The following is a 72,089-nucleotide window of genomic DNA, read 5'->3' on the forward strand; positions in this document are numbered from 1 at the left end:
AATCCTAAAATTTTAGTACTAGTATTTAAAAACAACAACAAATATTAGTTTTAAGTTTAATGACGAAAAGCCTTCTATAAGGAATCGCCCAAAACAGATACCCATCGGTGAATGTGCCGTATTTTTTTCGAAAAAACAAACTCGGGTAGGGTATGTTTTCATTATTTCATAGGAAATGGAATAGAATAATAAACATAACTATGTAAAAAAAAAATGACGGAGAGGTAAATTGCTGAAAGATATAAGTATTATAAGAAAATTGATAGAGTTAGCGTGATTTCTACGCCACCGTCAACGGTGAATGTTGAAAAACGGGAATGGAATACAGATTTCATTTAACAAAATTACTTTTCTGAGTCTGAACCTCAGTCTAGAGTTCCTATTGACAACGCTCGTAACCGATGGCATATGATCTGCTATTGAGTTCCTATTGACAACGCTCGTAACCGATGGCATATGATCTGCTATTGAGTTCCTATTGACAACGCTCGTAACCGATGGCATATGATCTGCTATTGAGTTCCTATTGACAACGCTCGTAACCGATGGCATATGATCTGCTATTGAGTTCCTATTGACAACGCTCGTAACCGATGGCATATGCTCTACTATTGAGTTCCTATTGACAACGCTCGTAACCGATGGCATATGATCTGCTATTGAGTTCCTATTGACAACGCTCGTAACCGATGGCATATGATCTGCTATTGAGTTCCTATTGACAACGCTCGTAACCGATGGCATATGATCTGCTATTGAGTTCCTATTGACAACGCTCGTAACCGATGGCATATGATCTGCTATTGAGTTCCTATTGACAACGCTCGTAACCGATGGCATTTGATCTGCTATTGAGTTCCTATTGACAACGCTCGTAACCGATGGCATATGATCTGCTATTGAGTTCCTATTGACAACGCTCGTAACCGATGGCATAGGATCTGCTATTGAGTTCCTATTGACAACGCTCGTAACCGATGGCATAGGATCTGCTATTGAGTTCCTATTGACAACGCTCGTAACCGATGGCATATGATCTGCTATTGAGTTCCTATTGACAACGCTCGTAACCGATGGCATATGATCTGCTATTGAGTTCCTATTGACAACGCTCGTAACCGATGGCATGTGATCTGCTATTGAGTTCCTATTGACAACGCTCGTAACCGATGGCATATGATCTACTATTGCTATTTTGTTTTAGTAGTTTTGGACGGTTAATCGTAATATAGGCGGAGGATCAAACTTGTGACAGTCAAGTGTATTTCAACTAGAACCCGGAGAAGCCATTTTCGATTATAATTGCAAACATGTCTTGTTATTGATTATTGATTTGAAATGAACGAAAAGAAAAAAGTCGCATTGTCATGTTATTGTATATTTCTTTTATACTTGGTAGCAGCAATTGGCAACCATAGATAAACTATTCCTTTGTTAACTAAATAGTAATCATAACAGGACTTCAGCTCACAAACAAATATACCTGCATATGCATGTATGTACATTACTTAAATATTTCATTAATTCTTATTATTAAGTGACAACAATTTACACTGTGAATTATCTTTCTATCAGAATCACAAACAAGGATATACATGTACACTATTTAGACGTAGAAACAGTGAACGGTAGTATATAGATCAAATAAAGGTCAACTAATGATAACTATTGAAATCGTTATTATGCCTTATCAGAACAATGTCAAAGAGTTCGGTGGATCTGTCTCGTAGAAATGTTGTTTTGTGGTGAGAGTTTTATGTTATTTGATTATTTGATTTTTTTTATATATGACATTGCTAAAATACTACGTAGTATCTTTATAACTTTATCTTTGTTCCCTTGTTTTCATATTTATGAACTTGCATTGCTTAATGTATGTATCATTTTGTTGATCAAATGTAGCAACTCATACTGGTGTATTGCTTATTGGTTAACAATTGTATTTATCTGTTCTGTATATCTTTATGACAAGAAACCGTAATCAGGTTAAAGTCGAATAAACGCTGTTATTTTCTGTTCTTATTTGTAAATTTGTAAAAACTAACTGTCAAAAAGCGAACTCGTCATAAACTAACATAAATCGCCTTAAAGTAAATGCAGCAAATCCTTAGTATGACGTCACATAGCATTCAATTTTACCTTTCTTTCAGAAATTGTGGTCCTTTGCCTTACGGTTCTGATTGAATTGTCAGGTATGTTTAAAACAAATCCAAGTTTAGCCTTTATATAAAACACACATTGTTAAACTTATTGTCATAACAACCTTTATAATATGATTTCCGGTGGATAATAGGAATTTATCAATGAGATACAAATGATATGTTTCTGTTTCAAATATTAGTTGATATTATTCTCGCGACTTGTAAAATACATACTTTATGATCTCACGCGGGGACGTGAACAGTGATCTTACACTGAAACAAACAATTGGCCATTATTTAATGCCAACATTATAGCAGAAAGCATTTGGAATCGCCTTAAATATTAGAATATTAATTATCTTTCAACAAAGCATATATCGCCAATATTCTAAAACATACTCTGCAAGGCTCATATGGAATGCAAACTGTTTGTGTGTGTGTGTGTAGTGGCTAGGGAATTTTATATTGAAACAAAGTGTGCTATTTTTAAAGGGACTATACACCAGATTGGCACCAAACAAAGTTTTTTCTGTAACGAATCTCAGGACAATTATTTTACAAAATGTTTTACTCTTTTATATCATAATTGTAAAAAATATACTAAAATGTAGAAAAAAAATGAGTCGGAGACCGGGTTCGAGCCGGGGTCGCCAAAATTGCAGTCTAGTGTTGTATCCACTGTGCTACGAAGACTAACTCAAAATGGTTGGAACATTTAAGCTATATACCTAGCTTGGTAATATCACGTGATAACATCCATTAGCCAATCACGCATAAGAATAAATTCTACTATGTATACATACCTAGTTATCTTTTTTAATGGAAAAATACGAAAAAAAATGCGAAAAAAATAAATAATTGTAAACTATGTGGTACTTCAGTTAGTAAGTTTCAATGCACTGTACACATCGATACCAGGTTTATATCAGTTTTCGACAATTTTCTCTTTTTTTTGCTATTTCATCATACGGTGTATAGCCCCTTTAATGCTATTACCTTGTCATAACAAGTTATCTAACCTGAGGACGCATCGAAAAGAAATGTCTACACCATACTTTTGAAAACCAATCTGACCGTATGACGCACCGAAAAGAAATGTCTACGCTATTCTTCTGGAAATTAACTAACCGTACGACGCATAGAATTGAAACGGCTACACAATATTTTTGAAAAAAACGTCTGAACTAACGCCGTATCGAAAAGACATGTCTACGCCATATTTCTTAAAATAATCTGACCTAACGATGCACAGAAAAGTATGGCTACGCCACACTTCTGAACACAATCAATTATAAAAGAGTGGCCTTATTGTTTGTTCATTTTGTATCTTTTTAGAATGTAACAACGTGTGCCTCGCGTGTTCTGGGTCAGTTTCACCTGTAACATGTACATCTGTGAAAACGTGCGGTAGTCATGAGGTATGAAAAACGTTCTCTAGTGGCTACGGTGTCCGCGTTTCCCATCAGCGGTTATGGGTTTGATCTTTGCTAGGGGAATATTATATTGACCTCTATAAAAGGACGCAGTACCGGTTTCCATATAGAAACAGTTTTCAAGAGTAATTTCGATTAAAGCTCCGTCACAATCGAGATAAAATTAACTAGTATAATGAAACAACAGGGTTATCTCATATTATTAATTGTGTTTATTCAAAATGTTGTTTAAATAAATTTATGTTAATGGTTAAATTGATTTAACTAATGATATATTACACTGAAACGCTAACCGCTAGCTAACTATATCAATTTCGAACAATATAAACTATCTACAACATGATTACGCCATGTTTAGAAAATATATTGAGCTAGAATATGTGATGTAAACGCCTTAATATTTGAAGACGTTGTCTTTACTACTACTTCACGTATTTAGAAACATTTCTAACTGATTTGTTTTATTCTGAAATTACGCAAACTTCCCGAACAACACTGGTAAATCTTTATTAAGTCAAATGAAGAGAAATTACATTGCATAAAGGATTATGATCCACGGTTATTTCTTTTAACTCCATACACATTCATGGATAATAATTGAAAACACGAACTTTACAAGTCGTTAAAGAACCGCGACCAGATGTGTCTGTCAATGGACTCTGAGGCAATATTATTATTTTTTATCATGACTTTGAAATTTTAATGACATTGGATTGTTTTATTATTTGAATTTGGACGTAACTCTCAAAATCTGTGACGCCAACATGAATATCTATTAAAACTGATAATAATTAGTTGATTCTCAGGAGTTAAATAAAACAGTGTATGTTTTTAGATTCCTAATATTCTGGATTATTGAATCAGTGCGTGTATACCACGTGATTTATTGTGTCATAAGTACTACGTCGGACGGCAATACTTTGCTTCTAATGAAGTCTTAAAACAAAGCAAACTTTTATTTTTCTTCACCATTTTCAATGAAACAAAAGGCAGTCTATGCCGCTTAAAGAGACTGCGCTTTGTCTCATTTAAAATGGTGAAGAAACAGTAAAGATTTCTTTTAAGTCTTTGTTCGAAGCAAAATATTGCCTTCCGACAGACCATTTATGACGCAATTTATCACGTGGTATACACACACTGTGAATATGGCCTGTTTAGTGTTGCAAACACACCTTTATATCCAAATCAAATAGGGACTTTCGATGAATTGTGTGGTTCCAAGGGGTCTAACTTGCAAGAGTATGTATGTTTTTGCCATAACGGCATTTACGTGAATAATCAACTACTTTGTCAGAAATCGCCATTTTTTAAAGATATATAAAACATACTTTAAGTTACTTGACCAATCTAAAAGGTTCATCTATTTTAGCACTGCGGAAGACTATATTTTGAACCTCATTGTTATTTCTTTTTCGCCTCTGTGCCATTGACGTCACTTTCATTTAACAATTTATTATCAATTAAGTAATATTGCATTTATGTTTGAATTTTCAGTCCTGTTTTGCTGATACATATATAACATCAAACGGTCTGATCAACTTTGATTTCGGCTGTCGTGATAACAGGGTATCGTTTTAAACTTGCATTATTATACCTCATGCATTTGAGTCCCTGTAAAACTATAGTAAATTTCTGCATGCCATTATTTTCACTGTTATCCCTACTGTGAAGGCGAGCGCACTGTTACCCGCTAGTGCACTGATACCTATCACTGTTACCCGCTAGTCCACTATTACCTATCACTGTTACCCGCTAGTCCACTATTACCTATCACTGTTACCCGCTAGTGCACTATTACCTATCACTGTTACCCGCTAGTGCACTGAAACCTATCACTGTTTCCCGATAACGCACTGATACCTATCACTGTTTCCCGCTAGTGCACTGATACCTATCACTGTTACCCGCTAGTGCACTGTTACCTATCACTGTTACCCGCTAGTGCACTGATACCTATCACTGTTACCCGCTAGTGCACTGATACCTATCACTGTTACCCGCTAGTGCACTGTTCCCTATCACTGTTACCCGCTAGTGCACTGTTACCTATCACTGTTACCCGCTAGTGCATTGTTACCTATCCCTGTTACCCGCTAGTGCTCTGTTACCTATCACTGTTACATGCTAGTGCACTGTTACCTATCACTGTTACCCGCTAGTGCTCTGTTACCTATCACTGTTACACGCTAGTGCACTGTTACCTATCACTGTTTCCCGCTAGCGCACTAATACATATCCCTGTTACCCACTAGTGCACTGTTACCTATCACTGTTTCACGCTAGCGCACTGATACCTATCACTGTTTCCCGCTAGCGCACTGATACCTATCACTTTTACCCGCTAGTGCACTGTTACCTATTACTTTTTCCCGCTAGTGCACTGTTACCTATCACTGTTACCCGCTAGCGCACTCTTACCTATCACTGTTTCCCGCTAGTGCACTGTTACCTATCACTGTTACCCGCTAGTGCACTGTTACCTATCACTGTTTCCTGCTAATGCATTGTTACCTATCACTGTTTCCCGCTAGTGCACTGTTACCTATCACTGTTTCCCGCTAGTGCTCTGTTACCTATCACTGTTGCCCACTAGTACACTGTTCCCTATCAATGTTACCCGCTAGTGCACTGTTACCTATCACTGTTACCCGCTAGTGCTCTGTAACCTATCACTGTTACATGCTAGTGCACTGTTACCTATCACTGTTACCCGCTAGTGCTCTGTTACCTATCACTGTTACCCGCTAGTGTACTTTTACCTATCACTGTTTCCCGCTAGTGCACTGTTACCTATCACTGTTACCCGCTAGTGCACTGTTCCCTATCACTGTTACCCGCTAGTGCACTGTTACCTATCACTGTTACCCGCTAGTGCACTGTTCCCTATCACTGTTACCCGCTAGTGCACTGTTACCTATCACTGTTACCCGCTAGTGCATTGTTACCTATCCCTGTTACCCGCTAGTGCTCTGTTACCTATCACTGTTACATGCTAGTGCACTGTTACCTATCACTGTTACCCGCTAGTGCTCTGTTACCTATCACTGTTACACGCTAGTGTACTGTTACCTATCACTGTTTCCCGCTAGCGCACTAATACATATCCCTGTTACCCACTAGTGCACTGTTACCTATCACTGTTTCACGCTAGCGCACTGATACCTATCACTGTTTCCCGCTAGCGCACTGATACCTATCACTGTTACCCGCTAGTGCACTGTTACCTATCACTGTTACCCGCTAGCGCACTGTTACCTATTACTTTTTCCCGCTAGTGCACTGTTACCTATCACTGTTACCCGCTAGCGCACTCTTACCTATCACTGTTTCCCGCTAGTGCACTGTTACCTATCACTGTTACCCGCTAGTGCACTGTTACCTATCACTGTTTCCTGCTAATGCATTGTTACCTATCACTGTTTCCCGCTAGTGCACTGTTACCTATCACTGTTTCCCGCTAGTGCTCTGTTACCTATCACTGTTGCCCACTAGTACACTGTTCCCTATCAATGTTACCCGCTAGTGCACTGTTACCTATCACTGTTACCCGCTAGTGCTCTGTAACCTATCACTGTTACATGCTAGTGCACTGTTACCTATCACTGTTACCCGCTAGTGCTCTGTTACCTATCACTGTTACCCGCTAGTGTACTTTTACCTATCACTGTTTCCCGCTAGTGCACTGTTACATATCACTGTTACCCGCTAGCGCACTGTTCCCTATCAATGTTACCCGATAGTGCACTGTTGCCTATCACTGTTTCCCGCTAGTGCACTGTTCCCTATCACTGTTACCCACTAATGCACTGTTACCCGCTAGTGTACTGTTACCTATCACTGTTTCCCCCTAATGCACTGATACCTATCAATGTTACCCGCTAGTGCACTGTTACCTATCACTGTTACCCGCTAGTGCTCTGTTACTTATCACTGTTACCCACTTGTGCACTGTTCCCTATCACTGTTTCCCGCTAGTGCATTGTTACCTATCACTGTTTCCCGCTAGTGCACTATTACCTATCACTGTTTCCAGCTAGTGCTCTGTTACCTATCACTGTTGCCCACTAGTACACTGTTCCCTATCAATGTTACCCGCTAGTGCACTGTTACCTATCACTGTTACCCGCTAGTGCTCTGTAACCTATCACTGTTACATGCTAGTGCACTGTTACCTATCACTGTTACCCGCTAGTGCTCTGTTACCTATCACTGTTACCCGCTAGTGTACTTTTACATATCACTGTTACCCGCTAGCGCACTGTTCCCTATCACTGTTACCCGATAGTGCACTGTTGCCTATCACTGTTTCCCGCTAGTGCACTGTTCCCTATCACTGTTACCCACTAGTGCACTGTTACCTATCACTGTTACCCGCTAATGTACTGTTACCTATCACTGTTTCCCGCTAATGCACTGATACCTATCAATGTTACCCGCTAGTGCACTGTTACCTATCACTGTTACCCGCTAGTGCTCTGTTACTTATCACTGTTACCCACTTGTGCACTGTTCCCTATCACTGTTTCCCGCTAGTGCACTGTTACCTATCACTCTTTCCCGCTAGTGCACTGATACCTATCAATGTTACCCGCTAGTGCACTGTTACCTATCACTGTTACCCGCTAGTGCTCTGTTACCTATCACTGTTACCCGCTAGTGCACTGTTACCTATCACTGTTTCCCGCTAGTGCACTGATACCTATCACTGTTACCCGCTAGTGCACTGATACCTATCACTGTAACCCGCTAGTGCACTGATACCTATCACTGTTACCCGCTAGTGCACTGTTCCCTATCACTGTTACCCGCAAGTGCACTGTTACCTATCACTGTTTCACGCTAGCGCACTGACACCTATCACTTTTACCCGCTAGTGCACTGTTACCTATCACTGTTACCCGCTAGTGCACTGATACCTATCACTGTTTCCCGCTAGCGCACTGTTCCATATCACAGTTTCCCGCTAGTGCACTGACACCTATCACTGTTTCCCGATAGCGCACTGATACCTATCACTGTTACCCGCTAGTGCACTGATACCTATCACTGTTACCCGCTAGTGCACTGTTACCTATCACTGTTTCCCGCTAGTGCACTGTTCCCTATCACTGTTACCCGCTAGTGCACTGTTACCTATCACTGTTTCACGCTAGTGCACTGTTACCTATCACTGTTACCCGCTAGTGTACTGTTACCTATCACTGTTACCCGCTAGTGCACTGTTACCTATCACTGTTTCAAGCTATTGCACGGTTCCCTATCACTGTTACCCGCTAGTGCACTGTTACCTATCACTGTTTCATGCTAGCGCACTGTTCCTTATCACTGTTTCCCGCTAGCACACAGTTCCCTATCACTGTTACCCGCTAGTGCACTGTTACCTATCACTGTTTCCCGCTAGTGCACTGTTCCCTATCACTGTTACACGCTAACGCACTGATACCTATCACTGTTTCCCGCTAGCGCACTGTTCCCTATCCCTGTTACCCACTAGTGCACTGTTACCTATCACTGTTACCCGCTAGTGCACTGACATCTATCAATGTTTCCCGATAACGCACTGTTACCTATCACTGTTACCCGCTAGTGCACTGTTACCTATCACTGTTACCCGCTAATGTACTGTTACCTATCACTGTTTCCCGCTAATGCACTGATACCTATCAATGTTACCCGCTAGTGCACTGTTACCTATCACTGTTACCCGCTAGTGCTCTGTTACTTATCACTGTTACCCACTTGTGCACTGTTCCCTATCACTGTTTCCCGCTAGTGCACTGTTACCTATCACTCTTTCCCGCTAGTGCACTGATACCTATCAATGTTACCCGCTAGTGCACTGTTACCTATCACTGTTACCCGCTAGTGCTCTGTTACCTATCACTGTTACATGCTAGTGCACTGTTACCTATCACTGTTTCCCGCTAGTGCACTGATACCTATCACTGTTACCCGCTAGTGCACTGATACCTATCACTGTAACCCGCTAGTGCACTGATACCTATCACTGTTACCCGCTAGTGCACTGTTCCCTATCACTGTTACCCGCAAGTGCACTGTTACCTATCACTGTTTCACGCTAGCGCACTGACACCTATCACTTTTACCCCTAGTGCACTGTTACCTATCACTGTTACCCGCTAGTGCACTGATACCTATCACTGTTTCCCGCTAGCGCACTGTTCCCTATCACTGTTTCCCGCTAGTGCACTGACACCTATCACTGTTTCCCGATAGCGCACTGATACCTATCACTGTTACCCGCTAGTGCACTGATACCTATCACTGTTACCCGCTAGTGCACTGCTACCTATCACTGTTTCCCGCTAGTGCACTGTTCCCTATCACTGTTACCCGCTAGTGCACTGTTACCTATCACTGTTTCACGCTAGTGCACTGTTACCTATCACTGTTACCCGCTAGTGTACTGTTACCTATCACTGTTACCCGCTAGTGCACTGTTACCTATCACTGTTTCAAGCTATTGCACGGTTCCCTATCACTGTTACCCGCTAGTGCACTGTTACCTATCACTGTTTCATGCTAGCGCACTGTTCCTTATCACTGTTTCCCGCTAGCACACAGTTCCCTATCACTGTTACCCGCTAGTGCACTGTTACCTATCACTGTTTCCCGCTAGTGCACCGTTCCCTATCACTGTTACACGCTAACGCACTGATACCTATCACTGTTTCCCGCTAGCGCACTGTTCCCTATCCCTGTTACCCACTAGTGCACTGTTACCTATCACTGTTACCCGCTAGTGCACTGACATCTATCAATGTTTCCCGATAACGCACTGTTACCTATCACTGTTACCCGCTAGTGCACTGTTACCTATCACTGTTTCCTGCTAATGCACTGTTACCTATCACTGTTTCCCGCTAGTGCACTGTTACCTATCACTGTTTCCCGCTAGTGCTCTGTTACCTATCACTGTTGCCCACTAGTACACTGTTCCCTATCAATGTTACCCGCTAGTGCACTGTTACCTATCACTGTTACCCGCTAGTGCTCTGTTACCTATCACTGTTACATGCTAGTGCACTGTTACCTATCACTGTTACCCGCTAGTGCTCTGTTACCTATCACTGTTACCCGCTAGTGTACTTTTACCTATCACTGCTTCCCGCAAGTGCACTGTTACATATCACTGTTACCCGCTAGCGCAATGTTCCCTATCACTGTTACCCGCTAGTGCACTGTTACCTATCACTGTTTCCCGCTAGTGCACTGTTCCCTATCACTTTTACCCACTAGTGCACTGTTACCTATCACTGTTACCCGCTAGTGTACTGTTACCTATCACTGTTTCCCGCTAATGCACTGATACCTATCAATGTTACCCGCTAGTGCACTGTTACCTATCACTGTTACCCGCTAGTGCTCTGTTACTTATCACTGTTACCCACTTGTGCACTGTTCCCTATCACTGTTTCCCGCTAGTGCACTGTTACCTATTACTCTTTCCCGCTAGTGCACTGATACCTATCAATGTTACATGCTAGTGCACTGTTACCTATCACTGTTACCCGCTAGTGCACTGCTCCCTATCACTGTCACCCGCTAGTGCACTGTTCCCTATCACTGTTTCCCGCTTGTGCACTGATACCTATCACTGTTACCCGCTAGTGCACTGATACCTATCACTGTTACCCGCTAGTGCACTGATACCTATCACTGTTACCCGCTAGTGCACTGTTCCCTATCACTGTTACCCGCAAGTGCACTGTTACCTATCACTGTTTCACGCTAGCGCACTGACACCTATCACTTTTACCCGCTAGTGCACTGTTACCTATCACTGTTACCCGCTAGTGCACTGATACCTATCACTGTTTCCCGCTAGTGCACTGTTCCCTATCACTGTTTCCCGCTAGTGCACTGACACCTATCACTGTTTCCCGATAGCGCACTGATACCTATCACTGTTACCCGCTAGTGCACTGTTACCTATCACTGTTACCCGCTAGTGCACTGTTACCTATCACTGTTTCCCGCTAGTGCACTGTTCCCTATCACTGTTACCCGCTAGTGCACTGTTACCTATCACTTTTTCCCGCTAGTGCACTGTTACCTATCACTGTTACCCGCTAGTGCACTGTTACCTATCACTGTTTCCCGCAAGTGCACTGTTACCTATCACTGTTACCCGCTAGTGCACTGTTACCTATCACTGTTTCCCGCTAATGCACTGTTACCTATCACTGTTTCCCGCTAGTGCACTGTTACCTATCACTGTTTCCCGCTAGTGCTCTGTTACCTATCACTGTTTCCCACTAGTACCCTGTTCCCTATCAATGTTACCCGCTAGTGCACTGTTACCTATCACTGTTACCCGCTAGTGCTCTGTTACCTATCACTGTTACATGCTAGTGCACTGTTACCTATCACTGTTACCCGCTAGTGCTCTGTTACCTATCACTGTTACCCGCTAGTGTACTGTTACCTATCACTGCTTCCCGCTAGTGCACTGTTACATATCACTGTTACCCGCTAGCGCACTGAAACCTATCACTGTTACCCGCTAGCGCACTGTTACCTATTACTGTTACCCGCTAGTGCACTGTTACCTATCACTGTTACCCGCTAGTGCACTGTTACCTTACACTGCTACCCGCTAGCGCACTGTAACCTGCTGACGTCACATAACGACGCGATATACGGTTACCTTCTACCGCTTCGTCTGTGCCGTTAGGCGCTTTGTTTATATTTTTATACATAATCCATACTTAAAGAAATTTATTAAGATTATTATATTAATACGCGGTCGACATTGTTGTCTCGGATTGACAAGATGCACTGCTTCCCTCAATGAAGGCAATATTTATAATAATTATTACCCGCAAATAATGGTTCAATAGAAATATCCAACATTACATTATTATAATGTATTTCATACTACTTGGAACGAACGCTTGTGTGTTATCAAAATCGGTAAATATTTGTATGAGCTCCAGTATCCAAATCTTCCAAATTTTATAACCAACACATATCCTTTGCAATCACCTAGGTATGCCAAGGCCAGGCAATTATTGGACGTCAAGTTGGTTACCATGACATAATGACACGTGGTCGAGATGCACCAATTTGCAGTCAGTGTTGTACGGGGACACTTTGTAACGCAAAATTGTGTGGACAATCAGGTAATTTGTTTGACAGTCCCATTTCACACCCATGTACTTCCAAGGTTGTTCTAACAAAGTATGTCATGCATGAGATACACATTACGATGATTATGCCGAGATTTCAAACATAATGTCGCTCGAACACTTCCACAGGTTTTTCAGACTTGTTACGACTTCGATGGACAGTTGCCATTGGATTAAACAGCATTTTGTCATAATTTCCCGTTTTTTAAACGACAGCTTATTTCAGATAAAGTATGTCATGTCTATTACTGCATTGACTTCTGCAAGGTTTCTAACTCAAAGAGTACAATTTGTGACGTCAGAGCACGAGCGGTGTAAAGATCAAAGGCGCGTAGTAAACCGAATGTATCGTTTTAAAACAAAATTAGAAACAAAGAGTGTTATGAATGCGATATACAACTTACACAGTATGTTCGTAGCAACGATGATTATAATAAGGTTTATAAGATGATGTTTTGTTTTAAAACGTCCCAGGATTTACAGGCAAAGTGTGTCATGCGTGCAATGTACAGCTGACACCGAACAAATCCGCATGTCTACTAATATACCAAGGTTTCCAATATACATTGTCATGTACCCTTCAACTCTTCGCCAGGTTTCTCCGAAAAGGTATGTTACGCCTGCGACGTTCAGCTGACACCGGATGGATGTGATCAAGTAAAGCAGTGTGGCTACGATGAGGTTTGTCTTGGATAAAAAGGCTTATTTTAATTTGTGTTGATTAACATACCATTGAAGTAATCTTTTTAGTGTTAAGCTCTACTGTGTGTTTAAAAGAAATGGAGCATAACAACTAATGCAAAAAGTAAACAACTGAATATGGCATGTTTTATTAAGCTAAACAATTTTTTATTAAAATAACACCTTTTGTTCATTCAGTGATAAGTTCACCAATTTTTAGTATGTTCATGTGCTTTCGATATCGATTACGTAATTGTTAATTGATCAAAGTGGCTTCACCGAGTATTTCGGATGAACTGTTATACTTTGAGACCGATTTCCAATCCCTTCTAGTTGTGTTGATGAAGCAAGCATTTTATATACACAAGTAAACTCTCGATTTTTAAAACAAGGTTACAATGTTTTCAGATATAATTAATCATTGAGGTAAATACTGGTCACAAAATACGACTAAAACAGACGCGACTTTTAAAGAAATGTGATTATTTTTGTTAATCTATGTCACAACATTATTTAATTTTGATGAACATATAGGCGACAATCTATTTCCAGAGATGTATATTGACCTTGGACAACCCACGACCCAACCTTGCTCGTGTATATCGGTCTGGGTGTGCCAGCAACTCGGTAAGGCAGTTAAAGGGTTACAAGAAATAAGGACAATCTTATGCATAGGCTGTATTTCATGCATCACTAATTCAAAAAATATATATATTTTATCAGCGCCTCACGAAGTATAGCGCAGTTGTGACTGTTGTTTCTGTATTCAGTCAATGTCTTCAATAGATGTATGGCCGCTTGTACAATTTTTCTTCACCGAATTTATAGGATCAAAAAAGGATAATACCCATTGTATTTTTGCCGTTAGGTATTGTAGTATAGATCTAGATTGGTTAAAAATATCTTATGATTGGTTGCTCAACTTTCAAAACCGAGTTAATAGGATCAGAAAGGAGTATATTCATTGTAATTTTACCGTTATTAACTGTGATATAAACCTAGCTTGGATAAAACCACATGTGCAGCTGGCCTCCATTCTCTTATGACCGGTTACAATAACAAAATAATTTTACTCATAAGAATCGATAGAGCGACATTTGAAATACGTTTATTTTTGAATTTATTTAACTAAAGTTCAGATGATATGAAATATTCTGTTTACTACTTATAATAATGTCACATTTTTAATGGGCTTACATTGTAGCCAAATGATATGAAATGCCATGTTTTATAAGTAGTAGAGTACGCATTGTGTCTAAAACCCAAATAAAGGAATCATCGTGGTCTAATTCATGTGCATGAAACCTGAGGGAATACCTGGAAAAATAATATGACTCAATAAAGTGTTGGGGGGGGGGATAAAACACGAAAACAGAAATTCATCTCTGATACATAGAACGATAAAAATCGTATTTATCTGTATGTTGTAATGTTATGATTTTTCTGGATTTATATGAACAAAATATTGAAAATATTTGTTTTCGGATTTGACGCTTTTTGATTTGGGTAAACATAAATCAGTTTTGTACCAAATTATGTGTTTCCGTACGGAAACCTTTTAAACATACTTTATCCTCAATATTTTATAACTGCAATTGAGAGATAATACATAATTTCGATAAAATATAAAAACAGGAAACGAAACTGTGAATTTCAGGAATTTATTCATTTAAAGAGCTAGGGAGAAAAAACAGTGAGTTTACTTTTATTTTGATGTCATGAAATGTTAAAACATGTTATCATCAGAAGCTAGAATTATCATTTATGTCTGCTAAATATAGTATTTTTTCTTTTTTTCTTTATTTTAGGCAAACCTATCAAACCAACCATATTTAAACTGTAACACTGTTCTGACCTATGACTTACTTTTTTCTTAAATTATGTTTCTTGAAATGAAAAAAAAAATATTTATCAGTATATCCTCCTTTACGATTTCAACTGGTAGTGACGCTTCGGAATCCCTGACAAATATCGCCTAAATGGCTTTGATGATGAAACAAAAGTTCCAAAATATCATTTCAGACGTGTGAGTCCGAACGTACCAATCTTATCAACTACGCATCAGCGATAGTGGGTTTCACAGTTACAGGTTAGAAAGTTCATGACGTCCAGTTTTCCTAGTGTTGTAATGTATATCTGGGCTGGTATTCAATATGAGTCTCAATTAAATATTAAAACGATGCAGCTAATCCGATTACTTGTTATTTATAACTGATCAAAAGAGAGAATGAGGTAAATGATGTATGGCCATGAGTTTAACTTAAGTTGAATATTGAATGCCACTCCTGGTTTGCACTCCATAGCGGGGGCTGTAATAATAAACTGAATGTCAGGGGCGTAGCTTCCTATAGGCCGTGTAGGCCGCGGCCTACTCATTTTTCAGAAAAAAAGAAAAAGTAAAACTGCCAAATCTGCAATAAAAACTGAAGCCGAAGGCATATGGGCGTTGGAAGGGAGAAGGGTCTAAAATATGAAATTCCGACAAATGCGCTTTAATATATCGGAAACCGGGTATTTCAAATATTCAAATATTTCGTTTTCCTTTGCTCTAAAATTCATTTTCACGCGACATTAATGTTTCGTATATTATTTATCGAACGTTTCATATGGTCAGTACTCTAAAAAGTGGCCTACACATATATTTTCGCCAAGCTACGCCCCTGAATGTCTGCAACTGCATGGCCATTTATTCTCTGGTCCTTCATGCTTATTTCATATGTGTAAATGATTCTAGAGAATTGTCTAGCGCATGTGGGCGTTCTTCTTTTTTTGTGGGCGTCAATTTAACCGAGACTGTTATCTGCATACTGTGCTCTAACATTGGTAAATTATACTAGACACTTTCAATAAAGATCTCAGTAGATTTTATTCGTAATTGGAAATTATCTTAGTGTAACTTTTAAGTTGCTTTATTGTGAGTTTATTCAGATTTTAAATATATTAAAATTACGACCTTAACTAAAAACTACCTCTGCAGATTATGTGAAACATATTGTTTAGTCAGATTGTATGAAACTTGAAAACAATTAAACGAGTCGAGAAAGCCTTACATAAAGTTAAAACATATTGTACAAATGCCATAGGTCGAGGAAGCAAATTCAATGGTCTTTGCCTTTAATAGTTCAACAGATTGATAAACATGTTTCAGATCTCGGATGCAACTTTGTCTGCTGTGATTCCAGCCTGTGCAATACGGCTAAATGTCAAGGCAACACTGGGCATTCTACAACAACAGCATCAACAACGACCGTGACGAAACCAACGACTGTCACCGTGAAGACGACAACAACGCCAGTAGCAACAACAACAAGCCCGAAAACAACAACAAGTGGTATATAAATAATTATACATAATATAAACAATAATGGGTTGAGTGTTTAGAAATTTGATTAAGTTCACAGCGTTGCTTACTGCATTGTTGTAAATTTTTAATTTGTTAATATACAATGTGTTATTCAAAACAATCCAGCTTAGCTGAAACCTTTGTCTCTTAATTTGTAAGAAGAACTGCAGATCACAAATATTGCCATGAAACTTCCAGAGTAAGAAAAAAATGAAAGTTATAGCAAATATGACGATAAAAACGTTGTTAACTTTAACAATTTGCCCAAAAAATGTAGAAAAAAAGTTGTTATAAACAAGGATTATATATGCCCTACTCTTTATATAATCTCAATGCAAAGTCTCTCTCGTTGGCGCGAGATGTTACACGTAATTGTTGTCTTAAGTTGTCAGGGGAAACCGGAGTACGTGATATTTTTAAGGTGTTTTTGATCACAGCCAATGTGACATACCTAACTTGGTATTCATTATTTGATCATACTGCACGGTTTTGACGGCGGCAAAGCAGACGGGGCTTGCGACTCTGAGCCCCAACATCAATATTTAGTCTTCATTCCTCCGAAGGACTGTTGTTGTTTTATATCCCTTATAGTTGTCTTTAACGCACTGCTTTACTCTATACAGTACCAAACCCGCACAAAGACTGCTTGGACATACGCAAAGCTTCTGCAGGCTACCTCGCCGATGGGGTATACAAGATCAGACCAGCGGCAATGAGTTCTGATGTAGAGGTGTACTGTGATATGACGACCTCCGGAGGCGGATGGACGGTGAGCTAGTTGATAGAATTAAACATAATATTTGATAAAGTAACATTATAAAACAATTGTTAATACATTGGATTAATAAGTCATTAAGATAAATACAAAACCAATTGCTAGATTAACATCCAATTTTTAACATGGGGGCGAGGTTAAGGGGCAGCGGAATAAAGAGGGGCGGGCGGGGATGAAGATCTGGCAATACATGTATAGTCGCCTACGGTTTTAAAAGACCTGATTGCTCGAACTCGGGTTTAAGTTCCATTTGTCATTTAAAATTCTTCTTAAGTATTAAGAGAATGTTTCAGCACGTTTTATTCAAATAAATGAGTATATAAAAGCATTTTAAAACAAGTGTTCGATATCATTCGGAATTATTAAAAGTTTGAGACTGTTTGTTCTGATGTTTATCACATCTTGTAAGTTTCAGTTTATTTGTATGTCAGGTATAGAAAATATAAACCAACTCTTAGTCTATAATGTAATGGGACTCCCTCGTATCCCATATTTAAGAGTACAGTCAAAACCCGTTATCTCGAACTCTCAGGGACTGGCCAAACTACTTCGAGTTTGGGGAAGTTCGAGCCAAGCATAAATGCTAACATTCATTTAAAAGATATCACTCCCTTACATCCAGTTCGAGCTAATGAGGACATCGAGCAAAGCGAGTTCGAGCAAACGGGGTTCGACTTTATAACTGTTGGTTATTGATAATGTATTTTGGTGCCAATCTAGAAGGAAGTTTATAGCATATACATGTCGAATAAGCAAGACGTATTTTGATGAATGGCATCAAAGATGAGGCTGAATGGGTCTTATTTAATATCAATATACGTTGTAAACATTCCGAACAACACGGAAAAATCCGAAATATGACGGAAAAATCACATTTTTTTAACTTTTTTAAAAATTTTTTTGTTTAAACCGTAAAGCAAAATAATGCTTTACGCTGCTTTGCGAGTTAATGTTATATGCCGTTTTGGATTTTTTTACTCGCATCAACACGGCTCCAGGCCACAAAATTAAGGTAAAGTTTAATATGAGTTGTTTATGATTAAAAAAACCATATAACTAATATAACTTCAGTTTATTAATATACGATTCCCCATTGATAATTTTAAGCAAATATACATACGGACGCGGGCTATTGATTCATAACTTTATCTTTCAGGTTTTTCAGCAGAGGAAAAATGGGATGGAAAATTTCAACAGAACGTTTCTGGAATATGAGCAGGGCTTTGGATCTTTGAATGCCGATTTCTGGATAGGTAAAATCATATTTGATTTTGAAAAAAGTCACTGCATCCTCAATCCGAGTTATAGTCACTACAGACTCAACCCAATGTATTGTCAATCTACCCACAACCCAAGATATAGTCCCTGCACCCACAACCAGAGCTATAGTCACTCCACTCAAAACCCGAGCTATAGTCACTGCACTCATAACCCGAGCTATATTCACTGCACCCACAATCCGAGCTATAGTCACTTCACCCACAATCCGAGCTATATTCCCTGCACCCAAAACCCGAGCTATAGTCACTGCACCCACAACGCGAGCTATAGTTACTGCACCCACTACCCGAGCTGTTTTCACTTCACCCACAACCCGAGCTATAGTCACTTCACCCAAAACCCGAGCTATATTTACTGCACCCACAACCCGAACTATAGTCACTTCACCCACAACCCGAGCTATAGTCACTTCACCCAAAACCAGAGCTATAGTCACTTCAACCACAACCCGAGCTAAAGTCACTTCACCCAAAACCCGAGCTAAAGTCACTTCACCCAAAACCCGAGCTAAAGTCACTTCACCCAAAACCAGAGCTATAGTCACTTCACCCACAACCCGAGCTATAGTCACTTCACCCACAACCCGAGCTAAAGTCACTTCACCCACAAACCGAGCTAAAGTCACTTCACCCACAACTCGAGCTAAATTCACTTCACCCATAGCCCAGCTATAGCCACTTTACCCTCAATCCAAGCTATAGTCACTTCACCCACAACCCGAGCTAAAGCTACTGCACCCTAAGCCCGAGGTCATTGCACCCACAACCAGAGTTTTACTACACAATGCACGATGCGCGAACATTTAAATCACAAGGGAAATTGTGTAGTAACTGTTTGAAACCACAGTGTTAAGGACTGTGCTGTATAACTAAGTGAAAATTATTTTAATTTATCTGCACATTCCTTAAATGCACTAATGAACAAATGTATTACATAATACAAAGAAATTTACACAAGGGTTCTAGCAACTTTAAAAGCCTTTCCTGAGAAAAAAGGACAGGGCTATGTTTAAGTATGAGGGATTTATGCCCGAAGCTTGGGAGAGAGGCTAACGCCCCTTTTGAAACTGTTTCAAATCATTTATATTCATTTCATGTTATTTGCTACTGTTGTTAATACAAATGTCCGAGCAAAGCACAATCTTTACAACTCTACCAGTCTGACGTTAAAACCTCCTTATCCTGACTACATACTTCAGAACGTCTGACTTCAAGGATATGTTCGGATCCCGAATGATCGCGTTTTAATATAAATTGAAAAAGGTTTATCTAGTTATTGTTTGTGTAAGCAGGCTAGGAAAAACTCTAATCAACATGATAAAAAGTGTTTAATTACAATTCGTTTAAGATGTTTTTGTAATTTGTGTTAAAACTTAACGTTAAAACATGTTTTGAAGTGATTGAAATATCTGTTATTGGTTTAAAGTGTGTATATTGTGATATTCATTCCATATGATTGAATCAACTGTGGGGCATATCAAGAGATAGTATTTATCAGCTTCTTACTGAATTTCAAATTTGTTTTTGTTTTTTAGGATTAGCAAAGTTACGGGATATCACTACAGGGAGTACTCAGCAACTTCACATAGAATATTCCACTGTCTACGAAGGAGCCATGGCGACGCTCCAGCACGTGTTTGATGGCTTCAATTTAGGACCAGCGCCTTCCTACAAGAGATACATTAATGTAAATGACGTGACTGACATTGGGAACGGTTAGTACGGACATATTTTATAATATATCTGTAATGTTTTTTTCCGCCCATTTGTGGCCGAAATTTGGCGTCGTATCCCTCCTGGGGAAGTATTTAGATTTCCCCTACCCAGGTAAAAAATTATAATGTTGTTTATATTTTTGAGGAGCAATGACCTCATAACATCTTAACTCGCTCGCTACGCTCACTACGCTCATTCTTAATCATTAAGATTTTAATTCACGCCATCTAACTACGACGTATAATTATATTTATCTTGAGGCGCTAAAACTGTTGTAGTTAACCATGCTGTCAATTAGCAGTTGTTGTTTTTTTCAGGACAAACTTTAACTCTGTCGCTTTATCCTGAATATTTCAACGGCAGCGCCTTCTCCACATACGATCGAGATACAAGCGAGCACTGCGCCGCGTTAAAAGGGAGCGGGAACTGGTTTCCCGGATGCCTGTTTCTGAACGCGTTCGGCGACGGTGAAATATTTGAGTCGGATAATCAAGGACACACTGATTGTCACGAACAATTTCATTCAGGGTATAGTTATCAAAAGTACTGTATCCAGGACGATACCAACGCCAGAACATCACAAGGCGTTGGACTGTTGGATGCCGGATCGTATGATTCCCCCTTACTGATACCGATGAAGCACACTAAATTGATGTTTAGAAGGAAGTAGAAATAAGAAAAAATATGTGTAGTCAACTTTAAGTGGAAATTATGAATTACTTTCACAATGGCAGCCATCTTGGAAATGTCGTCTGTGTCCTGCAAACGTTTTTTTAATCATTATCCTAATATCATTTTCAGAACAATCGTACCTCAATTTTATGTTAAAATAGTGTTTGATATAATTTTATTCCCTCGTTTGAATAAAAACAGAATCATTTGGATATCACATACCATGTTCTTTATATTATATCATAAGGTATTGGATGCGTTTATGTGTTGTGTTGTCTTTGTTTCGATTCGTAGGACTTAAATGGATGATAATTGTTTCAGTGTAAGATCGTAATATAGTTCACATAGTGAGCACCAAAAAAACAAAATGTATGCAGATGAATACTACTGGTGTCCAAGAGGTGAAGTATGTTGCACAGAAACAAAAGATATATACTTTTATGTTTCTCTAAAATGGATGTAAAATGACAATTAATAGTTGTGTGTTTTTGTCGGAAAAGTAGGTCAAATTGAATGCGAACGTAACGGAAAATAAATAAATTGATATTTTTACTGTTTCAGACAGTGAAATATTATGTTTACATTCACTGATATACCTGTTCCCGAAAGCGTATTATATATCCGAGTGAGCTACTTTTTGATGTTACTAAACTCTTTGAAAACACAGATATGTTAAACGGGTAGAAACGCCGACATACTTTTTATTTTAAAATGACAAAGAAAATAAGAAAATATTGTGTGTTCGTCAGAAGTAAGATAATAAATCGGTATCTCTGGGGTATTATTTTCATAGATTAAAGGCGGCCTTGTCTCTGGGGACGCATATCCAATTGAGGTCTATATAGCATATAGACAAATATCAAAATTTCGGCAGAGTGTTATTTGTACATGTTTTTGTAATATTGAAAAGTATTTAGAAAAAAACTACAGTTTGTACCAACAGTTCTGCTATTTTGGAAATAAGTAGTGAGGGGGACCCTTAAAATGCCAATAAGCTGCAGGTCATCAACAATAACAAACACATTTCGAATCGTGAGAAGTTAAAACATGAACTCGATTGAAAACAAACAATGAAACATTATGTAATTAAATAATAAAAATACCGAAGTGAAAGTATTCAATTCTGTGTACTAACTCATTGAGTTGCGCTCCAGCCCCCTTATGTCAAATCCTGTAACCCGGTCCTGCTAGGTTCCCTCGATCTGCAGTCATGGACCGTAGCCCGCTCCTGCTAGGTTCCCTCAATCTGCAGTCAGGGACCGTAACCCGCTCCTGCTGGGTTCCCTCAATCTGCAGTCAGGGACCGTTATCCGGTCCTGCTAGGTTCCCTCAATCTGCAGTCAGGGACCGTTACCCGCTTCTGCTATATTCCCTCAATCTGCAGTCAGGGACCGTTACCCGCTCCTGCTATATTCCCTCAATCTGCAGTCAGGGACCGTAACCCGCTCCTGCTATATTCCCTCAATCTGCAGTCAGGGACCGTTACCCGCTCCTGCTATATTCCCTCAATCTGCAGTCAGGGACCGTAACCCGCTCCTGCTAGGTTCCCCCGATCTGCAGTCAGGGACCGTAGCCCGCCCCTGCTCAGCCATGTCAGATATGCGACGAGCGTCGGAAGTGTGCCTGGGTATACGTAAAAGAAGTTCATGAAATTAGAATAAAAATTGGCGGCGACGCCTACAACGTTTGGTGTCTGCCAGTACCTTATTAGAAAAAATCAGTTCTTTATTCATGAATATCATAACAGTTTTTGTGATTTTAATCCAACCCTTTAAATGCGCACAATATAAAAAAAAAATCAATACATTTTAATGCATTATCAACTTTTAGTCATATGTCTTCAATGATATCAAGAAAGGAAAGCATTTGTTTCAGGTAAGATAAACAATAATAGTATTTATAAATGGACTTTAAAGCTACGTGGCCACAAATTCCCTTGTTTAAAAGGCTCCAAAATATCGCTTATGTTTTTTATCCGTACCTAAATTAAACGCATTTTTTATCATTAAAGTCAAATGAGTTACACCCTTAATAGCTACGTGGTCACAAATTCCCTAATTAAAAAGGCTCCAAAATATCGCTTATGTTTTTAATGGACCTAAATCATGTGCATTTTTTATCATAAAAGTCAAATGTGTAAGACACGGACATTCAATTTGAAATATTTTTTGCATCAACCTCTATTGTACGGCTTTAAACGCAAAAACTGCAAAAAAAATAACATGTTTTAATAATGTTGCTGTCTATTAAACTAGGCTACGAGCGGATTAATAAATAAACCTGTATTGGTATTATCAATGAGGCGGATTTTTCGCCTTTTTAGAAAGAATGGGTATTAATTTGGGATCGATAAAAACAGATAATTAAAAATAGAACTAAAAATTACAAATGTCCATTTTAAAACGGAGCAATACCAGTAAAGATCATATCAATGACTATTCAATAAGATCCATTTAACTTGTTAGCCTGCGGTAAAGATAATGTATTCCCTTCAACGGAGCAAATGACAAATTCAATCAATTTTATTCAACCATGCGAGGAAATTATTGCATTTATATGTCTTTGCGCTTTCTATGGCTGAATGAATATGAAAACGTAGGCTTGTCATGTTAATGTATGACCTTAATTTGTTTTTGGTATGTTTATATTTAAAGCTGTAAAATATGGTTTAAGTTAAAGGATTGTTGGTGTTAGAAAGTGTTTCGTACTTTTATGTTAATTGCTGCATTGTACCAATTTTTCTAATTGCTATATAAACGGACACGTTTTATCTTTTATTGTTAATTTACGATCATTGAATGGCAGTCGAAAGTATTAAACAACATTGCAACTGATGTTCGGTGCACAATGGCACATTAAATGTGATATATCGTTAAGTTAAATTACATTCAAAAAGAGGGATCTATTTGGACTAGCTGTTGTGGTAAGATATACACTCGATTTATCGAAACATTTCAAGTCCCTTAAAACAGGATGGAGCTAAATGTACTGTAAGCTTTTCGTATAATGTGTTAAAATTTGCATTTTTAAAAGTATTTGGACTTTAAAAGGAAATCATGACGATAAATTAGTTGCTTTTTTAAGATGAGTAAGAAATTAAGTAACTGAACTCGTTACGCTAAAAGTGTATCTCTTATTCAAAATCAATATATACACATGTATAACAAACATAGTCTTTGAGTGATAAACCTTTAACAACTTACTTGATCATGCATTTATGGAAAATATAAATAACTGATAACAAGATTGTAACCGTGTATTTAATAGTGCTAAAAGATTAAAAGACGAGTGATCAACTATCGTATCATAAGGTAGAAATACTGCACCTTTCTTTCAAATTCATCACGGTATCGATAGTTATTCATCCTATAAGGTTAATTAAAAATAATTGTATAAATTGTGGTACATCTTATTTGGGAGTAAGAGTGCATCTTTAAGAAACTTAGAGACATAGGGGCCTGATTAAATAATTTTAAGTATTTTTACCCTTATAGTGGGAATATAAAACAAAAATATATTTATCGTACAATTTGAGTTCAACCTGAGGTAAACGTTGTAAGAGCTTTATATCCGCATACAGTATCAATTTAAGCTCAACTACAAAACTGTATGATCAAAATTAGAGAAAAGGTGCTTTTTTACTTATGCTTCATACTCATACTTAAATATACAACGCAAAAACAATAACCCAAATTTATCTGCTTTTTCGGACGACTCCGGTAAACCGCTAAACACGCTTAAGTTTTATGAACGAAGCGTTATCCCGAGGGGGTATTTACCATTATTATAACTCACTTTTGTCTACAATGGTAAAATCCCATTACCCGAAAAAGAGGTATTTTGACTATAAGAAACATTTTCAATCTTTTTGACACGTGACCAAGCATAAATTCACTGTCAGGTCATGTGACCGCACAGATATTTTGAATGTCATATAAGGGAAAATTACTGCTCAATATTTTAGCTTAATCATGACGTGCTTGCCTCCCTTATACACATACAAGCATTGACGTCACTATTCAATGTGTACACAAAATATCTGACGACAGGAACTGTCAGCAAGTAAGCAGTGGAATTTTGCTCTTAATATAATTATTTTATTATGTTATATTTTGTTTACTTTGTTAAACTTGTTTAATTAAATGAATTAAAACATTTTAAAACTTGTTTATTTACTTTATTTTGTTCGGTATAATAAAATAAATAACATATGGCAGCATGTGTGACGCCTCGGTTGACATTCTGCTCTCGGGTTGATAATATTAATGTCACACATGCTGCCATGTGATATTTGTATATTGTCCTCGATACAATTGAGGACGAGATATTTCAAACGTTGAATTGTTTATTTTAATTATAATAACTATTTTTGACGCTAACAGTGAATGGAGTCGCTGAAGCATGAATATAACGTTTGTCAATATAAAAAAAATATATATATACATCGAAAATCGAGCATTCTTTCCCGAATAATGTGAATGATTAATTCAAACTTTCAAAGTATATTTGCAACACGACACGGATGCTTTGCCATTGTCGTAGTGTCTAAACAGTCTTAATCGAGTCGAGACGTATATTGTGTATACTTGGATGCTGTGGTCACTTTTAAAGAATGTCTTGAACACCTTATATTACAGAAGCATGGAGCTGATTACTGCTGTCCTGTCTGGCTCGGTCATTGCTGCGTTTATTCTTATCTATAAGAGACAGAAACAAACGCCTGATAGGTATGAATTTTGTTGTTGTATAACAAAGAAAAAACATGCTACATAGTATAAATGCTGTTTTGGAAAATGTATGTTATGATCAATATAATCATATGTATATGCGACATGTAACACAAGCTCAAATACAAATATTAAATCAAGTAAAAACAATATTAAAAACAAGTTTCACAAGATATTGTTAGCAAACATTTTTAACAAAGTTTATCAAACTTAACGTATTGGCTGAACGGCAAATGTATGCGATTGGCCATATTCAAACAAACAAGGTAAGGGCCTCATTTCAAAAACTAACTTATACAGTCAAAGAAATAACAAATCAGTGACACATTTGCATAAAAATCATCGAAACAATAATTGCATCTGTTTTCATCGTATTTTTTAAACAGTAACTATCAAACATATCAAACATAAATCAGGGCAAATTTCTTAAATGTAATACAACAATTAACCATACCTGTATTAGTTATGATCAGCTTACATAAGTTTCAACTAGCACTGCCAGTTAGGATTTATTTAAGAAATAAAGAATGATTTGTTTCGTCCGTGCGGTTATCTTTGCAAAAAAAGCAGACAATATGACGTCACAGTTTTTGTTGCTAAAATTAGAACTAAGGCGCTCATGCGCGAGGTGGTCGCAATGAGTGCGTACCTTTAAGGTTATTTACATATCTCTTTTATTTATACATTTTGATGTAATGCCCTAAACATATGTTTAAAAATACTATAAAAAAGACCCAGTTCTGCTAGTCAGGAGTTACACGAGCTATGACCTATACATTACTGTATTTAGTATCAAAAAGGGGCGAAATAAAGGTTGATGCAAAACATGAATCAATTCTAATGCATTATCACTTTGAATTCATTTTACTTTAACGATCAAAACAAAAAAGCATATGATTTGTGTACACATAAAACATAAAAAGATAAATCTTGGGAATTTTGTGCTATTGATTGAAAAAAAAGAAATGTATTAAGGCTTATATAGTGCCCCTTGTAAGCATAAACAACAGAACAGTCATTACATAGAGAACAAAAATACACATTTATGAAAAGCTTCATTTAGAGTCATTAATGATAAAATACCATATTACGCGTATACATTTTTCTATTAAATCAATAGGCCGATTGTTCAGAACGTCATCAAAGTTAACAACGTTGTTAACAGCATCGTTGTAAACTTCAAAAGTTGAACTACTTCTGTGATTTGCTCAAACATTAAAATAAAACACGTAATGCTGAAACAGGCGTCTCAATCATTGGTAGATGTATTACTGGTCACAAATATTTCAATGAACGTTCCAAAGTAATACGAATTTGAAAGTAAACAACGATGACTCCAAAAAAATTATTATCTTTAACAAAGTTTTAAACACTCGGCCCAATGCCATCATAATGCATGCATACATTGCAAATAATTATGGATGCTAAAACATACTCGCACATTAACTGTTTATTAAATAGCTAATTTTATATGATTATGGTCGTTTCCGGGCTCATTAGACGTGGTATTTGTTACAAGTGGCTGAAAGTGGCCACAACAAGCGAAAGCGAGTTCTACTTGACTCGTTTTATTATTCGAACATCACTTAACTACAGACAAAATGACTCTTATAGCTAATAATGCGTGATGGTACTTCACTTAAATAATCCAATGGAACATTGTGTGCAACATATTAATGCGCGTTAAGTATGTTGGAGATGATCCAGTAAGCCATGCTCTATGATATTTAGAAATTATTTAATTAGATGTTACACTTGCTCTCTAGACTCGGTGTGCAAATGGGCCATTTAAAAAAAAGCACTTAAAGTATACTTAACCATACGCTTAGTTTTACCTAGGCGCGGCTTGATTTCAAGTACATGTCTGGCATTTTCCGATAGTTTATACCACTCATGCCTGGAAAATTCGGAATAGAGAATGTTTATATATTGGACATTAATTCTTGGTTTTTGGTAGCTCGGCGAATGGAATGTAACTTAGGTAGCATAGTAGTTTAAGATCGGATTACTTTTATCTTGGAAAAGTGAAAATGCCGATTTTCAGACAAAGGTATGAAAATGTATTCAAATCAAAAACGAAATTAATTACCTGGCGTTTGAATTTGATACAGTTTCTACTTAGCAGTTGACCGGTAATTTTATGCAATTATTATATTTACTTACATGTTTTTTTTATCTTCAAGCAAATATAAGTAATGATATTTCAGCCTGCCATATACTATATATTTTAAGCTATACTATGAAAATCGAACATGAAATATAGTTCTCAGCGTTACACCGTATAGCGGGGAACAATTGGCTCAAAATAGCCTGTCAAAAACTGGTTTGGTCAGTTTTGTAGGTGGCGCTATAAAGCGCGTTAAATGACGTAGTTATACGGGTAAAGTGGGCTTTGGTCATTTCTACCGAGACTGCTGTTCGGGCAACATCAAACTTGAATTATATTTTCGTGATGAACATGTAATTTGGTGAAAATTATATGATTTCACAATATAACCGCAATAAGATTGTATGTACAATTAAATAATATTTTTGAATTTGTATAATGGAGCATGTTAAGATATATTCGTTGTCTCATATTTGGAGGGTTAGTATTGTTACGAATACAGGTTTCCTCGCACATTTAAAAAAGATAAGCGAGGTTTTTCCTGGACTGCCAGTATCCCAGAGAATAATATTCGATCTTATCTTTTTACATACGTTACTGATTCAGAAACATGTTTTTCGATAGGATTGTGACATGCTCAGTTTGGGGGTGATATATGTATACTTATGTACATGTTATAACGTTATAACGTTATGAATGAAAATACGTAAAAATGATAGTATAGTTTTATATACACGCAAAGAAGTTAATAATAGTTATAGTACACTCTTGTGTTTGGATTTTTGTTGTTGCCACCCCCTTGTATCTGTTGTTGCCACAAATAAACTAGTCTCGTCAGCATAAACTGTGTTTGTCTTGGTAAGGGTGAGTTGAGACCTTGAATGTATTGGTGATCAGGTAGTATTATTTAACGAGCAAAATCGACACAAGCAAAACAACTATACACCATGGTAACCCTCCCTACAATACTATTCTTTGTTGTTGTTGTTGTTGTTTCGGAAGCATTTACCGTATATTTGAAGCCACCAGTTATTTCCTCAAGCATTACATAATAATACCTGTATATTATACGAACAGTGATAATAATGTTAAATGATAACTTGAGTTCTGTTATGTTGAAGTTTAGAAAATGCTTCCCTAAAATTGCCAATCACCCACAGCTTATATGTTGTAAACTTCTAGAGGTAATGAATCGACTGTGAAAACATGTTTCTCTAAGTATAATTCCCAGATGTTTTATCAAATAAACTCAACGATATTGGCGAATCATGAAAACAGTGTACTGCTGGTTTTAACGTTAGTTCCTAGTCTATCTAATTTTATACATCAAATATTTGGCTTAACCAAGTACAATATATAATTCATGCATTTTCATATGGTTTTATTCCCGTTTTTGTTCGTTAGGGTTCATAAAATCTATTATTTTGATATTATTGCACATTTTTGTTAGTATATTACACTTTACAAATTAAGATTTTTTTATTTATCATTTATAAGCTAGTTATTTAATTAAACGTTTCATATAGTGTACTTAACTATGTCCTTACCAACAGCATTTAAGTTCAAGATGCGAGGTTACAGAGAAAATATTGATTAATCAGCCAAATAGTAAGCCAAATATAAGGTTGAAGTCCACCATATTTCAGACAGTGTGGGCGAGACTATCCGGCCGACACGGTTATACTCCACCAATTTCCTCGAGGACCGTTCGCTCCGAGTATGTCCCCCTTCTGTATCAAGATAGAGACATTTCTGAGGATGGCAGAAATACCGTACCAGGTAAGCCAGAATGTGTGTTATGTACAATTAAGCTTGCCTTTTCATCGAAGTATTGTCAAGTATGTCAAAAGCATTCCATTATTGCTAAACTGATTTAATTTTATAGGACCAAAACAACATTACAGAAAAGGTAATGCAGTGTTTTTAGTTTTTATCTCAAATAAAATTGGACGTGAAATGACTTAATTTTTGAAATATTTCGAGGCCAAACAAACTTGATTGTTATATCGTTTTCGATGTAATTGTAACGTTTCTCTTGATAGATTAGTTTAATCATCTCTTTTTGTTCTGTTGCATTAACATCAAGCCATACAAATTATACATGCACTTACAAACAAATTACAAGAAGAACATACGGGTTTGGCTACAAGTTATCACAACATTAGTTTCAGCCCTTCCCAGTCGTCATTGTAACGTCAATGTCATTTAAGATTAAACGTATGTAGATAATGTATACCAATAATTATTATTATATATGCATTCTACTATCATCCCAGACCTACTGGTGCTTGAAGTTGATAATCAATAGAAGAGCTTGGTTACTTTTATATACCTAATCCTTTAGCGAAAACGATACTGTCTTCATTAATTGCTTTATTTTCTATTCCGGATAAGAATTTGTCTGTACTTGAGGAATAATTAAGTGAGTTCTTCGATAAAAAGAATGCGTGTTCATGGTTCTTGAGCTCCGTTTCTTATCCACAATCACAATCAGGATTATCACGAATAGAATGTATATGAAGATGTGCATTTATATTACTGCAAGCGTTTCTGATTATGGCATGATGGATAGAAGACATTTTGTCGCACGCAAAATTATACTTTGGAACAATGAAGCCGTTGTAATTATATTTTAAACTTGAAATCATTTAGCGTGTTACTGTTCCACTCCAGTGCAATACGGCCGCATTCACTCTGCTGACGTCACATCATAAACGTATCATTGCGCGGTGTTAAAATGACGCCATAAAACAAAATAGTGCGACATCATTAATATGCGATTTTTATGAAAGCATTTGTCTTTTATGTGATTAAACCAGTAATGAATATAATAAAAAGGTTATTAGTACTACGTTTTGATCCTGAATGTTGTATGCGACTCTCGTGATATCCGAATCTGATAATTGCCACATAGTCGAATGCATCCCGGATCAAAACGCACTACTAGTAAACCAATTGTGTCTCATGACTGGTGTAGTACTTGAACACCTTCAATGGTAACTCATCATTTCTGCCACCTTGTGTCCGTTTTCTTATACAATCCTGAACAGCCTGAACAAAATATAGTGTCCAAAAGGTAGACATTCTGCTGTTTGAACAAAGTCAAATTGTGAATTGTTGTAAGTCGTTAAACGAGTTCGGTTTCAACCGTTTGATGTGAAAGCAACAACACCATTACATTATGACTGTATCTCTGTCTTATTATTGGGTAATCGTCGTAGTCGGTGTGTTCGGGCAACATATGACGACTATTGAAATACACTAAATGAATGACGATATAAAATCAATGATTCAGCAAGATTAATATTTGCAATTTTTAGAATGTTCACAGTTACACAATGGGACCAAAAGGGAAGTCCCCATGGATAGAGTACAACGGTGAGACCCTTGGAGATAGCGAGATGATTACGTCCTACCTGGTTGAGAAATGTGGGGTAAACCTCAGTACGGGCTTAACAGAAGAACAGAGGGCCATAGGCCGGGCCTTCCAGACTCTCGTCGATGAACGCATGTATTGGTAAGCACTAAAACAATAATTATTATGTAACGTGTTACTTTTGACTGTAGTAAGTTTGATAAACATATGTAAAATATTCCATTTAGTGCTACAGATAAACTATCAATTTCAAAAAGGTACCAAATTCACAATGATACCATGAACATTATAGTGGCAAGCCAAATAGTGAAATAATCATATATGCACTTTCTTTAAATGCTAAAGAGAAGCGCCCAAATGAAAGGCACAAACGTACAAATATCATAAACAGACAGCACACGCATTAAAATATTGTTATCACTAAAAAAAGTGGGATTACCATCTTAACGGTTAGTAAAACTCGCATTCACTGGAACTCGAGTTTACTGGGGGTTTAAACTAGTTGATATATATATATATATATTTCCTCACAGTGTCACCCATCATCTAATTAAATGCGGAACAGCGTAGAATTATACCACGTTTATACTATTTCCAAAAACTAAATAAAGTTTGTTTATATTTAAAAAGTTTGAAAAGTCGACAAACTTTAAAACTGTTTCTAGGAGATCAGTTCAACGACATTTAGTTGAGATCTCTCTTTGCATTTCATTGTGTACATCGTTGCAGGCTAGTTTTGTTAGAAAGATGGGTGTTCCACAAATCAGAGATGTCTGGCACTCTCACCAAACTACCCGCCATTTTAATATGGCATATCAGCCGGAAAACTAAGAATATGGCGTATGCACAGGGCCTTGGCAGACATACGCAATCCGAAATTGAAACATTGCTTGAGAAAGATTTGAAAGCATTATCGGATTATTTAGGTATGTATTTAAATGTTGACAATTAAGGTCCATGGTAATTAAAACGTATTAAGCAGGAATGTATCAAAACACAGAGTGTCCAATACATACTACCCTTAACGAAGGCGAATTGTCCATTATCAAACTTATGTTGTCAACAGGTTATATTTGGCTAGTGTGTATATCAAACTGTATTTGTGATATCAGATAAATTATGACAAATCAAAAATAAAATTGGCAAATCCTAACCAAAGACTTCAAAATCTAAGTCTAGTCATGCCAATGCGGTTCTCCCAAAATTAACAACTGACGATAGTTCTGTTAGACATGTGTATTTTGTTCTCTTAGTTGGTGTTTGTTTGGCCATGTTCGTTGTGGTTTTAAATAGGATATAGGTTAAATTGTATCTACGGAGTTTTCTCTGTTGTAGCCATTTAATTCTTATACGAGCAAGAGCCAGTTTACCGTGTTTCATCCTGTTATTTATTTATCTATTATGGGTCGCCGTTTCATTGCATAACAAAACGAGATAATTAAATGAAGTATTAAAATCATCTAAACATTTGAAATGGCCAGCATGACTCTTGACTAAATCCTTACAAGTTCGAATGTATCTGATTATAAAACATATTGTTATTTTGGAATTCTTTTGTGACATTTGTACTATATTTAAGGTGACAATAAATATTTTCTCGGCGAACAGCCTAGAGAGGTCGATTGTGCGGTGTTTGGGCAGCTGTGTCAAGTCCGTTATCATGTGCCAAACAGTGTCAAAGCAAGAACATACCTACAAGGTATATTTTGTTTTTATAAAAATGTCGGAATCTAAAGAAGGGTAAGGGTTAGAAATGCTCCAAAATATATTATGTCGGAGAGATAGGGGCTTTAATGATCAATATGAAGTCCGTTAGCATATACCAAATACCTTAACTAAAACTGTGGGAAGTAAAACGTCAAACAAACATCCTGGTAATTGTGGTCTTGTATTTTATTTTTGCAGAATCCCTTCCGAATCTCACTGCTTATATGGACAGAATGATTGTGAAATATTGGCCGGATTGGGAGGAATGTATGACAAATGGATTTGCGAAAGAGGCAACAAAATAGAAAGATACTTATAGTTGATAGTGACCACTTTTGGGGGCATCCTTACAACATTTGTATGCGCGCTTGCCTTGAAAACGCTGGAATCATTTCTGGTGTCAGTCAAACAACGACGGTGTTGGTATTCAATATTTGTCTTAATCAGATCTGAGAACGACCTAGCTCTTCATATATGTTATACTGGTCGCATGATTCTACTTTTGAGGCAAACTGGTGCAATGTTTATACGCTCGTTTTTCCGTCTTCAATGGGATTGGTGAGAATAAGAATGATACATATAGTTTTATTATATAGTTGTTCGCTAGATTGTTTCCTTTTCCCGAGATAATAATACAAGGTGTAAAATATCATTTAATACTAAAATAGCTATCAAAGCGTTTGTTTACAGTACAATAAATTTACTTGAACCATTTTGTAATAATTTGCCGATTGAAAAACAAAAAACTACAGTACACACATTAAAAACGCAGATTATGTAGAAATGTATTTTTGCAGGTTTACTTTGAGATCAATCAATATTGTGGCAATATAAACTGTACATATGCTAATTGTATGTAATTAACGTGCTTTAGGTTGCAACAAGATTGAGCTATAAATAATCGAGTTAATTTGTAAATTATTAGTTCACATAAGTGAGCCACAAGTACTTAGTGTGTTGTTTTGTATTGGTGTGTCAAGCAAGGAAGACAACCCAGGTTTTCGCGATCTGTTTATACTGTTACAGTTGTTATTCCTTACAAAATGTTCTATTTCATGATCTGTATGTTACTGTAACAATGTTTACAAAATGTTGCAACTGCATAATTTGCGATCTGAATTGTACTGCTACAGTCATTTTTATCGTGGCAATGTGTGAACTGTATTGAACGTGTTTTTTATTAGTCAAAATGCTTTAAAATATTTATATCGAACTATTGAATATAGTTATCAAGGTCAGGATTACTAGTTTTCACTGTTTAAGTTTTATAAGAAGAATGTCTCTCTATGATTTTTTTTTCATTGGTTAGATTTCTAAAAAGTTTATGAATAAAGATATGAAAAGGTTTTAATTTATTATTCTCTTGTATACGAAACTGTAGCAAAAGCATTGATATAAGCGTAAATATTTAAGCCATTTTATATTGATTTCAATGAATTTTATTTACTTTTCTTTCTATTTTACTATATTTGCTTTGAATATTAATAAATGTACTTGAATAGTTTTCAGTTTATACTCATTTTGTTACCAAAATCAATCCGAATCGTTATCACATTAGGCGTCCATATTATGACCAAACCATTGTACCTAAGTCGGCTAGGGAATAGGTAAGATGTTCGAGTTCTTGTAGGAATGTGAGGTCATAAAACTGGGCTGGAAGGTTCTTTTACGTTTTGCTGAATCTATAAATATAAATAAGTAGCAAGGATTTGTAAGAATCCTGACAATATCGCAAAGACACTTTATATCAATATTTGATACCTACGATAGATCATTAAACATCTATGTTAACGCTGCTACTACCCTGTACGTGTTTAAGGGGTTGACCTTTGACTCTTGACTTAAAGTCAATCCTTGGATGCTAGTATGACCAAATCGGTATAGTACATATATGTTTATTTTCACATTATCCATAATAACTTATCACTTCGGTGTTACAGTCGAATCAGCACATTGAAATGTGATTTAAACATTATATAATGTGAACATTATCATGTAAAAGTTATTTTAATGTCAATCACACCATATGTAAAATAGCATATTTATTTCAATTGCTTATTGTTGGTATTAATAGCAACGCAAACATAGCTTCATGCACATGTACACTTTCATGAGCTTAGAGATCTTAAGTTCCTCTGCTACTGCTTCAAACAATTATCACCACAGTGAAATTCATTCAAAAGGTTCCCCGAACAAACAGAATCTACATTAAAAGTACATAATATACAACCAATGCATTGCAATGAAAAGAATTACACTTTTGTATTTTATTTGGTGCATAGTAAATACAAATCTTCTGCCAAGAATGAGTTAAACAATATAAACCAATCTTGTGCCTAACTATCAAACTAAGCCTCATATCGTTTTGCTATCATAAAAAATTGGGGTTATATACAAGGTTCGATTAAACTAAATGTTGAAATATCGCAGGGACACATACTCTCATTTTATGACTCCATATAGACGTTGCGTTTAAGCCAAGACTGAAACAATTGCAATATAAAAGAGATCGAAATTTTTATCTGATATACTGACGTGTGTGAATTTTGTGTGGTTTTAACGAACGTTGAAATTAGCTATATTTATGTTAAAATACAGTCAGACGATGCAATTTAAGTACGATTTTAAATCACTCTCAATTCCGTTTCCTGTAGAAACAAGTAATGTTGACCTTTTTGAGATGACACGAGATAGTACCCCTTGTGAGAATCGCACCGAATTCAACGTTAAGTAATTTGAATACACAAACACCCCGAATTTCAGATTTTGGAATAGAAAAGTATTCGTTCGTATAACCTGAATAACTCTAACCTGCACTTTTGTTTCAGAAAATGTATCGATTATAAAAATGTTTTTTTCGCATTCCTCATAACAAATATCAATAAATATTTCGAAAGCAAAGGAATATCCGGAATCATGAAAAGATTTTTTTTATCTCGGGTGTTTATACTAGCTAAAGCTTCAATATACAGGTAACATGTTCGTAATTAGAAGGCAGGTAATTAAGAACTGGCAATAACGTTAAGCCCTGTAAATCATTCTTTGTTTCATGAGTGCTAGCGAGTGGTCTTAATTAATGTGTTTTGTTTAAACAGACATTTTGTGATTGATTTATGATATGATTGCAATTTTAAAACATTTGGGCGTTATTTCTGTATTTTGCACGCCAAAACAATAGTGTAATGGGACTCCGGATGAAGAAGGCGAGCGCGCATAATAGTATTTGCAAAATGCAACAAGATGATTTAAAGTTAATATTTATGTGATAGATTATACGCTGAATGAGTTCTTCTTAATGTCATATTTAAGTAGTTGTTATATACCGAAGTTATGAATTGGAAAATTGTTCAGCTCAAATTGATATTTAAGAGTTTAATGTTGACAAGCTGAATTTGTGCATTATCAAGTTACAGTATAATATTTATACTCCTATGTGAATTTCATACTTTAAGTATTTAGCTGAAGATTTCTGTTTTTGAAATTATAATGAATTAGCGTTTCAAATTTATTTGTGTACTTCTTATCATTTGTATTCAGAACTTTGGGATTACTGGCAGTTGACTATTTGCAATCATTTTTAATGATCGTAAATGTTATATCACTGTATATAATCGACTGTTTTGATGAATGTTTTAGGTATACGGTGTATTGTTAATGTTTGGTTTACTTTCATAACTTCTGTATTGGAATACATTATTGTAAAAAGGTAGATAAACAAAGATCGGTTTAATTTAAATATAGCAGTGTTCATTGGATACTATATAACAGGTAGTTGTTTTTAAAAAAAACCTACTATGAAAGAAGAATAAGTGGCGCTTAGGATCAAACATCGCACAAGTGACTGTAACTTCAGGCATAACGGTTTGTTAGATTTAACAAGTAGAACTATGGAAACATTACGTGGTTTTCTACAAGATAATGGGAAGTGTTTCCTCACAGTAGCAGTGGTTTTGGGATCAGCCTGGTTCATATACAAGAAAAAGACGAGAACATCTTACAAGCCAAGGTAAGGCAATTAACCCAGAATGTTTTCATACACAAAATACTTCAAAACATCCGTCTGGCGAAATAACTCTTGCTGTTCTTATGTTTTCTTACATGTAGTATGTTATCATAAGTCTTAGTTCAAAGATGCGTATCAGCATATAACTGGATTAAAAAAATCTAATCCTCAGATTTAATGTGGTAGGAATAATTAACAAAAAAAACATGGCAATGCGTGACATCAAGTTAACGGACTGTGCAGTCAGACAGAATTACCGAGGCTGCGTTCTATAACCGAATTATGTATGCCTATCACGCTTACACACATGTTGTCGTTTAACGCAAATAATACAGCATTTCAAACTTGATGACATTTTATTTGTTGGTAATGATTATGAATTAAATTTAATTTCTAGTGAATATTTTCAGTATTGCGGCACAAAAGAAAATTTGAATAACGTGATTGGCATAAACTAACATTATCAACTATTACCAGAAGTTTAAAGTCCCCACTATTGATCAAATCTATATTGATCGTATCAATTTTGATGACACTTTCGCAATTTAAAATGAAAAATCAGAGAAAGATTATACATATAATAGATGTTTCTAGTTATACATACCAAACAAGTGCATGTATTTGCGTATAGCATATATCATATCTTAAAATAATGAACCTCAAATTTATATATTTAAGGTAACGGTCTAATAATTAATTTGCTTATGCATTTAGTTGTAAATAGCAACACTTTCGGCTTGAAAAAAATGGAATTTCTTGTAGTTCATGTATATGCCATTCATTTCGTTGAAATTCATTTTAAATCCAATTGATTGAAAAATAACAAGCTTTGTCTTGTTTCTCCATGGAAATTTTATTTTCTTTCGAAGTTAAGCACCGTTAACTGTACATGCAATTTATTTGCTTTAGGCCGTTAGTAAGAAAAATAATAATCCAGCAGAATTTGTACATCAATATCTGGGATATGCATGTATTTTTTCTGTCCGATTGCAGGTATATTACTCTCTAAGATATTCATATATGTGTATTTTTTGAATCCAGGTATTGGACTGAAACCAAAGTATAACAACTATAAAAACTTTGCATAGTTCAGACTTAAACAAAATAAAAACATAGAGTAACATTCTCACTCTTAAATATAGAGGGTGCATCCTGAATCACATTCCGGCACCTGTGATTTAGTTATAACGTACCATCAGCTTTTTAAGCATGGATGTGACATATTAAGACTAAGACTAGGACATTAAATGGACCTTTAAATGTAGGTGTTTCATGGTCGGTCAGCGTTCTTAGACCTTGCGTATAAATCGACGTTTATACAAAAACACGTTCGGAAAAGCAATGAAGCTATGTGAAACTTTAAACCAAAGCAGTATACTTCGAAGTTGATAAGTTTTTTAAAAGCAATTTATTTTTATGGTTAGTAAACACGTTTTAACTTGTTTCATGATATAAGATCGATAAATGCGTTTTTCCTTTTCATTTCGTTTGAAAATTGAATTTTTTTTAGTTGTTGTTTTTGGAAGACCCAAAACCTACAAATCAGCTCGTGCTAAGCATAGAATTCATTTTGGATGGTCTAACTTTGAAACGCCACGTATGAAGCTGCCAACTTGCTACAATTTAATGAAATTTAAGTCATAAGATCTATTAGATCAATTATTTACTTAATGGGTATACAGTGCTAAAGTATTTTTCCATTCATAAATAAGATTGCACATTTACAGAGTATGCGGCGTGGACTACCCACGTGACGTGATCATCCTTCATGCGCTACGGCGGGACCGACTCGCCCCGAACCTTGGCCATTTCTGTATAAAACTAGAGACCTATCTCCGGATCAACAAAATACCGTACCAGGTAAGACGCCTAAAGGAACCAATGCATTCAGGTTATATGTTCATATGACTGACTTACTCTGAACTCACCATGCAATGGTAAAATACTGCGTTATACACGCCTATTCATATGACTGACTCATCATTCTTCACCCAACAAGGTAGCCCAGGCAATGGTAGAATACTGCGTTACTAGCGCCTGTGTATATGACTGACTCATCATTCACCCAACAAGGTAGCCCAAGGCAATAGTAGAATACAACGTTATTAGCGCATGTGTATATGACTGACTCATCATTCTTCACCCAACAAGGTAGCCCAGGCAATGGTAGAATACTACGTTATTAGCGAATGTGTATATGACTCACTCATCATTCTTCACCCAACAAGGTAGTCCAAGGCAATAGTAGAATACTGCGTTATTAGCGCATGTGTATATGACTGACTCATCATTCTTTATCCAACAAGGTAGCCCAAGGCAATAGTAGAATACTACGTTATTAGCGCCTGTTCATATGACTGATTCATCATTCTTCACCCAACAAGGTAGCCCAGGCAATAGTAGAATACTACGTTACTAGCGCCTGTGTATATGACTGACTCATCATTCTTCACCCAACAAGGTAGCCCAAGGCAATAGTAGAATACTACGTTATTAGCGCATATGTAAATGCAAATTAAGAAAAAAAAATTCTATAGGCATTTTCTTGTCTGATGCTTTCATATCTTGTATTACTATGTTGTTTTCTTAGTTTTCCTCAAATTATAGAAAAATACTGCTGACAGTGAAACTGAATCTTATTTTATGAATCAAAATACTTGTAAAACCACTGTTTTCAGTTTGACGGTACTTCAATGCCTCGACCAAAAGAGAAAGTCCCCTGGATTGAATACAACGGCGTGACGATGGGAGACTCCCAACTGATCATACAATACCTGGAGCAAGAGTTTAAGGTAAGCTTTTATAACACCATGTGTAACTCTCTAAAAAGGCACTGTTGGACTCACAATTGATCATTCAATACCTTGAGCAAATGTCCAAAGTCAGCCATATTCCACCTTTCCACTTTAACTTAATGTACACACTGTAGCAAGAGTTTAAGCTCAGCGCTTATAACACCGTCACTTATCTCCTGAGTAAGGCACTGTAGCACTCACAACTAATTATACAGCACCTTGATCAGTCAGCTTGTATTACATCGTGGGTTAGCTCTATGTAGACATTCTAGGCCCTTGTATTGGATCGTTTGTATATTCCAATTTTAAAGTGTTCACGCATTTAATTGTGTGAGAAAACATATTATAAATGTGCTTATCTGCAGGTAAACCTAAATGCCCATCTTACCTCGAAAGAGCGAGCAATAGCCTGGGCTATACAGAAGTGGATCGAAGAGTTCACGTATTGGTGAGTAGGGATATGTCTTATAAATATCATTAATGAATGTCATAGTAATACAATTGAAAATAAACAACAAGGTCAGTAACAAAAGACCAACATAGACTACAAATAATCAAGACTTGATATTTTCTCTGATTTTCAAATGTAATGGTGTCACAGAGTGATTTTTTTCTTAATTTTCATTTTATTTTCATAACGTTAAATGCCAAATGCGATAAGAACATGAAGGCTAAAATGTTTTGATCTCTTCATACTAACGTTAAAAACGACAAAGACATATAAAATTCATTTTTAAATAAGATTTAAAAAAATAGAAGTCAAAAATAAAGAAAACAAGCCAACAATAGCATCAAACTTTTAAGGAGGAGAACATGTCGTTTTCAAAACAAATCATGTTTAACTACACGAACAAAAATAGAAAATGACATTTCCTTTGATTTAAAATTTAATCATACACAAAAATGCATTATTTCTCTCCCAACATTATGTAAAACGTTTTGTACCAGATGAGTCATTTACAATGACGTCATATTTAAAATGAAGTAATGTTTTTTCTCTTCAAAGGTTGAGTGTTTCCATTTTTAATAACGTCATATTTGTAATGTAGTATACCTTCTTTCCTAACAGGTCGTATTTCAACATTTTCAATGACGTCGTATTTACATCTCTTAACATGGTGAATGTTTTCAATGACGTCATATTCAAAATGAGATATAGGAGCTATAATCTTTCACAGGTTGAATGTTTACACAAGATGGGTGATTTTCAATGATGACATGTTCAACATCCAGTCAACCTGCCCCAAGTACATGAAGATACCAATGCGTAGGAAGGTTCAAAGCATGCTGCATGCGGTCGGCGTTGGTCGTCATAGCAAGGAAGAAGTTCACGCGATGATGGTGAACGATTTAAAACAGTTTTCAGCAATTTTAGGTAAGAGCTTTCATTTCAATTTCAGTGGCTTTGAATGCCTCTTCAAAATTAGTATCTATGTTTTACACGACGATTATTAGTAGACACTATTTTTGTCCAAATGTTTCTTAATGCTTCTCTTAAGAAGTTTTGTTCGCAACCTGTGTAAAAGGCGACAACCTATACAACTAGACCCCCTCTGACCCTTGAAATTTCTGCGCATAGGCGATTGGAAGTACGTTATGGGAGACCGGATATGCGATGTAGATTGTGCCGCGTTCGGCATTCTGTCCCAAGTCTACTGGTGTACACCGTCCGCCTGTCCAGGAAACGCCCTGCTGCAAGGTATGATTACCATTTCCAGTCAGGACGGCGAATAATAAAGCACCCAATCAAGGCACACATCCGGTGCATTCCCGATTAAATCACTGCTTGTACACACACTATAAGTAGTTAAAAGGGAAGACTCGTGCAGAATTTGTTTAAAAAGAGGTATTATACTACTAGTACACAAGTTCTAGTGTAATCCATTCGCTCTGAAACTGTTTCGATATTGATTTTTTCTTATCTTTTAGGAGGTGAATTAAGAAATGTCACAGACTACATGGACAGAATGCGAAACGAGATTTGGCCGGATTGGGGAGACATGATAAGCAAGAATACCTAGCAAACAATGATCATGTGGATTAATATTGGTATTGAGACAACGCATATCACCGTTATTAAAATATTACCATATGTATGTGTATTAGTTCTTTAAATGTGCATATTAGATTAATGTTTGCAAATAAATTATACTCGAAGTTCAATAAAGGTTACATTTGTAAAGTCAATGAATTTAATGCCTTGAAATACGAAGGCAAGTAACTAATACATTTCCGGATTCTGAGCTCGCTCGAAGAGCTTATATTTTAGTAAATTTACCATCCATAAAGTTGTGTTGTGACATCGTCAAAGACAAACATACCAAACATTGTTTTAGTTATGGTGGTGATCTGTTCCTTGCCATAAAGTGAATGCAAACTATTTTAAGCAACATAGTATTGATCCATTAGCGATCATTGGGTTTTTATCATATGAATCTGATGTGCTGCGTTAAGTACAATGACAATCTTTTTACAGCACTTTCTTGATGAAATTGTCCAATAGTGATTCAATTGAGAGGGGACGCTACAAGAAGTTGTTGTTCGATCCCCATCATCTTAAGTTTAGCTTAAGATCACAAAACAATTCACTTCACGAACACCAAAAACAGAGTACTACACTCGTGAACAACTCATGTTGCTCACTCTGTGAAAAAACCTTGTTCATCCGTGAAAACTCGGTAAACATTGTTTCCGACTCGGATTTGGATCAACCTAACTTACTCTCTCGACCATGAAAGATGGTCGAATCTCGTTATGTCGAAGTCGTTGTGAAGGAAGAAAGTTCGAGATAAAGAACCTTCGACACATCCGAAATACAAATATATAACACCAAAGCAACACATGTGAGTCCGAATTATGTTTAATGTTTACATCCGCTATTGAATCGGTCTTGTAATATATTCCCGTCGTGAAAATAGCAAACTTATTATTGGAAAACAAATTAATTATTTCTGTCAATTTTATTTAATTCACGTTTTTTGATAACACGAACATTTTACGCCTGGTTCTTCTTTTAATTGGTCGACAAGAGCAGTGGAACTATCATCTGACATTTAAAAGTTATTATTTTGGTGCCTATATGAGATTGTCATCGAACTAATTAAATCTCCATGTTTTATACATAAACAAAAAACATGAGCTTGAGTAAGGAATGTCTCTTTTTCTTAAAAAAACATAAGCAAACAACTTTAATTTTTTTCACACTTACCAATTATACTCCAAATCATGACAGTTTGTTCGTCATGTGTTTTTATTCGCATCTACAGCTCGATCTGCAGTTCGACATAAAAACACAGAAAATGTTTGAAATTCGACCGCAGGGACTGAAATATGACTTCGACATAGCGAAAACAATCGGGATTGAACAATCGACATATGCGGAATCATTTTATATAGAAAAAGAAGGAATAAATTCGGGACCTGAGAAGGAGTTCGACATAACCGAACAATGGAGATATCAGAGATTGACATAGCATGATCATAGTATCAACAATTTGAACGCCCATTAGAGGAAGAGGAATACTTCCGTTCCTTATATGACTAACTCTGTGAACGCCCCCTACTTCGGATTCGAATATGATCAACGCTGTTAACGTCTCCTTGAGGTAGAGCAGTACTTCCATTCTATAAATGATCAAAACTGCCAACGGCTCAAAGCATCAGCGTAAGTTGTATTTCTTTCCAAGAGCCGTGAAGCCCAACTGATCGCGAAATATCAGAAAATAAATAACTATAATGTGGTTTAAGTATGGTACGACTGTTTACAGCCGCCACACAATACTAAACACCATATGTAGACAAAGTTTAACATTTTCTAAAAGCAATATCTTCGGATGCACAAACGTCATCAAAAGTATGAAATTAAATTGGCAAATCTTAATCTTTATTCCAATATTTTGGATTGTTTTGAGTTTTTATGCATTTTAAAACAATTAAACAACCATATTTAAGACCTTATAGGGATATCATACCACCCAACCCCTCAACCCCAAGACATAAAAACACAGATGAAATTGGTTAATTAAAATTTCCATGTCAATATTGTAGATAAATATGATCACCAAAGCAAAATAACTAGCTGAAAAGCTCTTCTAATCCCCACCCCACTAACCCTTTGATTAAGCCCAGATTTGTTTTCTTGTGAAAGTGGCCACATACTCTAAATTGTGCACCCTCTCTTTCGTCAAAATAAAAACCTTGACCTGCCCATCAAAACAAAGTGATATTCCCGTGTTTTATATCCCTCCGTGTCAATTTGTTCAAACTATTTCATAAATTATCTTCTAATGCAAATATAATACATAGATGGCACACTTTTCGTTCATATGTCAACATTTGGTTCGTTAACCATGCAAAAGATGAGTCGCGGTGAACCTAGACATTAAACTAAATATTAAACTGAATAAGCATTTAAGTTTCAATGTAGCCTTATCAAAGACATGTCTTATCATATTTCAATTTTGAAATCCTTACGTCTTTGCGAGTATTATTCCTAAAATTTGGCTTGATTAAATATTCTGTTTTGCTGATAAAATTTGGCACGATTACGGGACATCTCGAGTTAAAATTGCTGTGCATTTAAGGTATTAATTTTCATAAGATGTAGAGCAATGTTTTGAGTTGTTGACATTTGAGAGCGCTATCTAGGGTGTTGTATATTACAACTTCCTGGACTGAAGGTCAAGTATTTAAGTGTCTCAAAATAAGATCGTCAGTATTAAGTTTGGATTATGGAATCCGTACGCAATTTTCTGCTGGACAATCGGATGTACTTTCTCACAGGAGCCACCATATGTGGTTCCGCTTTGTTAGTGTATATGAATATTAGCAGCACGGGACACAAACCAAGGTAAAAGCACTTGTTTTCAATTTGAAACAGCTATTTTCTCTACGATTAACGTTTTTCCAAGGCCCACTTAGGCCGACTTACAAACAAATTGTATAGATGATTTATGTCAAATGACGACAAAGAAATCGATATGCATAAGCATGTTCAAAGAGTACATCACAAAATATAGAAACACACGACTTCCTGATGCAATTTCTCAGAACTACTTAAGCATTATACACTAAAGCTAAAATACATTTATAAATTTAACTAAAAAAAGATAGTTCAGTGTGATAATCCAATATTGTTTTCTTTCTTGTTAATTGGAGAATACTGAACTAGGTAAAATAGAACGAATATAGTGTTTTCGCTTGATCCAGTTAAATGGAGCACGTGAATTCCTGAGAAATCGGGACTTGCCGCCATGATCATGACCAGGTACAAGTCTGAGAAATCGGGACTTGCCGCCATGATCATGAACAGGTGCAAGTCTGAGAAATCGGGACTTGCCGCCATGATCATGACCAGGTATTAGTCTGAGAAATCGGGACTTGCCGCCATGATCATGAACAGGTGCAAGTCTGAGAAATCGGGACTTGCCGCCATGATCATGAACAGGTGCAAGTCTGAGAAATCGGGACTTGACGCCATGATCATGAACAGGTGCATGTCTGAGAAATCGGGACTTGCCGCCATGATCATGACCAGGTATTAGTCTGAGTTCATACTTTACAATGCACATTTTAATAATAACAGTTATTCTTGATGATGACCTTTAATTTTTAAGTAACACTTATGATAGAAAACACACCACCTAGAGTCAAATGATGTTATATGGCCTGGTCAGTCACCCATTTATATTACCACTCGATATTTTAAAATTGCCTTGTTTTTATGCGACAACTTTTCGCCGTTGTGAAAGCCGCACTCAGAAGGTTAATGAAGTCAGCGGTCAACATTATTGCACTGGTCTGGACCGGCAAAAAATGCTATATGGACCGCTGTTTTCATAAAACTGTTATTTTATTAAAATACATTCATATACGGACCGACCGGCAATACACATACAGAAGGGATACAATTATGTAAGGTATCATATCATTAGAAAGTTTCACTTTCTTTTAATATGTTCCTAAAGGAGTTAAAAAATGATTTTTCGTCGTTTATAAAAATGGTTCTTAGTATGACATGTTGTGTTGGTTTAATTTAACAAGGCTTTTTTACAGTACTTGCCACGCCATTATTATTTAAAACATTTTGTTTATAAGATGAAAACTAAATTGACTGGGTACAGGAATCGCGAATACAAGAACAGACGAAGGTCTCAATAGAAAACCTACAATAAAGACAAACTAAACATCACGCCCAGTTAAACTACACGTACGTTTGAACCATAACAATGTTTAAACTGAAATAGGATATTGTCTGTGTCATTGTGCAAAACTGTGCTTTCTACCTCACCTTTGATAACAGCTTGATGAATCTACATGTATGGTTTAAATAGCAATCGTTGTAATTTGTGGTTTAACACGCCAGGATACTTGCTTCTCTATGTAGATCGTCAGAGTGTAAGCTGTTTACAACTGTGCGTTTTTAACACGTTAATAACAGTGAATAATTTACACTGCTTGGCTTCTCTCTGTAATTTCTATCGCATTATTGTAAAACTGAATTAATGTACGTGAACGATACATTATCCCATATTGTTACTCATCCTATATCTGACATAATACCATTTTTACAGGGTATGCGGATTGGACTACCCACGTGACATAGTCGTCCTTCATTCCATACCACGTGATCGTCTCACACCAAACCTGGGCAACTTCTCTTTGAAGCTGGAGACCTATCTCAGAGTCAATGCTATACCTTATCAGGTTAGATTTAACTTTAATTAACAAATTAAATATAAACATTGTATTGATAAACTACCAGTCGAAGGTTCTGGTTACTCTTCGATACAAATGGTTGCTTGTGAAGCTGTTTCCCTGATAACAACGTCGCATGGTTTAGTTTAAAAAAAAGCCGTTATAACGATTGTTTAGTTAATATCTAGTAGCTTATGAATTGTGATATTTCGATTTAATTCTGGATCTGTATAATACAAACCCATACAATAATGTTTGAAAACAATTGATGATTAACTTATTAATCTTAAAGCTATAAATGAATCTTCCATGCGCACATGAGCACATACCCCACTTGTTTGTACCTTATAGTTTGACGGACAACCACTTCAAGGACCAAAGGATAAAGTACCCTGGATCGAACACACTGGCGTGACGATTGGAGATTCGCAGTTTATCATACAGTACATAGAGAAAGAGTTCAAGGTTCAATAACTTTGAAAGTGATATGAAGTAAAGTCTTTCCTTTGAAAGAAATTAAAACAATTTATTGTCAATCAAAAATATAAACTTTCTTGCGGGACACGTATCGTAAATACAGCAATAGTATTGATAAACTTATTTGACAATATACAATTAAACATCATATTCATTTATAATGATACAAAAATTCACTTACTGCTTAATTTAATTTGTGGTTCATGCTGTACTAATGAAGGTCCAAACACTGGGTGTCGCAGTAATTGAACACCTGCGGTTGGAGGTAGTTTGGCCTTTACCAATGTAGGCCAAGAAAAAAGGTGCGTTTAAATTTGTTTGCAATAGTTAAAATATTTCAGTCTGATGACGGTTTATCTTGCACCAATGTAGGCCCAGCAACTTACAAGCAAATTATACTGGTTCTATCACTGCAGTTATTCCTTATGGAATATAACTGTTCAAATCACAATTCAATTAATTTTAAAGTGGCGTTTCTGCCTAAATGTTGTTGTTTTTTTCAAAATACTGAAATCACTTTCTTTACATTTTTTGAATTGACATGAAAAAATATATTTTACAGAATGATATTATACAGAACACATATATGTATAATATCATTCTAAATATTACATAATACATAAAAAGTCTAAAAATGGAAAAAAATAATCACCTTATTAACAATTAAAAGAAGCCTTTATGCCGAAGTGTCGATAAAATATTATGATTAGTACTGCGTTTGATCCGGGAGGTTGTATTCGACTCGATTGGATTTCTGCAGATTCGGATCAATATCTACAAAATTCCAAGAGAGTCGAATAGGACGTTTCGTATCATTACGAAGTTCTAACAACGCTTTAAGTATATGCATCATTAGATAAATCACGTTCAAGACTGTTTTCATAGCAAATGTCATTATAATGACTTACTATTTTTACGCCGTCATTCAAAAATCGCACAATGATACACTTCTGACGTGACGTCAGCAGAATGAAACGGACTCCCGTATTTTTCGATATGTATTGCGTGTGGATTTATGATTGGTATACAATAAAGAGATTGTTCTATTTTACTTCACGAACAATAAAAATGCAAAAGTAAATTCTTGAAAAGGTCAATGTATATTGAGTAATTTCTCAAAGATTTTTTAACCAATCGTCAACGTGTATTTGCACATAAGGGTATTTAGTACCCTATATCCGACAAATAAAGCATTACCATCGTATGTTTTGTGCCTTTGATATTTTTAAACTTGTCGCCTGCTGCCTGTCGAAGTAAATGAATAAATTGTTTCTCATCCATGTGCTTTTTATAGATGACGATCTCCAAACTTTCTGAACTGACATGAACATAAAAGGGAGTTCGTATTTTCATATCACAAGCTATAAAGCATCTTCTTAACTGTACGTTTTTTGTTCCTTATGATATGGACTTTTATCTGTTAGCGGCGCGAAATTATGAACGGGTATCTACCGGTAATAGAAGATAGTGTACCCGGATCCAAAATGTATTCCCGTCCAAGCCCTATAATACGTCTATATCCACGTCCATATACTGTCTTGCTTCCTCTCTATTATTATTTCCCATTACAGGTTGAACACGTTGACACGACATTTCCCATTACAAGTTGAACGCGTTTACACGACATTTCCCATTACAGGTTGAACACGTTAACACGACATTTCCCATTACAGGTTGAACGCGTTTACACGACATTTCCCATTACAGGTTGAACGCGTTTACACGACATTTCCCATTACAGGTTGAACACGTTAACACGACATTTCCCATTACAGGTTTAACGCGTTTACACGACATTTCCCATTACAGGTTGAACACGTTAACACGACATTTCCCATTACAGGTTCAACACGTTAACACGACATTTCCCATTACAGGTTTAACACGTTTACACGACATTTCCCATTACAGGCTGAACGCGTTTACACGACATTTCCAATTACAGGTTGAACGTGTATACACGATGGGGGTTTTCGTTGACGATATGTTTAAAATGCAATCATCTTTCCCCGCTTGGCTGAAAATACCACTTGGCAGGAAGTTAACATCCATGTTGTATGCTGTCGGAATTAGTCGCCATTCCAACGAAGAAGTGCACGCGATGATGGTCAACGATTTAAAGCAGTTTTCGGCAATTCTAGGTACTTATTGGTCACTTATTTCAGTCTATTATGATTATGATTTTATGATTATGATTCTTACTATTTGAAACACGCTAGAATATAGGAATTATATTTATACAATACTGATTAATTTATTCATTATGTCAAAAGGTTACTAACTAGCTCGATAAGCGTCAATGACATCCATGAAGACAAGTATCAATAGCGTCAATATTAAAATTAGTTGTTCAATGCAATTTCAGTTGATATTGTGTAAAACGTTTGCACATTGGGTTAAAAGTTTGAAACTTTGTACTTTGTATAAAATATGTTTAAGATTGAAAAACTCAGGACCCACTCTTAATTTATCCAACATGACTTCCAAAAATCAAGATGGCCCCCATTACTGTAATTATGTTAATATATATTTATGGTGCTTCCTGCGACCTTTATATATGCCTTGAAATAGTGATACTTAATGAGTATTATGATGTTAAAAGAAAACAGTTTGAAAACTTCATACAGATAATCCTCGAAACAAGATTTGTGCTACCCTGGCAACTCAGATATCCTTGGAAATGATTAATATAACGATGTTAAGGGCAAAGAACACAATAACACAAGATGATGCTTTATACGACCGACGAAATGTTCCATTTAATGTGTTGCAGTATTGCAGTCGTGTTATATAACCTATGTATGATAAGGACCAAAAAGTTCAAGATGGCGTTTAAGATAATCGAATTTCAAAACATTGATTGCGTATATTCTATCTCTAAATATCGCAAATATTTTAATAGATAAGACTGTTAATTTCAATGTACATTGCTCTTATTCCCAATGTACCTTAAATTTGCTGCGTTGACTACCTCCAGCCTCACGGCCATTTAAGTGTCAAGGAACGAAAATGCCATAAATTTAATATTTCCTGAATATATTGTTTTAGTTTTTGATACTAACGCACGTTGAGTGTATCGAATTTGGGATGACATAAATTAAATATTTGTTTTTAAATCAGCTTACTTTTTCTTGAATTGTTAACATAATTTTATTAAACTACTAGTGTGTTGTGGTTATTTGTAAGGGCCCTCTCAGGATATATGCAGTATGTCTACCAAATTGAATATGGCCACCATATGGCATATTCTTTTTGTTTTAATTACAGTGCTGCACATTGGCTTGACTGGCTTTAAATGGGCTTTATGGTTGCCAAATGTGTAGTGTTTGTCCATGAAAGACCTTATGTACAAGCCAAATGGGCTAATTTGGCTCTGAATGGGCTAAATAGCCTAAATGTGGTCTTATAGGCAATGCAAATGCTTAATGACAGCTGTACATGAGATTGTATATTTTTGAATGGACTTTATTGATGCAAAAATGTAAACAACGTAGCACTGAGTACGCTAATAGGAGCTGCACAAAGATATGTTTGGCATTGAATAGGGCTTAAATGATTTTGATTTTTTAGTCTTAATCAGAGGTGCATACAGATTTCTTTGGCTCTGAAAAGGCGCCATGGTTGCTCTTGGTCTATTTGACACTGAATATGCATAATAAGAGCTGCGCATGTGTTTGCTTTGCTCTGAATGTTGTTTATTGTCTTTGCTAAGATGTTATGGTTTTATTTCGCATTAATAAGACTTAATAAGAACTGCATATGGGTTTGTTGGGCTCTGAAGGGGCTTCATGGTTGTCAACTTGTGTTATTTGGCTCTGATAATGCTTATTTGGTTGTCAAAATGTGGCGCTTTTAGAACTAGGTAGAAATTGTTAGAAATGCACATATTACTAGTAAGCTCTGTATGTGCTTGTGGGGGGGGGGGGGGGGCAGAGTAGACTAAATTAGAGTCATTATTGAAAATGTGATCTATTTGATACTGAGTATGCTTAATTAGGACATGGGCTTGTTTTCGGCCCATTTAGGCTGATGATTGCTTTTGGCACTGCAAAGGACCCTGAAGAAGTAAAGAGTTTGTTTCGCTCTGAATCTGGTCTATTTTGCACTGTGGAGTTACACAGTGCTTTGTTATATACGATAAAGTACTGCACTGAACTTAGTATGGACCCTCTATGTTTGTTAATATATCAAAAAGCTTGACTGTGATGACTAAAGGAATTATCAGACACTGGAAGGGTTTGTGTAGATGCCTTCTGTGGTTAAGAATGCCGATTGAAATGTTGCTATGGTGTTTGCTTGCCACATGATGGACATAATCATATTTGCATTTGCGTTTATGAGATGTGGCAGAGGGTGAAAAGATCAGGAAATTCGCCATATGAAAACAAAACATTTTAACTGATTTTGGTTATAAGTATGAGATGAAAGAGATTTTTTGTTGCTATTTGAATAGTTTCATATTGTTTTCTAAAACTGAGACTTAAAATGATATTATCAAATATATGTTATAAATGTTTACAAAACAAATAAAGAAAAATAAACGAACTTCATGAAAAAAAAACAGAATTTGGGTCCATTACATTGGGTCCAACAATTTTTTTTTGTAGAAAATGGCTGCCATGGCAGCAAAAAAGCGTATTCTATAAAATAATATTTGACTTTTATAATGTTTCTTTATGAGACTTAAACAATAAAGGAAACTCAATATCAATAATGTACCTACTTAGGTAATACGTACGACATTTCATTTATTTATGACAATTTCACTTCAATAACATGAAGGGTGATGGCGGCAGTCTTTGAGTTTAGCACCGTTTTGGACAAATAAAGGTGGATCCTGAAACATGCATATGTGACATCAGGCAACGTTTCATAGTTCTAACCCAAAATGCACAACTTGGTATAGTTTTGTCAAGATATGACTGCACTATATTGATTCAATACAATTTGAAGTATTTTTGAATTGCAAAATAAAAAAATAAAAACTTACAATCTTACATATTATCGCTTGTTGTATATCTCGTTGAGTGTGTATTATGCTTCTAAGGCGACCGAAAAATACGTTATGGGAGACCGGATAGGTGATGCTGACTGGGCGGCGTTCGGTATCTTGTCCCAGGTCCGCTGGTGCACGCCGTCAGCCTGTTCGGGAGCTGCTATGTTACAAGATGAGATAACTACTTCCGATAGGACGTCATACGGCACAATAAACATTTATGCTTATTTTCGTGCATTCGGGATTTATTTTTATGTTATAACACACGTAATTTGTATAAATTACCTGTTCTAAAATCGTTATACCAAAAACCGTTTGTTGCAAATCCATCTGTTCAAAAATATGTTTAAGGTGCTGAATTAAAGAATATCACAGACTACATGGACAGAATAAAGAACGACTTTTGGCCAGACTGGGAAGAAATAACAAGTCAGGCGGCACAGAACGCTTTATGATGATGGAACTATACAAATTATTCAAAAGTTTGAGGACAAGCAACGGAAAAAATACCATCGATGTCTTTGGTTTGCAGAAATTCAATAGGGCACCTTATTGAGTCGAATTCGTAAAGCATCTTGGGGAACATTACTTTGCAAACTTTGCAAAAGCAAAACAAAGATGTCTAAATCATAAATGAATATATGACTGAACAAATTATACATTTTTCCATAATGTTAAAACTCGGCACCATTGCGACTTCTGTCTGTGCTAAAAAACGGCGCGAGTTTGCCCACTGTCCATAATGGCAACGCACGGGTCCAGTGTGCCCTCTGTGCATTATGCTTAAACACGGCGCGAGTTTGCCCACTGTCCATAATGACAACACACGGGTCCTATATGCCCCCTGTCCATAATGGCAACACACAGCACTGCTGTTTTCTCTGTCCGTAATGGCAACTCATGGGTCCAATGTGTCATCTGTCCAAAATGGCAACACACGGCGCAAGTGTTTCCTCTGTCCATATTGTTCAATTGCTTAACAATATTATTGGTTTGATGGACTGGTCTGACCCTCGGTGGCGAAAACTCTCAGCTCCCTCTCACATATCCCTTCCCTTGCCCACACCGGCTGAATGGTCATAAAACTAGCTGAACTATACAAACAACTGTTTAAAAGTAGTAGAATACGAGGGACGATACCATTTCAATAAACACGATAACTAAACCCTGATGCATATTGCAGACACATCATACTGGATGTACTGTGATAATTATTGTGTGTTTATTGTTATTAATGGTTATCATTCGAATCCCCCTTATGTACGCGTCATTTGTAATTGGAAATACATATTTGAACATGAATAAGTCTGAATACTTGAAGACTAGTTTACCCCCTCATTTATTTTTTTCGCTAACCGTTCCAAGTCGGTAACCCCAACTCTTATTAATATTTTAATGCACGCATGTGTCGTCTGTATAAATGGAGGTTCTGAAGTGTAAAAAACACCATTTTCTTTAAAGAAAACCATATCTTCATTGTTATAATAAGCATAACTGAAAAAACTTGATTTTTTTTAATCTCTATTTTTGGTTGTCAATGGCCAGCAAAGAATAACCATCGTATTTGTTTAATTTGTATGTCATAATAAAACGCATATGACCATTTAATCGTCGATTTTCTAAGACAAAAACAACGATACAATGAATAACACATGTGAATACAACGGCGTAAATGATAAAAATAGTCAAGTTATAATAATCAGGTCTTAAAAAATAGCATTATGACTTTTTATTATATGACTGTAAATTGTACAAGTTTATGCTTATTTTAAAGTACCTTTGTAACAAATTCGTACTTGTTTGTCATATTGAGTTTGTTTTTATATTAAATAAAATTAAGATACATAATATTCGTGAGATAATACCATTTATATGCTACAAAGTATCATTTAACTTACTTTCTAAAGGTTTAGGTGAGGAATCTTAAAATTAAATTATAGTCAAATCAACACATTTCAATTTCGATAGCTTCGGTTTCTTCTACCATTTTAGCAAGGTCTTTTGTAGTATGATTATATAACATGCTTTCATGCACCGTACCCGGTAACTTTGCGTTTCTTCACCATCTTAAAAGCAGGAAAAACGAGCGCGCTGTCTTGTATACTCTTTAACACGAGGGTTTGTTGTAGTAATTGTTTAGTACCATATTCTGAAGCTTACCATACAATAACTAGCGTGTATTGAAATATCGTTGTAATTTGTCAGCTACCTGTTGCATTATAAGGAGCTCGGCTTACACTACTTATTGCACGGGTTAAAGCTCTGCCTCCGATTCTAATTGCACGGTAAAACCTCTTCCTACGCTACTTATTGCACGGTAAATCCTATGCCGTCGCTAATTTTATCACTGTTAAGAATTCTGCATAATCTACTCATTGCACTTATAGCATAATAAAAGCTCTGCCCATTCTAGTTAATACACGGTCAGGGCTCTGCCTACGCTACTTATTGCACAGTATATAGCTTTGCTTACGCTACTCATAGCACGGTTAATAGCTCTGCTTACGCTATCCGTTGAACGGTAAATACATATTCTTACGCTACTTATTGCTCAGTAAATAGCTCTGTTTGCGCAACTTATTTCACGGAAAATATCTCTCTGCTTATTTTACTTAGTGCACGGTAAATAGCTCTGCTGTTACTAATTGCACAGCAAATAGCTTTGTTTACGCTACTTATTGCACAGTAAATAGCTCTGCTTACGCTACTTATTGCATAGTTAATAGCTCTGCCTACGCTACTTATAACATGGTAAATAGCTCTGCTTTCGCTACTCATTGTACGGTAAGAGTTCTGACTTCGATACGTATTACACGGTAAAGAGCCATGTCTTCAAAAATATAAACTTCCTTGTGGGACACGTATCGTAAATACAGCAATAGTATTGATAAACTTATTTGACAATATACAATTAAAGATCATATTCATTTATAATGATACAAAAATTCACTTACTGCTTAATTTAATTTGTGGTTCATTCTGTACCAATGAAGGTCCAAACACTGGGTGTCGCAGTAATTGAACACCTGCGGTTGGAGGTAGTTTGGCCTTTACCAATGAAGGCCAAGAAAAAAGGTGCGTTTAAATTTGTTTGCAATAGTTAAAATATTTCAGTCTGATGATGGTTTATCTTGCACCAATGTAGGCCCAGCAACTTACAAGCAAATTATACTGGTTCTATCACTGCAGTTATTCCTTATGGAATATAATTGTTCAAATCACAATTTAATTAATTTTATAGTGGCGTTTCTGCCTAAATGTTGTTGTTGTTGTTTTTTTAAAATACTGAAATCACTTTCTTCACATTTTTTGAATTGACATGAACAATTATGTTTTAAAGAATGATATTATACAGAACACATATATGTATAATATCATTCTAAATATTACATTATACATAAAAAGTCTAAAAATGGAAAAAATAATCACCTTATTAACAATTAAAAGAAGCCTTTATGCCGAAGTGTCGATAAAATATTATGATTAGTACTGCGTTTGATCCGGGAGGTTGTATTCGACTCGATTGGATTTCTGCAGATTCGGATCAATATCTACAAAATTCCAAGAGAGTCGAATAGGACGTTCCGTATCATTACGAAGTTCTAACAACGCTTTAAGTATATGCATCATTAGATAAATCACGTTCAAGACTCTTGGTTTCATCACGAATGTCATTATAATGACTCACTATTTTTACGCCGTCATTTAAAAATCGCACAATGATACACTTCTGACGTGACGTCAGCAGAATGAAACGGACTCCCGTATTTTTCGATATGTATTGCGTGTGGATTTATGATTGGTATACAATAAAGAGATTGCTCTATTTTACTGCACGAACAATAAAAATGCAAAAGTTAATTCTTGAAAAGGTCAATGTATATTGAGTAATTTCTCAAAGATTTTTTAACCAATCGTCAACGTGTATTTGCAGATAAGGGTATTTAGTACCCTATATACGTCTATATCCACGTACATATATTGTCTTGCTTCCTCTTTTATTATTTCCTATTACAGGTTGAACACGTTAACGCGACATTTCCCATTACAGGTTGAACGCGTTTACACGACATTTCCCATTACAGGTTGAACACGTTAACACGACATTTCCCATAACAGGTTGAACGCGTTTACACGACATTTCCCATTACCGGTTGAACGCGTTTACACGACATTTCCCATTACAGGTTGAACGCGTTTACACGACATTTCCCATTACAGGTTGAACACGTTAACACGACATTTCCCTTTACAGGTTGAACGCGTTTATACGACATTTCCCATTACAGGTTGAACGCGTTAACACGACATTTCCCATTACAGGTTGAACGCGTTTACACGAAATTTCCCATTACAGGTTGAACGCGTTTATACGACATTTCCCATTACAGGTTGAACGCGTTTATACGACATTTCCCATTACAGGTTGAACGCGTTTACACGACATTTCCCATTACAGGTTGAACGCGTTTACACGAAATTTCCCATTACAGGTTGAACGCGTTTATACGACATTTTCCATTACAGGTTGAACGCGTTTACACGACATTTCCCATTACAGGTTGAACGTGTATACACGATGGGGGGTTTTCGTTGACGATATGTTTAAAATGCAATCATCTTTCCCCGCTTGGCTGAAAATACCACTTGGCAGGAAGTTAACATCCATGTTGTATGCTGTCGGAAATAGTCGCCATTCCAACGAAGAAGTGCACGCGATGATGGTCAACGATTTAAAGCAGTTTTCGGCAATTCTAGGTACTTATTGGTCACTTATTTCAGTCTATTATGATTATGATTTTATAATTATGATTCTTACTATTTGAAACACGCTAGAATATTGGAATTATTTTTATACAATACTGATTAATTTATTCATTATGTCAAAAGGTTACTAAGTAGCTCGATAAGCGTCAATAACATCCATGAAGACAAGTATCAATAGTGTCAATATTAAAATTAGTTGTTCAATGCAATTTCAGTTGATATTGTGTAAAACGTTTGCACAATGGGTTAAAATTTTGAAACTTTGTACTTTGCATAAAATATGTTTAAGATTGAAAAAATTCAGGACCCACTCTTAATTTATCCAACATGACTTCCAAAAATCAAGATGGCCGCCATTACTGTAATTATGTTAATATATAGTTATGGTGCTTCATGCGACCTTTATATATGCCTTGAAATAGTGATACTTAATGAGTATTATGATGTTAAAAGAAAACAGTTTGAAAACTTCATACCGATAATCATCGAAATAAGATTTGTGTTTCCTTGGCAACTCAGATATCCTTGGAAATGATTAATATAACGATGTTAAGGGCAAATAACACTATATTTTCACAAGATGATGCTTTATACGACCGACGAAATGTTCCATTTAATGTGTTGCAGTATTGCAGTCGTGTTATGTAACCTATGTATGATAAGGACCAAGAAGTTCAAGATGGCGTTTAAGATAATCGCAGTAAACATTGATTGAGTATATTCTATCTCTAAATATCGCAAATATTTTAATAGATAGGACTGTTAATTTCAATGTGCATTGCTCTTATTCCCAATGTACCTTAAATTTGCTGCGTTGACTACCTCCAGCCTCACGGCCATTTAAGTGTCAAGGAACGAAAATGCCATAAATTTAATATTTCCTGAATATATTGTTTTAGTTTTTGATACTAACGCACGTTGAATGTATCGAATTTGGGATGACATAAATTAAATATTTGTTTTTAAATCAGCGTACTTTTTCTTAAATTGTTAACATAATTTTAGTAAACTACTAGTGTGTTGTGGTTATTTGTAAGGACCCTCTCAGGATATATGCAGTATGTCTACCAAATTGAATATGGCCACCATATGGCATATACTTTTTGTTTTAATTACAGGGCTGCACATTGGCTTGGCTGGCTTTAAATGGGCTTTATGGTTGCCAAATGCGTAGTGTTTGTCCATGAAAGACCTTATGTACAAGCCAAATGGGCTAATTTGGCTCTGAATGGGCTAAATAGCCTAAATGTGGTCTTATAGGCAATGCAAATGCTTAATGACAGCTGTACATGAGCTTGTATATTTTTGAATGGACTTTATTGATGCAAAAATGTAAACAACGTAGCACTGAGTACGCTAATAGGAGCTGCACAAAGGTATGTTTGGCATTGAATAGGGCTAAAATGATTTTGATTTTTTAGTCTTAATCAGAGGTGCATGCAAATTTCTTTTAAAAAGGCGCTATGGTTGCTATTGGTCTATTTGACACTGAATATGCTTAATAAGAGCTGCGCATGTGTTTGCTTTGCTCTGGAAGGTTGTTTATTGTCTTTGCTAAGATTTTATGGTTTTATTTCGCATTAATAAGACTTAATAAGAACTGCATATGGGTTTGTTGGGCTCTGAAGGGGCTTCATGGTTGTCAACTTGTGTTATTTGGCTCTGATAATGCTTAACAAAGGTTTCGCAAGTGTTTCTGTTGCTCTGAATGGGGTTTATGGTTGTCAAAATGTGGCGCTTTTAGAACTAGGTATACATTGTTAGAAATGCACATATTACTAGTAAGCCCTGTATGTGCTTGTGGGGGGGGGGCAGAGTAGGCTAAATTAGAGTTATTATTTTAAATGTGATCTATTTGATACTGAGTATGCATAATTAGGACATGGGCTTGTTTTCGGCCCATTTAGGCTGATGATTGCTTTTGGCACTGCAAAGGACCCTGAAGAAGTAAAGAGTTTGTTTCGCTATGAATCTGGTCTATTTTGCACTGTGGAGTTACACATTGCTTTGTTATATACGATAAAGTACTGCACTGAACTTAGTATAGACCCTCTATGTTTGTTAATATATCAAAAAGCTTGACTGTGATGACTAAAGGAATTATCAGACACTGAAAGGGTTTGTGTAGATGCCTTCTGTGGTTAATAATGCCGATTGAAATGTTGCTATGGTGTTTGCTTGACACATGATGGACTAAATCATATTTGCATTTGCGTTTATGAGATGTGGAAGAGGGTGAAAAGATCAGGAAATTCGCCATATGAAAACAAAACATTTTCACTGATTTTGTTTATAAGTCTGAGATGAAAGAGAATTTTTGTTGCTGTTTGAATCGTTTCATATTGTTTTCTAAAACTGAGACTTAAAATGATATTATCAAATATATGTTATAAATGTTTACAAAACAAATAAAGAAAAATAAACGAACTTCATGAAGAAAACAGAATTTGTGTCCATTACATTGGGTCCAACATTTTTTTTAGGTGGAAAATGGCTGCCATGGCAGCAAAAAAGTGTATTCTATAAAATAATATTTGACTTTTATAATGTTTCTTTATGAGACTTAAATAATAAAGAAAAATCAATATCAATAATGTATCTACTTAGGTAATACGTACGACAATTCATTTATTTATGACAATTTCACTTCAATACCATGAAGGGTGATGGCGGCAGTATTGGAGTTTAGCACCGTTTTGGACAAATTAAGGTGGATCCTGAAACATGCATATGTGACATCAGGCAACGTTTCATAGTTCTAACCCAAAATGCACAACTTGGTACAGTTTTGTCAAGATATGACTGCACTATATTGATTCAATACAATTTGAAGTATTTTTGAATTGCAAAAGAAACAAAAACAACTTACAATCTTACATATTATCGCTTGTTGTATATCTCGTTTAGAGTGTATTATGCTTCTAAGGCGACCAAAAAATACGTTATGGGAGACCGGATAGGTGATGTTGACTGCGCGGCGTTCGGTATCTTGTCCCAGGTCCGCTGGTGCACGCCGTCAGCCGTTTCGGGAGCTGCTATGTTACAAGGTGAGATAACTACTTCCGATAGGACGTCATACGGCACAATAAACATTTATGCTTATTTTCGTGCATTCGGGATTTATTTTTATGTTTTAACACACGTAATTTGTATAAATTACCTGTTCTCAAAACGTTATACCAAAAACCATTTGTTGCAAATCCATCTGTTCAAAAATATGTTTAAGGTGCTGAATTAAAGAATATCACAGACTACATGGACAGAATAAAGAACGACTTTTGGCCAGACTGGGAAGAAATAACAAGTCAGGCGGCACAGAAAGCTTTATGATGATGGAATTATACAAATTATTCAAAAGTTTGAGGACAAGCAACGGAAAAAAATACCATCGATGTCGTTGATTTGCAGAAATTCAATAGGGCACCTTATTGAGTCGAATTCGTAAAGCATCTTGGGGAACATTACTTTGCAAACTTTGCAAAAGCAAAACAAAGATGTCTAAATCATAAATGAATATGTGACTGAACAAATTATACATTTCTCCATAATGTTAAAACTCGGCACCATTGCGACTTCTGTCTGTGCTAAAAAACGGCGCGAGTTTGCCCACTGTCCATAATGGCAACGCACGGGTCCAGTGTGCCCTCTGTGCATTATGCTTAAACACGGCGCGAGTTTGCCCACTGTCCATAATGACAACACACGGGTCCTATATTCCCCCTGTCCATAATGGCAACACACAGCACTGCTGTTTTCTCTGTCCGTAATGGCAACTCATGGGTCCAATGTGCCATCTGTCACAAATGGCAACACACGGCGCAAGTGTTTCCTCTGTCCATATTGTTCAATTGCTCAACAATATTATGGGTTTGATGGACTGGTCTGACCCTCAGTGGCGAAAACTCTCAGCTCCCTTTTACATATCCCTTCCCTTGCCCACAACGGCTGAATGGTCATAAAACTAGCTGAACTATACAAACAACTGTTTAAAAGTAGTAGAATACAAGGGACGATACCATTTCAATAAACACGATAACTAAACCCTGATGCATATTGCAGACACGACATACTGGATATACTGTGATAATTACTGTGTGTTTATTGTTATTAATGGTTATCATTCGAATCCCCCTTATGTACGCGTCATTTGTAATTGGAAATACATATTTGGACATGAATAAGTCTGAATACTTGAAGACTAGTTTACCCCCTCATTTATTATTTTCGCTAACCGTTCCAAGTCGGTAACCCCAACTCTTATTAATATTTTAATGCACGCATGTGTCGTCTGTATAAATGGAGATTTTGAAGTGTAAAAACACCATTTTCTTTAAAGAAAACAATATCTTCATTGTTATAATAAGCATAACAGAAAATGCTTGAATTTTTTTAATCTCTATTTTTGGTTGTCAATGGCCAGCAAAGAATAACCATCGTATTTGTTTAATTTGTATGTCATAAAAAAACTCATATGACCATTTAATCGTCGATTTTCTAAGACAAAAACAACGATACAATGAATAACACATGTGAATACAAAGGCGTAAATGATAAAAATAGTCAAGTTATAATAATCAGGTCTTAAAAATAGCATTATGGCTCTTTATTATATGACTGTAAATTGTACAAGTTTATGCTTATTTTAAAGTACTTTTGTTACAAATTCGTACTTGTTTGTCATATTGAGTTTGTTTTTATATTAAATAAAATTAAGATACATAATATCCGTGAGATAATGCCATTTATATGCTACAAAGTATCATTTAACTTACTTTCTAATGGTTTAGGTGAGTAATCTTAAAATTAAATTAAAGTCAAATTAACACATTTCAATTTCGATAGCTTTGTTTTCTTCTACCATTTTAGCAAGGTCTTTTGTAGTATGATTAAATAACATGCTTTCATGCAGCGTACCCGGTAACTTTACGTTTCTTCACCATCTTAAAAGCAGGAAAAACGTGCGGGATGTATTGTATACTCCTTAACCTCCTTAACACGAGGGTTTGTTGTAGTAATTGTTAAGTACCATATTCTGAAGCTTACCATACAATAACTAGCGTGTATTGAAATATCGTTGTAATTTGTCAGCTACATGTTGCATTATAAGGAGCTCGGCTTACATTACTTATTGATCGAACCTAAATTATGGATGTCTCAAGAAGAGGTTAATAAGTTTCAACCTTTGACGCTGATTTCTGATCAAGTAAAGCCGTATCCAATGTTTATGATAGACTGGATCAGCAACGGCAAAATAGAATTTAGCATGTAAGATCACTGCTTACCGCAGATTGATTTAACAAAGGACTACAACATAAGTTGTCGACCGCATCAGCAATATAATTTGACTATCAACAACGTTACAAGGATAAATTATGGCGATATATGGTACTATCGCGGAGATCGTCACCAAAGCAAAGATGTAGACATTCAGGTCAAAAGTTTGTGGGTTAATCGGTTTCACCACTATCCGTAAAATAGTTTGCATAGTTGTTGAGCTCTATAAACCTTTGAGGACATTGCCTGAAGGTTAAAAAAAAGGTGAAAATAACATTGTTCTTAAATTTCTTTCGTGTGTTTTATGTTAACTTAGAAAGCATTTGTTCAAAACAAAATTGTCCCGAGAAATATACAATAACAGAAAGAGGGATAACTGCATATGCACGTTTATTCTTTGTTAAATAAAACACATGCATGTATATATGAAGTCATCATAACCCGTCTTTTGAAATTATTTTGAATCGTACAAAACCCAATACAATATATCGGCGCTCCAACTCTGTTACAAGTTGAATTATGAGTTTTCATGACAATATGTCCGAAATAAATAAACATATAAATAAAGTAGTAAAGTAGTATTAAACAGCATTTAACTTTTCTCATTTCAGTTCCCATTTCCAACATCAGTCTATTTACCGAAAAGCTGTATCTGAAAATGAAAGTACATTAGTTCAATGTGTATATCACGGAGGGATCCCGGCTGGAAAAATCACGTGGTTTTATGACAAAGGCACACCGGATGACGTCAGTGATGATGTCATTCTAACTGAGACGAAAAATGAAACAATCACACAAACGGATAACACAGTAACAACACAGAGTTACGTGACCATCAAAGCAATCACAAAGCTTATTGAAACTTTATTATACTGCAAGGCCACCAATGATAATGTCAACTGGCTTGTCAGTAATGGCGCAAACATTGCTGTTTTATGTATGTACGATTTTAAAATAGTTTCTCGCATTTACTAAATTGTAAACGCCTGCACTTAAAATAGTTATTATCTACATAGATTTGTAATCGATACATACTGTACCAAATGCAGTTCTGAACGAGTATTACGTTAATTTTTTTGTTATGCTGCTTATGCAAATAGGAACCAACCATGTTACGTACACCTTCACTTTATTCTCTAATGTCATTATGCTGCTTCAGAATTGCTAACGAAATTGTTTTTGTTTTGTTTCATTTTTCAGTATCATTATCTTCTGTCGACATAACGCACCCACGTACACAGTTTGTAACTGCTTACGAAGAAAAAAGCGTGGACTTTGAATGTGTTACGTCACCTGGATACCCTGCGTCATTCATCACATGGTTTAACGTTCAGAGAGCCATACGAGCCTATGCAGATGGCGGGAGATTCTTAAGCATGTAATATGAAGTCATTTTTTAACTGTTTAATTGTGTTGCAAACATATGGTTGTTCAGCTTTACTATGATTTACCAAACTCTGAATCTTTCTCAGTTTCAGTTGTTGTTGTTTTTTAAACAAAACTATGCCCATATGAGTATAATTTGTAATAATAATGTTCAAAGTGGCTTAAACAAACAGAATCATGAGTAATACCAATTGAATATGTTTTGAAAACTGATAGATGGAAACAGATATGCATCAACTTAATTCATTAAAATGTACACACATGGATATAAACATCATTGAAATAATCTTCTGTTTAAATATAAAAAATTGGGAATAATTTACGCATTGCACACCATTTTCTTACAAAAATAGACAGTTTTAAATGAATATCTAGAAAACATGTTTAACATCATTTATTAAAATGAATAGTATACATACAAAGTGTAAATGGGAAATGTATTTGTTTCAATCAACACATGGAAAAAAAATGATTGGACTTCAGATACGTGTTTTTGAATGTTGTTGACATTTATTCTATTCACTTTTTTCATCATGTATCAATATAAGTGTATTATTAACGACACAAATGATATGCATAAATCGGTAGATTCTTCTTGTTATTCTTGTTATTCAATTTGGTTGTTATGTTCTATATAACTTTTGGCAATATTTTTTTCTAAAGTAAGTAGTTTTTGTAATTACATCAATGCATTCATTATTATCGTGGATACATTTAAAAATATCTGAAATAAACAGCTCTTACGTTGTAATTAAATAAATAATAAAAATGATATTTGAACAGTTTACGTACTAACACATACCGTTGATTTTTATTTATTCAAATTTGTCATGCTTCCGTCCGTTTTTGCACTGAATAACCATCAGAAAAGTAAACTGAAGGGATCCAAGCATGTTAACATACCACCCTAAGAAGACGATACTACACCTCTAAAACCCACTTAGGGAGACGTCTCACGCATAAACGTATATATCACGTTTAACATCAAGGCCTGTATGTCATGGTCACAAACAAAATTATAGTTTCCTACAGTGATATTTACCACTAATCATTTTCGCCCTGTGACTGTGGCCAAGGTCAATATACATTGACACTTAAATATGATATTACTTGACATTAATGTTCAATACATGAACACAATTCGTCACGTTCCAAATTTCACATTAGAAAAAGTAATTGTCATGTAAACTTCTGGGTGAAAAGGTTTTTAAGTTCTGGCTAGAAAATTATCTGTTTGAATTTTGATCGTTTCGAGTGCAAATCATTGTTATAGAATCACGCGGTACAGAATATCTCCCGGAAATGTTTATATTTACAATTATTGACCAGTTTCGTTTATTAAACTAATACAAAGTAAGCCTTCACTTACGCTCTGCATCCTGTTTCAAGGTCCAGGATGTTCGGTACCTGTTTTTTTATTTATAAATAACTATATAAACGTTGTTTGGCTAGTTTAACTGACTTGCATTTACCGGCACAATTATGTTTTCCAAACTCGTTTACTGAAACTTGAACATATGATGTGGAGGGCGTTCGCAATTTGTGCATAAAACGCTTGGTTTAACACTACAACGCATACATATATTTATAAGCAATTAGTTGAAAATGTTCGTAAGTCACAAAAACGCTGAAGAGGTTGAACGACGATGAAGTTTCATCAAGAAATCAGCAATTTAGATGGAGCAATGATGTACGAAACTAAACATTATTTTGTCCCTAAACCAGATTACGAGAGATACGAGCCTAACCATGCAATTTATTAACATAGTAATTATTTGTACATTCCTTTATTATTACTCTGGACGATAATACCAGCATTGTTCCAGCATCTATTGATCCTGGCTAGTAGTATACAAATGGCCCAATTCTTTGTAAAGAAAGATGGAAAGTAACTAAACGGAATTCTTTTCTTCCGAGACTTATTTTTTTTTCTACCTTATTGGTGTTAGCCAGGTCAAGCGATGAATAAAAAATATGATGCAAAATGAAAAATGCAATTGACTAGGATCAATGGAAACTCAAATTGGTCAGATCAACAATGTCAAATGTTTTCGTTCAATATCCTTTTCAAAAGGACCGATGTCATGTTACACAGCACTTTCTGATTCCAAAATAATAAAAGAATGTCGTTAACAACGGCGATTGGACGGGTCACAACAGTGAAAGGATTGTATTCGCCAGCTACAAAAGTAGTAACAATGGCGATTGAAGTGATAACAACAGCATACTTTAGTAATGAACAAATGTAGAAAACATGCCAAAACTTCAGAGTCAACAAGTCAGACATGCTGATTTTGGGACTTATTGAAATAAACAACGTATATTCTTCTTTGAAAAGGTCTTATTAGAAGTGCTAGATGTCGCAAATGATGTGTCATTACAGAAATTTGCAAGATGTTCAATGAAAATATTAATGTTTTAAAGTCTTTATTTAAAAACGTGAAAAGAACTTAATGTACACTGCAACATTTTACCTATTAACGAACGGCCTTGAAAAAAATCGGTGATAACCATCTCAGGCTGAATTATTGATAAAGACAAGAGGGACTAAATTGATGATATGAAATGGAAATGGGAAATTTTCTTTTAACAGGGACACACATATTGAAAGACATCACATCAGAGAGCGGACCAGACACTTGATAAATTCTGGTCTTACATGGAACACAACAAACAGCTCAAAACACTGTAAAATTGCGTGTGCTTTATACGAATACTTACAAATGTACATTCCCGTTGGCGGATAGGGGAAATAGGTTTGGGGGTTGAACTACCTGTACTACTTAATAGTACCAATCTAATTCTTCTTCATTTGTTTTCCGGTGTATATTAAAATGACTGTGAGTACTGCAGGGGTGGTTGTCAAGCTTCAAATGTTTCCATGGTATTACAGTCGATTTCTGAGCGTATAAAATGGCAAAGGTATGATATGGTGGTCATATTATGTCGATAAAAACGGGGTTTTACAGTCTAGATCATAACTGGGGATTAAAACATATATCGCTAAAATCTCAACGATTTGAACTGGACATGCTGGAGTCTATAGGGGCAGAAGGGTTCTAACAAAAAAGGACACGGTACAGCACCCTTCCACTAGTTAGCAAATCGCATAGTAATTATTGTAGGGATGTATGGTCTATGAATAAATACCTGATTTAAACGTATCGGATAATTTCTTCCTTGCTCAGTGTGTGGATAATTTTCTGGATAGAAATAGTTGCAAAAAAGTGTTATATCAGTGAAAATGGATACTATAGTGAATGACATTAGTAAACAATATGGCTGACCTCCAATTGTTTTCATACGAGAAACAAGTTTGTTTGGTGAAAGAATGCCTACAAAACAAGAATGACTAAAACATGAGGAGTTATTTGAAGCGCTGGCTGATGTAATTGTCTGCACCCACATAACATGGCTACAGAGAGTTCGAGGTATGTGGCGAATATACGTCGAAAATGTCGACGATAAAGTTTCATTGCTAACTGAAGGGGTAACATTAAGGGGGAAAATGATAAAGTTGCTAAATACCAATCCCAATCGCTTAGATGGTAAGCAGACAGTTAGAATAAGAGTAAAAGATATATCACTTTCCGTTGACGATGGCGTTATTCTAAGATCTCTAGTTGCAGAGAATATATAATTTATCACTATCATTCGGGAGAAACTTCGTGTCAAGGATAAACTAACGAATTGTGAGAATGGTGATAGGCTGTGCATTGCGAAATCCAGCTCGCTCTCAGACACCCTACCAAAGTTTATGGCTTTTGGACATTTTACGGGTCGTGTATTTCACCCCGGCCATATTCTGAGAATAAAGAACGTAAATGTAGAAAATGTCTAGAAACTGGGCACAAAACGATTGACTATGAAAATGACTGGCGATGCCTTGATTGTCATCAAATTGGTCACAAAAAGGGCGAATGCGATAAGAATTTAACCCTTCGAGCACCCCTCAATCAGACATAGAAGTCACTCCGATTCAGGACAGTATCCAACAAGCGGAACACAGTGAACCGTCAAGTCCACGGGCAAAAAAGAAAAAGCGGAAAAAGTCGATTAAAGGTCAAAAGCCGATCGACGCTTTTGTAGTTATCGGAACAGATAGTAAAGACACACCAAACAAAGGGGAAAAGCCCATTGCATCGGAACGGTCACCGCCGACTCCTGCAGAAGAGTTAAACGATGAGTCAAAGAAATCTAGACTAAAGGATTGTGATACTCGTTTATAACTTTCCAAAACACGATTACATTGGACTTAGTTTAATGGACCTAGATTTTGCTTTACGACATTATTTGTTTTATATGCATTTCGTTATGATCTATTTGAAAGATACTTACTCAAACACAACAAAGAGATGCTGTGTTTTTACAACATACATGTTTATAATGTGATTTATATTGTCTAAATGGGAATTATTATTGCACTAGAAAATGTATTGCACTTTGTGATATATAATGTATTACACTACTATAAGTATATGTGTGTATGTGTAGGTATTTATGGACGGTCGTTATATGTTGGATTATGCGAGTATGGAACTATTCCAAAGCGAAGTTGGAAGCTCTCCAGCTGAAGTATTTTTAGAGGTGTTAAGCGATCCTTGTGCTAATATTTCGGACAGATTTGAGCTATCCAGCTTATCATTTTTTCGCGTTTGACTATTTAAGATGTGTAAGGCTTACGCCAGGGGTTTATCAATTACATCGCCATCAATTCGAATGCAAGACCTTTTTCAGCGCTTAACAGATTTAAGTATGACTCGTGGAGAATGGACGATTATGTAATGTCATTTTTTAAGATTACGTCGGAAACATCATAATGGAAAGTCAGCAATTTCTATAAAACGGACTAGTATTCCAAATAAAAATACAAAAACAAAATATGATTATAAACCTTAACGAAATCGGAGTATAGTTGTCTGTCAGTAAGTAAGGGTTACACCGAGATACATGTTTGACGGTACAATTATATACAATGCACATTCATTAACCAAGTTATTAAGCTAAATCATCTAAGGTAAGCGACTCTATCACGCGTAAAGTGAAATCAAAGTATGCAGTTGCCTCTCCTGTTATAGCGCGCGTAACGTATGACAATATCCACACACCCTCTAGGGTTGAGGTCGAGGTTAAGAACTCGAGTAGGGGTTTACTCGACTAACTCTCACGTGTACCATGGTGAAAATGTGCTTCAATATTTATGCAAAGGGCTACAGAAACAATCTCAGTAGCAAAACAATTAAACACATACCCGGTTTAGTGGCAGTGGACAAACGCCAAAGACATAGAACACAAAATCACAAACAAGAAACAAAGAAGAAAAGCACAAAACTCCACAAACAGCACAGTGCATACATATACTTTGTATAAAAAATAGGTATGTTTATCAAGAATTTTTAGGTACCGCCTTGGAACGGTCAGTAAAATGTAATTTTACTGGGTGTTTAAACCAGTTTATGTGCACAAACTTCACTCTTATCCCAACAATTCTTAATAAAGATAAAACTCAAAAGGTAAATCTTATCAAAGTATGCATTAATTGGAGGAAACTTATCAATAAAACAAATACAAATAAACGTATAGTAGACCCCAAGTACTTCTATGATAAGAGATTCCAACTCTATCTGCAGACGGAGGGATACAATTCAGAGCATCTCAATACAACTTCTTTTATCTCCTCGGTATTGCGCCCCCAAAATCGGCTTCGTTTCTTCTCGGTATTCCGCCCCCAAATGGGTTTTTCCCCTCGGTATTCCGCCCCATCAAAATGACACTACTGACGAGGCTGGCACAACTGTGGTAGGTAAACAGTTGCTTTTAACGTTCATTTGATACAGATTATATTGAAGTTCGATAAAATAATCACTGCCAATTTTCATAAAAAAGTACAATTTTATTAATTTGAAAACGTGTCTTTAACGAGAGAGTGATCCGCTATTAGATCTGATTCGCTAAGGGTAAATTTACTTTACACATTCGCGCTAAAGCACAGTGTGAACTGTCAATACATCGCGTTGTTAGTACCGTAAGTTTTTATTTCATAACTGAAGTGGCTATTATATACCATTGTTAGATATTTTGTTAGTATAAACAATCTTGATATGATAGTTTGCGAATAAAAGTTAAGCAATAGTGCATCAACTATGTCTTATTTGTGGTGTATATGTACTCATTGAGTAAAATAACATGCATCTGCCATCAGCTTGTTTGTTAAACGAGTTCACTTTCTATCATTTATAAGGAACGATTAAACTGTTCGTTCTAGATTGCTCATAATTGTGTTATGTCCCTTTCATTCGATGTGGTATGATGAAAACACGAAGATTATGTAGCTACTATTAATTGTTTAAATGAGAGTCATTTGTACAGCTAATTTGTAGTTTATTTGTTAGTCAAGTCACCATTAAAGTGGGGTTTTTTTTGTATACACATGAAAATTCATAGTTTTCGTTTAGAAATTCTTTAAAATGGGTTCTTGAAAAAACAACTGTTTAACAACGCTTATTGGAATGTGAGCATAGTAAATTCCCGCTTTCTTCCTAGTTGATCAATGATTATGTGTTTGAATCATCGGTTCGGACTAGGTCTCAAAATCAGACAATATATTTTAGTAAATATGGGCAAAAACACATATACCCTTACAGTTACATAATACTTACATAACTTTTGTGTAACAGATCGAACATTTTTAAGCCCTGGAAACGAGTTCCAAACTAAGTAGAAGTGCTTATCTTAATCTTCACTGAACACATTTCAAAATTGGGCACCTAGCACATTGATATATTTGAAAATAATAACCACCATCAAAATAATTATTAATTCATGTAAAAATTATACATTTGCAACGTATTGTTTCATGACCATATTGTTAATCACTCGAGTAGGCCAACCTTATAATGATAAACCCCTAAATAAAATGAATCGATGCAAAAAAAACACACACACAAAAAAACACAAACAATAAAAACATTGATTGCAAATGAATGCTTTTCAAAGCATGGAACAAATAAAAGCTGAACATCTTCAAACATATGAAAAGTTTGAAAAGTTGGTCCTACATAAACTGCATGTCATTTTAGTTGAGGTGATTTTCTATATTGAAAATATATTGGGATATGAAAAGAGATCAATTTGAATCATTGTTATGTCTATATGGGTTTTTCTTAGAAACGTAGTAGTTACAATAATTCAGCTATAATAAATGTATCAATGTAATGAGAAATGGAAAATAATATTCAAATTATGGTCATTAACGTATCATCTGTCGTGATTGGTATTATTCAAAAAGGTGACGGTAAACTAATGGGATGGTGGGTGTTTAAACATTCGAAAAACAGCTTGTTTTTCTGATATCATTTTTATATGTAAAAACGGAATAATTTTAAGTAGCAGCTTAGTTATTTCTGATATTATCCTTTAAATATATCGTATTTATACTTACTTTGTAAGTTCAGTATTGCCTCCCTAGATCAATAGTTACACTGACAGTTATGGTCAGCTTGATTACTATGGTCACTCTGACTCCTATGGTCATTCGGACATCTCTTGTCATCTTCACTCCAATCTACGAACGGTCACTTTGGTTCCTATGGTCTGCCTTATTCCTGTGGTCGCCTGTACTCCTATGGTTGCCTGGACTCGTATGGTTATCCTGAGTTCAACGGTCACCCTAACTACTATGGTCTGTCTCACTCCTATGGTCACCCTGACACTTATGGTCACATTTACTCCTATTGTCACCCGGAATCCTATCGTCACCCTTGGCTAAAACATTTCCCTGACTCCAATGGTCACCTGGACTCCTATCGTGACTCTGGCTCAAGTGATTACCCTGACTCAAAGGGTTCTCCATACTCCTATGCTCACACTGACCACTATAATAAATATGTCTCTAATGGTGACCATGACTCCTATGGTCACTCTAATTACTATGGTCATACTGACTACTTTGGTCACGTTGACTACTATGCTCACCCTGACTATTATGGTAACATTGACTCCTATAGTCACCCTGTCTACTATGCTCACACTGACTACTATGGTCACCTTGATTCCTATGGTCACCCTGACTACTATGCTCACCCTGACTGCTATGGTCACATTGACTCCTATGGGCACCCTGACTACTATGCTCACCCTGACTGCTATGGTCACATTGACTCCTATGGTCACCCTGACTACTATGCTCACCCTGACTGCTATGGTCACATTGACTCCTATGGTCACCCTGACTACTATGCTCACCCTGACTGCTATGGTCACATTGACTCCTATGGGCACCCTGACTACTATGGTCACACCTACTACTTTGGTCACACCTGCTTCTATGGTCACCGTGACTACTAGTGTAACCATGACTACTATGGTCACCTTGACTACTATGGTCACCTTGACTCCTATGCTCACCTTGACTCCTATAGTCACCCTGACTACTATGGTCACCTTGACTCCAATGGGCACCCTGACAAATGTGGGCACACCTACTACTATGGTCACACCTTATACTATGGTCACCCTAACTACTATGGTCACCCTGACTACTTTGGTCATCCTGACTACTATGCTCACCTTGACTCGTATAGCCA

The 72,089-nt window shown here is 36.1% G+C and overlaps 3 protein-coding genes and 1 long non-coding RNA gene across 9 annotated transcripts; all 4 read left to right on the forward strand.

Moving 5' to 3' along the window:
- Positions 1-23,784: 23,784 nt before the first annotated feature.
- Positions 23,785-34,618, forward strand: LOC128206101 (failed axon connections homolog). 4 transcript variants are annotated; one of them, XM_052908274.1, is made up of 7 exons: positions 23,785-23,807; positions 25,831-25,920; positions 29,674-29,806; positions 31,348-31,544; positions 32,133-32,329; positions 32,983-33,102; positions 33,309-34,618. In XM_052908274.1, the coding sequence occupies exons 1-7, from the start codon at positions 23,800-23,802 to the stop codon at positions 33,413-33,415; spliced, it is 852 nt and encodes a 283-aa protein (XP_052764234.1). In that variant the 5' UTR covers positions 23,785-23,799; the 3' UTR covers positions 33,416-34,618. The 4 variants fall into 4 exon arrangements, with proteins under 4 accessions (XP_052764234.1, XP_052764235.1, XP_052764236.1 ...); XM_052908275.1 differs by lacking the exon at positions 23,785-23,807 and adding an exon at positions 23,815-24,116; XM_052908276.1 differs by lacking the exon at positions 23,785-23,807 and adding an exon at positions 23,815-23,829.
- A 1,855-nt stretch (positions 34,619-36,473) lies between these two features.
- LOC128206891 (failed axon connections homolog) lies at positions 36,474-42,095 on the forward strand. Of its 3 annotated transcripts, none has more exons than XM_052909603.1 (8): positions 36,474-36,522; positions 36,747-37,116; positions 38,841-38,973; positions 39,792-39,905; positions 40,274-40,356; positions 41,087-41,283; positions 41,488-41,607; positions 41,838-42,095. In XM_052909603.1, exons 2-8 carry the CDS (start codon positions 36,998-37,000, stop codon positions 41,927-41,929), a joined length of 858 nt encoding a protein of 285 aa, XP_052765563.1. In that variant the 5' UTR covers positions 36,474-36,522; positions 36,747-36,997; the 3' UTR covers positions 41,930-42,095. The 3 variants fall into 3 exon arrangements, with proteins under 3 accessions (XP_052765563.1, XP_052765564.1, XP_052765562.1); XM_052909604.1 differs by having other exon boundaries at positions 36,511-36,522; positions 36,852-37,116; XM_052909602.1 differs by lacking the exon at positions 36,474-36,522 and having other exon boundaries at positions 36,591-37,116.
- A 2,541-nt stretch (positions 42,096-44,636) lies between these two features.
- LOC128206727 (failed axon connections homolog) lies at positions 44,637-52,901 on the forward strand. The gene is made up of 5 exons (XM_052909374.1): positions 44,637-44,757; positions 46,481-46,613; positions 46,956-47,069; positions 49,027-49,222; positions 52,429-52,901. Exons 1-5 carry the CDS (start codon positions 44,639-44,641, stop codon positions 52,530-52,532), a joined length of 666 nt encoding a protein of 221 aa, XP_052765334.1. The 5' UTR covers positions 44,637-44,638; the 3' UTR covers positions 52,533-52,901.
- A 1,543-nt stretch (positions 52,902-54,444) lies between these two features.
- Positions 54,445-61,109, forward strand: LOC128206728 (uncharacterized). Its single transcript, XR_008256561.1, has 4 exons — positions 54,445-55,152; positions 56,639-56,835; positions 59,752-59,891; positions 60,071-61,109. It is a non-coding gene; the product is annotated as an uncharacterized LOC128206728 (long non-coding RNA).
- The last annotated feature ends 10,980 nt before the right edge of the window (positions 61,110-72,089 follow it).

Source organism: Mya arenaria, chromosome 10 (assembly GCF_026914265.1).
Source record: "Mya arenaria isolate MELC-2E11 chromosome 10, ASM2691426v1".
Lineage (NCBI taxonomy): Eukaryota > Metazoa > Mollusca > Bivalvia > Myida > Myidae > Mya > Mya arenaria.

Coding starts and splice junctions, on each gene's coding strand:
- LOC128206727 (XM_052909374.1), top strand. CDS start 44,639: ATGGAATCCGTACGCAATTTTCTGCTGGACAATCGGATGTACTTTCTC. Junction 44,758..46,480: donor AGCACGGGACACAAACCAAG/GTAAAAGCACTT, acceptor CCATTTTTACAG/GGTATGCGGATTGGACTACC. Junction 49,223..52,428: donor GCAGTTTTCGGCAATTCTAG/GTACTTATTGGT, acceptor AATATGTTTAAG/GTGCTGAATTAAAGAATATC.
- LOC128206891 (XM_052909603.1), top strand. CDS start 36,998: ATGGAAACATTACGTGGTTTTCTACAAGATAATGGGAAGTGTTTCCTC. Junction 38,974..39,791: donor TCAACAAAATACCGTACCAG/GTAAGACGCCTA, acceptor CACTGTTTTCAG/TTTGACGGTACTTCAATGCC. Junction 40,357..41,086: donor ATCGAAGAGTTCACGTATTG/GTGAGTAGGGAT, acceptor AATCTTTCACAG/GTTGAATGTTTACACAAGAT.
- LOC128206101 (XM_052908274.1), top strand. Junction 25,921..29,673: donor CAGAAACAAACGCCTGATAG/GTATGAATTTTG, acceptor ACCATATTTCAG/ACAGTGTGGGCGAGACTATC. Junction 33,103..33,308: donor AGCAAGAACATACCTACAAG/GTATATTTTGTT, acceptor TTATTTTTGCAG/AATCCCTTCCGAATCTCACT.